Source organism: Rhinolophus hipposideros (assembly GCF_964194185.1).
Source record: "Rhinolophus hipposideros genome assembly, chromosome: 2".
In the NCBI taxonomy this organism is placed as follows: Eukaryota; Metazoa; Chordata; class Mammalia; order Chiroptera; family Rhinolophidae; genus Rhinolophus; species Rhinolophus hipposideros.
The window spans coordinates 51948313-52020401 of NC_138048.1; the positions used below are offsets into that span (position 1 = coordinate 51948313).

Sequence of the window (72089 nt, forward strand, 5' to 3'; positions counted from 1 at the left end):
TAGATCTCATTTGTCTTGATCGTTTTGTTTTACCACATCTTGATTTGCTGTGTCTTAAGATGGATTTGACAAAACTAGAAATCTTCTATCTTTTCGTTATGGTGCCATTTCGATAAATAAAACTTTTCCTAATCTAAACTCTGATCTACTGGATATTAAATATTTGGTGCGTCAAGCACACAGGCCTTATTACAGTAACAATACGTCTCTGAACTCATTCAATTGTATATCTCTTAGTGATAGTCGTTTTTATTGTAGTCTTATTATTTAACTTGCATTTTGATTTCTATTTTTAGGTACTTATGTCTTCTGTAATGGATACATTTTTTGAGTATATGCTTCCTCATTGGCCTTGTTTACTTTCTGGACCTACCATCCCTTAGTCTGCCTGGGCTGACCAGTTGCTGCCTGGAATCTCTGGCTTCTCCTGCCACTTTTGGACTCCTGTGAAACCTTGCACTGAATAATGTAGGCTCTGACTTTCTAATGGTTACTTGGAGGGCTTAGATGATGCATTATGTAAGTATGAGGTGTCATTCCCCCCTGGAACAAACTTCGGCCAATTGAAAACAGTGGACTGAGTGAGCACGACAGAGAAATTCCCTTTCCTTCTTCCTTCCAAGAAGGCATGGGCATGGTTTCTCCAAACAGTGTGTTTGGAGAAGGATCAGACTGAGTGGATGTATCTGCCAAGCAACTTCCATGTCTCTTGTGGCTCATTTTCAAGGAGGAGCCAGCAAGATTACATATCACCTTGTTTTTTATCCTTCTCTACCAAACTTCCCTTCCAGAGTATTACCTCATTCTGGCTGTCCGGAATTTGTACCTCCCAAATAAAGCATCAGCACTTACCATTTATCAGGAGGACAGGATATATATATATATATATATATATATATATATATATATATACACACCATATATATATATATATATATATATATATACATATATATATATATACACATATTTTTTTAAGGGTTTTTTTTTTTTTAATTGGGGAACAGTGTGTTTTTCCAAGTCGTTGTCCTTCAATCTAGTTGTGGAGGGCGCAGCTCAGCTCCACATCCAGTCGCTGTTGCAGGGGGTGCAGCCCACCATCCCATGTGGAAATTAAACCAACAACCTTGTTAAGAGCTCATGCTCTAACCAACTGAGCCATCCAGCTACCCCTCCGGCAGCTCAGCGTTGTCTTCACTCTAGTTGTGGAGGGTGCAGCTCTCTGGGAATCGAACCAGCATCCCTGTTGTTAAGAGCTTGTGCTCTAATCAGCTGAGCCATCTGGCTAACACATGGCATTTGGTGTTCAATAAATTGTATATGCATTATAACAAAATTGTATATACATCATAAATGTATGGTCAACATGTGCGAATTCCTTTTCTAGTATAAATACCTGTGATATTTATACGAGAGAGAAAATGTGTATCAACATACAATATATGTTAGGTATTTTTTATTGTTTTGTCTTTTAATAGATGATATATTCACATGGTTCAAAATTCAAAATGTACAAGATGAATTAACAGTGAAAAGACTTCCTCCTACCTTTCACTCTCTAGTCTTTTAGTTTTCTTCCCTAAAACAACCAATGTTATCACTTTCTTATGTATCTCTCCAGAAGTTTATAAAGTTTATGAGTATATTAACTTATATGTGTCTATGTATGTATTTGTTTTTGCACTTTTTCCCACTTAACAATACATATTGGAAATAAATATTTTAAAACAATACATTCTTACTGATAACGCCATATCATTATACAATAACACAAAGAGCTTCTTCATTCTCTTATGTGGCTACACAGAAAGTATCCACTGTATCCATTTATCATAACTTCTCTAACACTCCCCTCACTTGTGCTATAAAAGTAAGCCCATAACAAAATTGTATATACATATTTTTCCCATGTGCAAGATAAATTACTGGAAATTGAATCACTAGATTATAGGGTAACAGGTTAGTTTTTGACTGATGGTATCAACTCTTTTAGGGATGACTTTTGCTCTTCAGGGGCTCTCACTGCTTTCCCCTTCTCAATGACCTGGATAGCCCTCAGCAAACCATCCCGCAGAGCCTGGTTCTTTACCATGTTGGTGATCATGAAAGGGACATCCCTGATGTACATCTGCCTCACATTAGCACTGTAGTGTTCTGCCTTGCTACCGTGTGCGATAAAGAAGGTACAAAGTGCTGTGATATCGCCTTCTTGCAGCCCACACTCCTCTAGGACAGACTCCCACACATCTCTAATGCGCTTATTCTTGACTTTTCGTCTAAGGACAGAGGATAAGGTGGGAAGACCTCTCACCAGGTCTGGAAGCTTCTCAAGCACATGAGTGTGCAAGCAGATGAGTACTTCAACGACATAGCTGTATAAAATATTCAATTCCATTGAAGTGAATCTACAAAAAAAAATGGGGAGAGCTTCTTAAGCAGTAAAACATTTAATGTCCAAATATAAAACGAAATCTATTCGGGTAACTCAGAGAAGAACAAACCCACTAGGAGAACCAGCTAATGTGTTTTAGAAAATACTTACTTTAGAAATAAGACCTGTGCTAAACCAGATGCCATAGTTCTCCAGCTACCCATACTATAATTTTCTCAATGGCAGAGGAGTTACACTATGCATCTCTGTGTTAGTAAGACTTTGGCAAGCAGCAGACTGTGATGACTACCACAGTGACAGGCATAGAAACAGGCACTCGAATCTACGTTGAATAAGCATATGCGATTTCTTCACAATCCATTGTTGGAACCATATTGAGACATTCAATTTTAGAATGATCATTGCAAGCTCTCATAATGCCAGAGAATTCCACTGATTTTTCATTGGATACTCACTTGAGCACCAGAACTGCTGTCCACAGCTCATCTTGGGCTGCTTGGCTTGCCAACGTCTTGCTATGATGTTCAAATTTCTGTGTCAGATGATCCTTGGTGAAATCCAGTTCTTTAAACTGTGCTTCTAAAGCTTTGAGTTTGTGGTCTACTCTATCGGATAAAAGAATCAAGGGTTATTTTAGGTCAGGAGACAAACTTAAGATGTTGCCTTAAGGTAAGACTATATAGTATATTGTTTGCAACCACTACCAAATTTGGGCAGCTATTTAAATTTAAGATTGTGAACAGATGTTCCCACGTGCCATTCTCCCTTGCCGTCATCCTAGTTCTTGAATTCCTTCTGTTCTGTTGCCAAACTTTTGAATTGTTTGATTACATCTGCCATATCTAATCTTCGTATGATACTTTATACTTTAAAAAGTATTTTATACAAGCACTATTTTTGAGTCTCACAACCACCATAAGAAGTGAAGTAGACATTTTTACCATTTTACAGATAAAGAAATTGAGTCTCAAAATATTGAGACCTCATGTCATATAGCTAGCTAGTGCTGGAACCAGTATTTAATAAGCTGGCTTTCTCTACCCTATTCTGTCCAAATCCTATCCTTCCTTCAAAGATAAGCTCAACTCCCACTGCTTGCTTGAATCCCCCAGCCTTTCTACCTGGAGATCTCCTACTTCATTCTCACAGGGACTGCCTCTATCACCTGTCATTCCCCACCTCCTGCTCTATTTTCAGAGTTAGATTTCATGAACAAAACTGTAAGCTCTTGGAGGGAGGAGAATTAGAGACTATTTCTTGACCATCTTTATCCCTGTCCCCCAACATCTAACAGAAGCCTTACACAGAAGTAATAAAATGTCTTATTTGATTGAAATCTGTAATGTGGATGAGAAGCTGAGCTGTGTAACCCAAGGGGATTTGAGTAGCTCTGAACAACCCTAACCATCAGAGGGCGCTGTGGCACCGGAATTATGTCTAACTGAACTACGAAGAACTGTAACAACAACACAGCTCACTTGCCCGAAGCCACCCACATTGTCTTTCATGAAGGAAGTGATAAACACAAACCACTTCCCTGAACTTCTGCGTTCCCAGTGACCTGAATACGGTTGCGGTTGCCCAGATTCTATCCTTGACCTTTCTCCCAAGGCTAATTCAGCTTCAGGTACCACCTCTCTCTTAAGCTCTAGAAGTGTATCTTCAACTGTGTTTTGTACATCTCTGCCTGGATGGGATGTCAAACACAACTGTCCTAAACTGAACCTACTAACCCCCATCTTCTGAAATTACTACAGTGGAATTTTCTCACTGCTTTGGATTCATTTACATACAGATAATGGTCAGTATGAAACGTGCGTTATGTAGGAGTGTGAGCCTGCATAACCTAATATGCCAGCAATCTCTGTCTATACATTAAAATCATGTTATGTGGCACACTGTTTGTATTAAATTTTAGACCTCCTTTAAGACTATATTGCTTATAAGGTCATGTCTAGCTTGAACTTTAGAGAGGAACTCAAGCTTGTCAATCAGTACAAAAGTTTGCAATTGCAGTTTTTGGAGTCCTTACCAAAAGGCATTTCCAGAACATTCCAAATAAATCCTAAACAACATGTCTGCAAATCTGAGTCTGTTTTCTACTACAATTCTCCAGCTCACTTAATGAGATCACCATCTATTCAATTGCTTGACTGAGAAATCTCACACTAATTCTTGTTTTTCTTCCTCCTCATTCATGTCTCTAATCTATCCCCTCTTCTCCATCTCCATTAAACCAATTAATCACCATCTTTCCTGGACCTAGGATTACCATAGCCTAACTGAATCCCTGCTTTCAATTTCTGCAATCTCAAATATGCTCCTGAAACACAATTCTGATCATGTAACTTAAAAAAATATACCTTTTCTGCCACCCTGACTTGCTCAGTGATATTGTTAGAGCCAAGCTGGATCTTCTCAGCAGGAAAGATGAAGTCCTTTACCCTTTGCTCCCTGCTCCCATCTTCTGCCACTCTTCTCATAGCCTACTCACCAATCACATAAGACATCGATCTGGTGACTGAATACAATATGCAATTCCATGCTTATATGGCTTACTTGGACTCTTTCTTCAACCTAGAGTTCCTTCCCGTATTTTTCTTTCTTATAAACTCATACTCACACTTTAAAATCTAGCTTAAACGCTCCTCTATAATGAGTTCTTTTTCTTGGTGTCAAAGGCAAAATTAATTGATCTTCTCTTCATGTTCTCATAGCCCTTTAGGAACATCGCCATTATAAACTCAATCCCATTAAATTGTAAGTATTTTTGAATATTTTTGCTATCCTTAAAGGCTGTGAACTCCTTGATGGCAGAAAACACATTTTACTTATTTTTGTATACCTACTATATAGCACATGCATTAATTGAATGGAATTCTAGCACTTGGGAGTAAATTATTCTTTATTAATTTACAAATCTTTTAACCTGGAAGACTTAAAGCACTTTAACAGAGATAGAATCCTAATTGGCATGTCTGTGGTTCTTTGCCTATTTTTACTCCTCACTCTTCTCTTACCCGCCATCCCAGAAAAGCAGACCTATGCTTGCTCCCACCCTATAGCCCTTCTCAACCTTTTCATGGCCATCCCAGAAAAGCAGACCTATGCTTGCTCCCACCCTATAGCCCTTCTCAACCTTTTCATGGCCTCCTTTAAGGATACCAGAGTTGTGGTTTCATTGTTCATCTTCTTAAGGCAAAACAAAAGAAAATAAAACAAGCAAAACAAAAACTCAATAGAGGTTTGAGTCCTGGGTTGTCTGCTGTCTTCCACTCAGCAACAGGCAGCACCAGGATGAATATTAGATCTAAATTCTGCTTGAAAGGTCACTCAGTACAAGAAGCTTTTAATAGCTTCTACATCCAAATATAGTTTCAAAGAAGTGATCCTGTGAACACTGGTGTCCTGGAATGCACTATAATATTTGCCTTTGAAAAATGAGCCATAGATCATCAACACAGCACAACAACCAGATGTTCTATGTATAGAACCAGTAGTAGAACCAGAGGTTCTATGTATACTCTAATAAATGTACATATGGATATACAAATGTATACATATACTAGAATTTTTTTTTTTTTAAGGCGGGCGCAGCTCACAGTGGCCCATGCAGGGATTGAACCAGCAACCATGGTGTTATTAACACCATGCTCTAACCAACTGAGCTAACCGGCCACCCCTACGTGTACTAGAATTAAATCTGATAGAAATATTACTCTCAAATTTTAACAGCTTAATTATTCAATTATAATCTAAATTAAGTTTAAAGAGAGCCCCATACTTTTTATGATGTATTATATCAATGCTGAAAATCTAACCATCCTTAGAAACTAATAAATATTTATTGAGAGCTTCTAGTATTAGATTAGGTATTGGAAATAAAAACAGACATAAAACAGGATTCCCAAATTTAAAAGATTTAAATTCTAATTGGGAAGATAGGGCATTACTTAAAATGTACATAAAATGCTGTGTGCTAAATAAGTACAGACCATAATAATCATAAAGCATGAGTGAGTAGGCTTGAGTAAGCCTTGGGTAATTGAAAAACACTCACATTGAAGGTAGTATTTGAGCTTTGCCTTAAATGAAATGTATGTCTTTAATTATCAGAGAAGAGAGAAAGGTGTTACAAAGTGGAAAAATTGTGTGAGCACATTACAGAGGTGGCAAGATACATTATACGGTCAGAGAACGAGTGGAAATGTCTTAAGCATAAGATTCATGTGAGGAAAAAAACACCAACATTTAAAATGATAAGAGCCATCTCAAGGATTTATTCATTTATTGAATAATTTATTCACTTATTCGGTATTTAGTGAACACCATAAATATCAGTTGAATGGATAAAACCTATGAATGATTAGCGCTATTCTAGGTGTTGAGAAGACAAGGAGTAAGGCAAAATCCTTGCCCTAAAGGAGCACAGAAAACAAGGACTACAAAGGAGTGGATGGTTCTAGATAGCCTGATAAGAAGTTTGAACTGCTGCGAGTTGCTGGCTCTGTAAAGTTAATCTAGCGGTGGTGTTTCGGATAACTCCAAGTGGGAATGAAACCAGAGGCAGACAAGCCCCTCAGACGACTGCTATCAGTCAGGTGTGAGACGATGAGGGGTAGATTACAGTGTCCTAGGAGTGGAAAGGCAAAGGGATAGATATGTGAGACATTATAACTCCCCCACGGACTCCTGGGGGTTGAAGTCAGGAAGCCTCATATAAATCTTCAGAAAACTTTGGGTGTGCTGAGGGAATCAAGTCCTTCCTTGCCTCAGTGGGAAAAACCTTGCCTAGGGTCTTGTGTCCTACCAACTAGCCATGCTCCCCTCTCCGCCCACCCCCCTGAGGCTTTTCTCTCAACAGAATCCAAATTTTGCTCCAGTGTTGGGAAGCCATGTGCTTCAGGGGAGGCAGGGCCCCTCCCCAGTCGCAGGAATGAATCTTGATTAGACTAAGCTAATCATATTAATTTCATTATTGTTTCCATTATCATTGGTTTAGGAGTGGGCAGGTGGCAGAATTCTGGCCTATGAAATGTGAGATGTCTATCTATTGTGGGGCTTCCGAGAAGCTTTTTTTTATTGTGATAAACATACATAACATAAATTTTACCCTTTTGGTGGGGGGTAAGTGAAATAAGTGAAGGTAGGAAACAGCCATTTTGTACCAAAAGGTACAAACTTCCAGTTATAAGATAAATGTCCTAGGGATGTAATGAATAGCATGGAGACTATAATTAATGATATTGTCTTATATATTTGAAAGTTGCTAAGAGAGTAGATCTTAAAAGTTCTCATCACATGAAAACAAATTTATGTGTGGTGACGGATATTAACTAGACTTATTGTGGTGATCTCAGTATATACTTATAATGAATCATGTCGTACACCTGAAGCTAATATACAGTAGCCCTCCCTTACCTGTGGGGCATATGTTCCAAGACTTCCAGTGAATGCCTGAAACCGTGGATAGTACTGAACCCTATATATGCTGTGTTTTTTCCAATACAAAAATACCTATGGTAGAGTTTAATTTATAACTAGGCACATTAAGAGATTAACAATAATTAACAATAGCTCATAATAAAATACAATTATAGCAATATACTGTAATAAAAGTTCTGTGAATGGGTCTCTCAAAATATCATGTACTGTACTTGCCCTTCTTTTTGTGATGATGCAAGATAAAATGCCTACTGGTGAGATGAAGTGAGGTGAATGAGGTAGGCATTGTGACAGTGTCAGGATACTATAAGGATTGTTTGAACACAAGCATTGTGATAGTGGATCTGAAAACTGAGATGGCTTCCGAGTGATGAATGGGTGTGGATATGCTGGACATGGGGATAAGTCACAGCCTGGGCAGGACTCAGTGTGTCAACACCAGACAGCTCAAGATTTCATTAAACTACTCAGATCAATTTAAAACTCATTGTTTATTTCTAGAATTTTCCACTTAGTATTTTTGGACCGTGGTTGACTGTGGGTAATTGAAACCGTGGACAGTGAAACCTCAGAAGGTGAAACCATGGATAAAGGTCAGCTACTATACTATGTTAATTACATCTCAATTTAAAAAATTTTCCCCTTTTGACCATTTTGAAGTGTGCAGTTCTGTGGCATTGGGTACATTTACACTGTTGTCCAGCCATTATCACCATCCATCTGCAGAACTTTCTATCTTCCCCACCTGAAACTTTGTACCCATTAAACACCAACTCCACATGCTCTCCTCTTTTCAGCACCTGAAACCACCATTCTACTTTTTGTCTCTATGAATTTGACTACTCTAGGTCCTTGCACAAGTGGAATTGTACAATATTTGTCCTTTGGTGACTTGGACAAAGATTTTTTGATGGAAAGAAACACATGGGAGAAAATGGTCTCTCTTCATCCCTCAATATTGTTAAATCTTCATGTGATGCCTGGAAACCTCAGCAGACATCCTGGTAAGACCATAAAGGGAACCAGTCTCAGAGAGCAAGCCAGGACAACAGAGAAGAAAGATGGAAAGAAACTGTCACAATGAAAAGTTCCTCAAAAACTTCACAATGGAAGTTCCTCAAAAAACTAAAAACAGAACTACCATATATATAATCCAGGAATCCCACTTGAGTATATATACGTATATCCAAAGGAAATGAAAACAGAATATCAAACACATATCTGTACTGCCATGTTCATTGCAGTTTGTAAAATGGGGATCATTAATTTTAAAAACATTTGATCCAGATATTTTAGTATTTATGAAGGGTGAGTTGACCTGCAGCATATTATACCTCTATCACCTGTACTGATTCAGGTTTTTTAAGGATAGGACCTAGGCATCTAGATATTTTAAAAATCTTCACTGGTGAATCTGATTTGCAGCCAAGATTATGAAGACACCTTGGTTTTAGAAGACAAAAGCTTTGAAGGAAAAGTCATCCTTTGAAGAAATAGTCAAATCCAATTATGGGAATGTCATAGACAATGAAAATATGTGGTAGGACGGTAGAGTTGAATGACATTTCAGAAATATAAACAAACGTTCTAAGACCTGGGAAATAACATTTTTTTGGAAAATATGGACCTGGGCGCGTGGACTCCCTCTTCCTCCCTTCTTCCCTTCCACCAACCCGCTTTACCTGCTCTACCAAAAATTTGAATGTTAAATAATAAATGGTTACTTAGCGCCATAAAGAATTCTTTATTAAAAAGAAAGAAAATAAGTTAGCCAATATCTAATTGCCCAAGTCACCTAGACAAGGGGAAAAAAAAGAAAAAAAAGTTAAGGTAGTGACTGATGAAGTTAGTTGACTAATTTGAGGCGATCAAAATTTCTGACAACCGCGGAAAGTTGTGGATTGTGTCTCCAAGACACAATGGATCAGGAGCTGACACTCTACAGAGCAATGCAGGAAGGGAATATATTGAAAATTCTAAGAATTAAAAAAGTAATGGCTCACGAAGAGCAGTAACATCAATTAGAACATTGGAATACGTTTTTTTAAAAAGAGGAATTCCAAGAATAAGAGGTGTAAGGAAAACAGAAATGTCTGTCTAATCCCTGCTCTGGCTTCCTCCAGTAATAGACTCCAAATCACTCCGGTGGGATTCTGTCCTGTGCAAAGAGTTCAGACTAATAACAGCAGCTACGTGCCACTTTGGAGAACTGGTGATAATGACACCAGAACGGCTAGTCAGGGCCGCCAGGGCAGGTAAGGTAGGACTATGTAGTCAAACCTGCTCACCCTTTCTGTGCTCTACCTGGATTTATGACATTGGGATCCACCCAGATACTGAAAGCATGAAGCTGGACTCCACTCTTGACTCCAATGCCTCCTACTGATAATGTGACTAGTTTCCCTACCTAGCTACCCCAGAATTTACACTGAAACATCCTTTGTGCTCCTCCAGAACTCCCTCTTCCATAGCAAACTACGCGTTCTAACCTTGCTTTTAATATTTCCCTACATTCCAAGCAACATCACTGACCTACGCCTAGTGTCACCAGGATATGCCAAAGACCACTGGAGAAGATTTTCAAGACACTATATACAAGTCCAAGATTGAGTGCTATGTATTTCTTAAAAAAATAATTATTAGACTTCTAGGCTTTGTTATTAATCATTATACTAAAATTATTTTAGTACAATGTTGCTTTGGTATGCCCAAACCCAATATTAGGTATAAACTTCTTATAACTTTTATACAAGTATAAAATCAAAACAAATCTACATATTAAATACAACCCACATTACAACTAATAAAATTGAATTGTTTACATTAATTTTTTATGATGGCCAATGATGTTTTGCTGAAACTAAATTACTTCTCATATCACGGATTTGACACTCACTGGTTTAGAGAAGGTTATTTTGAATTTGACAAGTTGATACTACATTGGGCAGAATAATAGCTCATTATAAAACTTTTCTCTAATTGAATTATATCCCTCACTTAGTTTATGCAATTTGTACATTTCAGATTTTTTAAAAAAAATATTTACACCTGCCATTTATTTTAAAACATTTTTAGCTGTTACAAGTTTTTTCAAACCAAAGATACTTTAGATATGATATCAGTATTATGATTATATTGGAAAATGTCTTTTTTAGGAGATGCATGCTGATATATTTTGAGATCAAGTGTCATGTTATCTCACTTTCAAATAGTTCAGACAACAAAATACACTTTCATACAGAACACGTGTGCAGTGTATTACTGCTTCTCTCTAATTCTGTGAACAGGAAAACTGAGGTCAAGGGAGAACTGTCCATAAGTTAAGTTTCCAGGATTATATATAACTCTGCCAGAGGGTGACTGATTCATCTTGAAGGCACTTCTCTTCGTGGTAGGGAGAAGCAACTGCGTAGCACTGCATCAGCCTCGGGATTGTCCATTCTGATCACAAACCGATTGTAACTGGGAGGGAACATTCAACGTGAAATGAGCATTTCTGGGTGTCCGTAAATTGAACATTGGTTGGGAGAGCTTTGTGTAGTCCTGAGAGCTGGTATTAAAAATGGCCTGAGGGCCAGCCCGGTGGCTCAGGCGGTTAGAGCTCCATGCTCCTAACTGCGAAGGCTGCCGGTTCGATTCCCACATGGGCCAGTGGGCTCTCAACCACAAGGCTGCCAGTTCAATTCCTCAAGTCCCGCAAGGGATGGTGGGCTCTGCCCCCTGCAACTAAGATTGATCATGGCACCTTGAGCTTAGCTGCCGCTGAGCTCCCGGATGGCTCAGTTGGTTGGAGCACGTCATCTCAACCACAAGGCTGCCAGTTCAACTCCCGCAAGGGATGATGGGCTGCGCCCCCTGCAACTAGCAACCACAACTGGACCTGGAGCTGAGCTGCGCCCTCCACAACTAAGACTGAAAGGACAACAACTTGAAGCTGAACTAAGATTGAAAGGACAACAACTTGACTTGGAAAAAAAAGTCCTGGAAGTACACACTGGTCCCCAATAAAGTCCTCTTCTCCTTCCCCAATAAAATCTTTAAAAAATAATAATAACTTGAAGCACAAGCAAAAGGTTCAGTCTGGTTGCCAGGCAACCTTGCCACCAGTTTCCTTCAGGTTGACCTTTATTATCTTTTTCTACCTACGTCTCTTAACATTTTCCCCTTCTGGACCTCTCTTGCTTCATTTAGTACTTAATGAGTGCTGTATGAGTTGGAAGGGTCCAGGGCAGGCTAGATCGTAAGCTCTGAAATTAAACAGGGCAGAAACCTTGCCCTCACATATCTTACACTCTAATGAAAATAGAAAAGCAAGTATACAATGACCATAATTATGCTCCTTTAACATAATCCTTTACAATTTGTAACTTAATTATATCTGGAAAGATCCTTTTACCAAATAAGGTAACATTTACAGGTTCCAGAGATTAGGACCTGGTATCTTTGGAGGGTCGTTTTCAGCCTACTACAGATAAGGGACATCGAAAGCCCACTTCTAAGAGATAACTACTGAAGTTCTCATTTGTTATCTGAATGGATGGCTGACTACTAAACTACATTCAAAATAATACCCTGTATCTGTGTAAGCCCGGGCTGTGGTGCTTTCTTTTGCTTACTTTTTTATTTCCTCAGACCCTCATTAACTAATCTAGGAATGTCTTTGTTGCTTGCAAATTAAGTCAAACTGTAGCAACATGACTGACCTAAGGACAGTTTGTTTGCATATAATTTTCATGCTGTAAATTTACAAATTTACAAAATATCAATGGTTGTATAATAGATCTTATGGGACTATTGGATCAATCCATGCTCCCCGTCTCTGAGAACTAACTCCCCATTAATGGGGGATAGATCCTTTTGGCAATGCTTAGTATCATACTAAGTGACAACACCACCACCCCCATCAGACCTGATTGGATCAGAGGCAGCACTTGACTAAATTTGCACCAATCAGATTCTCTTCAGAGATTTGGAACTCAGATACAGTTCACTTAGTTTCTGGAATTGAAATGGGTTACTGATGTAGTCCTAAAAGTCCATCTTTTTTGGGGGGAATTTTTATCAAAATTTATTTGAACCATAGGATTTGCCTGGAAGCAAGATCTTAACATGTTTCCTGAAAGGCCGTCTTTTGTCACGTGAAAGCCATTATGTAGAGAGAAGCAGAGACAAGTGACTACAGGGGACTCAGAGACAAAAAGTGCAGCTGCCTTGGTTTTCACAGGCTTCCCTGGCTAGAAACTCAAGTGAAGTGGAGCTACATTTCTGCTCTCAGTTGAGAGAGAATTCTGCTCCCCCCACACCCCATGTCCTGATAGAAATTTTTCCTTTTTGCTTAGGCAGTCTTAGTGGGTATCTTTTACCAGCAACCAAAAGATGTTTGATTGACTGAGGTTTCAATTCTGCTTTAAATACTCCTTACCTTGTTCCCTCAAAATTATTCAGGTTCAATAGGTAAAATGATGCTGTATTTGGGTAATTTTTCAAAAGATTCCTTTGAGAGAAACAAAAACTCATAGACACAGACAATAGTTTAGTGGTTACCAGAGGGTAAGGGGGGTGGGGAGTGGGAGATGAGGGTAAAGGGTATCAAATATATGCTGATGGAAGGAGAACTCATTCTGGGTGGTGAACACACAATGGGATTTATAGACGATGTATTACAGAATTATACACCTGAAATCTATGTAATTTTACTAACAATTGTCACCCCAATAAATTAAAAAAAAAGATTCCTTTGAACCTCCAGAGATTGACCGATGATTATTGGTCCTTCCTGGCATTTTAATATTTATAATCATTGGCTAAATACGATGTTATGATTATGTTGTTTTATGTTATAGAACAGCGGCATGGAAGGCACCTTAGGGGATATCTAACTCAACCCCTTCACTTTCAAGTAAGGAAACTAAGGCCCAAAATGGCCAAGAATCTTGCTCAGTGCTGGGATTAGAATCCTGTTTCTATCAATAAGTACTCAGGCCAGAGTCCTTTGTCAATAAATTTTTTAGAGCCAAGATGGCATGCTCCTTTCCTTAAATTCCAAGTGAGGTCACTAAACAATATTTACTGTTTGCCCAGATAATTGGTCACAACTTTTCCTTGCAAGTTAAAAAATCAAGCTCAAACAGCTTAAGCAATAAAAATTAAAAAAAAAGAAAGAAACGAAAAACAAAAAAACAAAACAGGCTACAGGAATACACTTGTTTCAGGCATCGCTGGTTCCAGGCTTAAAATTACTGTGAGGACTCTACCTCTTCACCTCGAGGACAGACTTTCCATAAGTGGGGCGCCTACAGACTCACATCCTCTCAGCTTAGCTACCTGAGCAGTACATGCCTGACTATGCTTGGACTTCTCAGTTATGAATCAATAAATTCCTTCTTAGTCCTTTAAGCCAGTTCGAATTTGGTTTCTGTCATTTACAGCAAGCATTCTGAGTTAAAATTGAGCTTATCAAAGAGTCTCCTCAAACAAGGATGATGGTAACCAACCAGATTCTTTCTTCAAAACTTTGAATATAAAGAGTAGAAAGTATAAGCAGGAGCTGAAAAAACATGCACAGAAGTCAGCAATCCAGGCCATGATGAAAAGGAACTTTAAAAGCTTTTATTTTTTTATCTTTTTATTTTAAGTGTGTTTTTCCAGGACCCATCAGCTCCAAGTCAAGTAGTTGTTTCAATCTAGTCGTGGAGCCCACAGCTCATAGTGGCCCATGTGGGGAATCGAACTGGCAACTTTGTTAAGAGCACAGCACTCTAATCAACTTAGCTAACTGGCCGTCCCTGAAAAAAGCAACTTATTCTTGATATATTATGTTGGCCTCTATCCTCTATGTCTTCTATCTCTTCTCTACTTAATATCTGCTTATTCATGACTCCAGATTATTCCTGGTCCTACCAGCATCATGGCCTGGATTGCTGTGTAATATGCTAAAGTGATTTGACCTGGAAACACTCTTCTCAGAAATGGCAAAAAGTAATTGTCAGAAAAGCCTCTGGGCTTTACAAGGAACAAACACAAGAATAGGTTTCCTCTTCCAACTTGGTAAGGCTCCTCATAACATCCTAGGATCCAAAATAATTCACCATTATAACTGATGTTGTGACCACATCTGGATCAGGATGTGGGCTTTCCTACGGCAGGAGACTTGATAAGACAACCAAGATCCTTGTAGGCAAGTAATTGTGCCTGCAATTTTCTTGGATTCTCAAGTTATTTAACATCTCTGAGTCTCAATTTCTGTAGCAATAAATGGGGAAATTACCCACTTCACTGATTTGGAATAAAAAATGAAAATATATATAAAATCACTGGTACATGATCAGTACTCAGTGATTAGTTCTCTTCCCCCAAATTTTAATACTTCATTTACTATATGAAGTATTACCCAATTATCTTCTGATGAAATGTCTTAACATTTATACAATGGAATGGTATTATTACCTATGACAAATAGTTTAAACAAAGAATCAGGATTTCTTTTGAACCTACAAAGTTTTACTACAGTTTTCCAAATGTTTTTATTGGATCTAAAATTCATTTAAGGGATACAGAGATATAGAACTAGTTTGATCAGCTACTAAAATACTGTGGTATCCCTTTATTTTTGTACTCAAGAGCCAGTTCACTTTTTCTCCATGTTCAATACTTAGCTTTGGTGAAATTTTGCCATATTCTTCATCTGTTACTGAAGCATTAGTGTTTCCACCCTGCTTGGTGTAAGTTGTTCTTTTAGTTTTCTTCCTGTGGGTATGTTTTGTAGGACTCTTCTGTTTTTTCTCAACTTCACTGCTTACATCCCACAACATTATCTTCCCATCATTCCCTCCAGTAAGCAGCAAATAGGATTCTGGCAGAAAGCAGACCTGAGATACTCCCAAAGTGTGGCCTTTAAAGCCCAGTTCCTGTTCACACTTGACTCCCATCACCCTAAAGATTCGAACCTTACCATCTTCTGCACCACAACTAAAAATGTTACCACACGATGCCACAGACACAGAGTGGGCTAGAGCAGGGTTTAAAAGTTGACTGGGTGATTGTGGGCTCTCCATTTCTTCTGTTTCATCCTCCTGTAAATTTGTGATCCAGAGTGGCCGGGCTTTCTGAAGGTTCCACAGCATCACCTTAAAATAAAAGGAAGTTACACAGTCAAATAGAGTTCTGGCTATTTTGTTCAACTACCATGCTTATTCTGCTTCTAATAAAATCATCAAAGTAGTCTGAGAGTGATTAGCAGGATGTATTTCCAGCACTATTTAAAAAAAATGTTTAGACAGTACAACATGCCAGTGGAATGCTACCCCGGTGCCAAACCTACAATGCCAATGGGCCATAAGCTAGAACTTAGAAAAAAAGAGCCTGAGTAACTTTCCATTAACAAACCCTTTAAGGTGTAATACAAATTCTTAAGCACTTGCCAGTTTCTTTAAGTCATTCACCCCTCAACTCTGCAAGTAAAACTGAAGATTATGAAATTTATTAATTTTAGTCTATGCTGGTTACAAGTAAAAATGCCTGTCAACTAAATAAACTAAATCTGGAATTCCACTGAAGTAATTTCTATCTGGAATGCTTTCCCTTTTCTTTTGCTTTTCCTTTCCCATTACCCAAATTACACATCCTAGGGGCTTAAGCAAGTCCCTGTCCTTCTAAGAAGGCTTTCCTAACTATTCCAGCGAGCTTCTCTCTCCCATACTTAATTCTTATTCTATTAATTGACACATATTACTAGCTTGTCAGTTTCTTGAGCTTTAATTCATCTTTGCTAATGCCTAGCTTGCCTGGAAAAGAACAGAAATTCCAAACCAGTCTACTGATTAATTTGACATCCTGGTATATTTAGCTTTTTGTTGTTGTTCCCTATCATGATCTTGGACCTACTAAATCGATTTAAATGAAATGCTAAATAAAACCCGTTTAAAACAAAATAATAAGCTTTGTGAATTGCTTTTACTTTATAGTGACTCATTTCCTTCCTGTAGTAACCAATTTGAAAAGGAAAATATTCTTAATACTTCTATAGAGAATACAGTTTTATTTGACCATCTTGTATTATTCCTGAATTATGACTCACAATTTAAAATGGACAGTAGGATAAGCAAGACCTTGTTTAGATAGTCAAAACATAGATCTGAACTGACAAGATTACTACTGCTGATATTAAGAATTTGGCCTTTTATTCAAGGTTAACTTCTGTCTGTCTACTCAGCCTACTTTCAACAGACGTGAAATCTAATAATACTTATATTCTGCTTCTACTAGGGAAAGAACTGAAAAGACTTTTGGATTGGATTTATAAAATTATACTAAGTGGCCAGCAATTAGTATTTGGGTTAAGCCAAAATACTACTAACAAACTGAAATAAAGTAAAATAAATATTAGAAAATACAACAAAAATGAATGAGTACTAAAACTTGATGTGAAAATAATCTCCATAAAAAAAAAAAAAACCCTGAACACAGGAAAATAGACATTCCAAAATATGCTAGCTTAACTGTATTGGCAGGTACCCCCAAGTTTTTCTTACACAGCCCCCATAATGCCTGGATTACATTTTCTGTTGTCCTAAGACATCTAAACATGAATTATACCAAAAGTGTTTTCAGCAACTTAAACATTTTTGTATTTACTTAAATCATCTAAATGTGTTACTAACCATCCTAGATTCTACCAACTCATGAATCCAAGTATTAAAGATTCCCAAGTTGTTCCTGCCTGTGCAGTCTCTTTTTACTTCTTTATTCGTCACTGCCTAAGATTCCAAGGTGTCCCACAATTTCTCAACCACCTGTTCAAGCAATGTCACCGAAGCAGGAGAGCCTCAGCTATTGAAGGAAAGAATACAAAAGTTTGGGGTTTATGGTGCTATAAAACATCAAAGGGAGGGAAAGTGGATAACTGGCCAATGTTTAGAAATGAATGCAATCATAGTGACCCGACTCAAAAATTTCTCCCTCCCACAAAAAATATTTCTTTTCTCATAAAAGATTAATTTTCAAAAAAAAGAAAAAAAGCGCAAAAAACCAAAACAAAAAAACTCTTCCAGCATCCTGATCCTTTGAATGTTTATTTTCAGGTGTGGAAATGGGACGGGGGTGGGGTGGGGGGTGGGAATCATGTATGCTACAGAAATGTATAATGGTTTCAAATTTCCAAAGGTTTTTACAAGAAAATGCTATTTGAGTGGTGCATACACAGGTATTTATTTAATGTTATTCTTTATACCTTACGCATATATTATAAATACTATTTGTATCTGTTTAACATAAAACTAAGTGGTCTCAAGTATCTTAATAAATCACACTTTATTCTTAAGATCCCTGACTCTGAGTATTCTTTGCCTAATTATTTAAACCTATCTAAATCAAAAGATGCAATTTTTATAATTTCTATAATAACAAGGATAGGTGTATTGAGCATATCTACTGTGTGTGGCAGTAATTCAGTTCCTGCCTTGAGATAAAACGCATTTTGCTCAGTGAGAAATAACTCTCAAAATTAACCTGATAAAAACTCCCTTCCACTATAACTATATTCTTGGACTGCCCCATAGGCTGGCTATTCTTAAAGTTCAGAATACTGAATAACCAGGTTTTAAAAGGTAAACTGTAGAAGAAATTACAACTTTAGTAAGGAAATAATTTCTTTAAAGCATGGTTGTGATATCACAATCTCTGTTGCTGTATCATAGCCCGGTGCAGAAGGTAATCTACAGTGAACTTCGAGCAATTCTTGGCAGTCAAGCAATCACCTAAGTCTTCTTTACACAAAATATTTCCTATACTGTTCTCTAGCAGCTGCCTGGCTCTAATAAAGCTTCCCACCTAGAACTGGATGCAAAATGGTAAATTCTAGATGCCCACTTCTTCTTTTTTTTATTAAATTTATTGGGGTGACAATTGTTAGTGAAATTACATAGATTTCAGGTGTACAATTCTGTAATACATCATCTATAAATCCCATTGTGTGTTCACCACCCAGAGTCAGTTCTCCTTCCATCACCATATATTTGATCCCCGTTACCCTCATAACCCACTTCTTATTTAATCTGAAGAATACAGGTCATTTTTGCATACCTAATTGTTTACTGCCAGACTTAATAGATAAATAATGAACCAGTGATTGAAAACTAGTACAGCTTAAGGATGAAAGAATGACTAGTCAAAGAGACACTGTACAATGTGCCTACTTAAAACAGATATCTGCCTCATTGTGTAGGCCTTTCCACACAACCAAGTACGCATATTATTATCACTAGAGTAGAAAATTGTAGATTTTAAAATTTTGCCCACTAAATACCAGTGGCTTGAGGGAGGGGAAGTGGCAGTCAGACCAACAACAAAAATCAGCCTCATCTATTTCTCAATTATGAGAGGATAGGGAGGGTAGAGGAAGGTGTGGTACAGATCACTGGCCAAGAAGGTGGAAAGACAAAACCTGTGATGCTATTAACAAAATCACAGAGTCTTAGAAGAAAAATACTGTATGTAGTTGAAAAGGTAGATTAAATGCCTAGAACAATAGGTCATTAATAAAAGTGGTTCTTTTTCTGGAAGTCACCTGTTTCCAAACCAAGAACCTTTTCTATCACATTATTAAATATATTTTGCTTAAATACCTCTGGTGTCACAGAGAAAAAAAACATAGGCTCAGAGTCACAGAGATTCAGGTTTGAATCCCAATTCAGGCAGCTGTGCAGGCACTTAATTTGAATCCGTTTCCTCATGTCCAAAAAAAGAAGTAATAATTATCTATTAGGGTGTGATTAGAATGAAAACTAATATGTATAAAGCATTGGCAAGTACTAAGTGCTCACCAAAAATAATCTGATTATTCTCACTCCAGTGATACAAGATTTACTCTCAAGAAGAAGCACATCTACTGTGGGAAAATTCAAGCTATTTGAGAGCTTTCTTTTATTAAACCAAAATCTGCTTCCCTATGACTTCTATTTAACCAGGATATTCTATTCTTCCCCCTCACGAAAACCCCACATAATGGGGTTTCTAGATATACCTACTCTTCTAATGGCCCTCTTCTGAATTTAAGTCAATATGTGATGGTCCTTTCAAAACTCAGCATGAACGCAATGCTCTGATCCTGGTCACCGATACACAGTATCTCAATGAATGCACCCCAGAATTTTAAAGTAAAAAACAACAGATCCAGTCCCTCCAAGTTTGTTTGTTTTCTTTTAAACACAGCCGTTGTAGAAAATGGGTAGTAAACTCCTTCTTCAGTATGACCCTTTGTTTAAACATATGTTCAGAATCAAATATTTGAATTCTCAGGTTTTAGGAATGTATGAAAGCATACAAAAAGGAAGACTAAGGATTAATGATTACTTTGTGAATAAAATCAGGGCCTTTTCAAGTTAGCATGAAACATGCAGTAGAAGACAATGTTAGTAGAGAACAGAAAATTCAAAGTTTGATTCTGTTAGCAAATCCCATTTAGAAATTACCCAAATGCTCTTGGCAAAGCATACCTGCATGTCCAGTCCACATGACACCAGGCTATGAGACCTGTGAGGCCGAAAAGCTATAGAAGAACAGATGTTGGAATGTCTCTTCAGTGATCTGCTAACTTTCTTATTTTCCAAGTCTAGGATTTTGATTGCCCCTGAGTCATCAGCAGAAGCCAGCAGGTTTTCAGTTTCATTCAATGAAAGACAATTGATTTCTTCTTCATTCACATGAAAATGGTCCAGGGAACCTTTGAGGGACCTGACGTCCAGTATGCTAATGGTTTCTCCGTGTGAGGCATAGAGCCTGGTGGGGCAAGAGGGAGAGAATAAGACACTGGTAACATCTTCGGCCCCTTGGAAGCGTGTGTGTCCCAATGGAGTCCCATCTTCACCCCAAGTCATGAGATCTCCACCCTCTGCTCCAGAAGCCACTAGTCCTTCTTGACTTGCATTCAGGCAGAGAATAGGAGAAGAATGTCCACCAGTCCACTTGACAGCCATAATAATGGCCCAGAAGACTCTGTGAAGAGGGCAAAAAAACTATCATTTCATGTTTTACTTAAGCACTTGATGGTAGGAGATAAATGCAGTAAGTGATTATTTCATTTACATATTTTAAAAAGACATCTAAAAAACTCAACAAAAAATACATTTTAAGATCAAGTCTACAAAAGCCTGGTTGAACACAGGGCTGTGGTGTATGTCTGGAACATGGCTGAATGGGCTTCCCCTGCAATCAGGGACCCAGGTAAGCCTGGTTTTCCAGCCTTTGAAATGATGCCTACATAAGAATAAACACTAAATATGTTTATTTTAAATTAGGAAAAATTCTTTTTAAGAGAGGGCTGCACAACCTTCAGGTCATATCTTTTTAATGTTTTAGAGAGTGAGCTCTGGAGCTAGACTCTCTGGTTTTGAATAGCTCTGTTACCTATTAGCTGGGTGACTTTGGGCAAGCACTGAACCTCCTCTCTGATCCACCTTCTTTTTCTATAAAACGAGGGTAACAATAACATTCATTTCATAGGATCAGAGGATTAAATGAGATAATATATGCAAAGCACATATAATAGTGCCTGGTACATAATGAGTGCTCAACAAATATTACCATTATCACTTTTCTTATTTTTATTAGGCTGGTCAAAGAGGCATAATATATATTGCACCAATGGTCCTCAAAGTATGGTCTCTAGACTGGCAGCATCAGCATCACTTAGGAACTTGTATCCATTTTACAGGTAACAAAACTGAGTCTCAGAAATGTTAAATAATTTGCCCAAAGTCAGCTGGCCCTTAGGATTTGTACATGGGATCCCAAACTTTTAAATAATGAAGACCCTTTTCTAACAATTCCTCGACAACAGTTCTACTTAGTATTCTTTGAAAGTACAGAAAGTGACCAAAAGCTACTAATCATTCATTACTGCTTTTAAATGTACTCACAAATTTTTAATCACATTATCACCTACTTGCATTTATGCAACAGCAGTACTTATATACAAAATTTAGATTCCTGATATGCTAGGCATCCCAGATCTAAAAACTGAAATTGCCACATACTTACTGCCTTACCTGCCTATCAGACAAAGCAAAATGGAAAATCAGGGCAATTTATACAACTCTAAATGGTCAAACAAAAGGAAGCAAACAAATCTGGTCAAATTTAATTTTTCACTTCACAAGCCAAGGGAGAGTTTATCTAGTGAACAACCGCCACAGTTGCTTTACTATTTTCAGATACAACACCTGAGTTTAGTAAAATGGTATAGAGATAAATTTCCTAATATTGTTTTGAAAAATCATTTTGAAAAAAATCTGGCAATCTGCCTAAGATTTCTATGCCCAACACAAAGTTTGTTTCCTCCCACTTTTAGCCACACACATAAAAAATGACTAGACTTGCAAAAAAAAAAAAATCACTAATCTGTTAGTAAAGTAACAGAAACATGGTCACAAAATCAGATCTAGCAATTTTCAGAGAGAACAAAATGAGAAAAAGACAAAAATATACATTTTTTTAATGTCAGCGGAAGCACTCAATTAGTATACAGAGGAAACTAATTAAACTGAGACTGAAGCAAGTAAGTTTTAACAGAGAGGTTTGAAGAGGAAATGACTCAGAGGGAGGTAAAAAGGGAACCCTGGTCGTTTGATTTTTGCTGACAAGTATTTAAATACTAGTTAAATAATTTTCTACCATAACAAAAACTTGCCAAATGTCACAGATAAACAAAGAATAAAGGACACTTAGTGCAACTTAAAATAAAATATATTAGTATTATTTAGGCTTAGGGATGGTCATCTGTGGTGACTATTGACTTATAAGACAAAGACAATTTGTCCTACTTTAAAATACAAAATTTGAATTAGCCATTGAAAAGGCCAATTAAGTTACAAAAAATTTTAACTCTCTTATAAATCTGTAGCGTACTGATCACTTATCTCCTAAATTAGAGTTTTAATTTTTCTTTTATCAACTTCAAAGTCTGGAAGTCTGCCCTCTACAGCTTCAGGATTTTGTGCATTTATGGGTTTGCGATCCCTGCTGGGATTTTAGGTTTTCTCTAAGACAAGAATGAGGCAGGGTTTCTAGTACTTCTATTTCTCCATGACAGATTTACCCACGGGGGACCTAAGTGAATGCTGACTGGCAGACAAAAGTATTAGCAGGTTTTCTTCCTAATACAATTCTTTTCTGGAAAAGATTAACTCAATTTTAAACATACATTTGCTTAAGCTCCACCCTAAAGTGTGAGGTCAGGCAACAAAAGGATTTTGTATTTAAAAGCATTTAGAGGGACTATTATAGACAACACAGTTCCTGTAATGACAACACAGTTCCATAATGAAACCAGTAGTAACTCTCAATCTAGTAATCTCATAAGACCAAGGTCAGCTCTACCTTAACCTCTATGTACCAAAGCAAAACACAAATTAAACTTCTAATCTCACATCACATGGCTAATATTTACCGATTACCTAACAAGTCAGAAAAATACAAAGACCTATTATAAGGAATGTTAAAAAAGAGTTGAGAAAGTCCCAGAAAGCTATACACTGAGGCTTTTAATTTTAGTCATCAATATTTATCATGCAGAGTATTGATCCGCTTGTAAAATTAAAATTTGTGATTATTTGAAACACACTCAAAGACCACCATAAAAAAGTGTTAAACAATCAGACCATTCTGGTAAAATGCAGTGGGGAAAATGTGATTAAATCTGAGTTAAATCAAAACATCTTTCAGAAGTAAGTTGTCAAGCCAGTTTGTTTTTCTCTTATTGGGACTGGAAAGTCTACCAGAAATAGAATCGGTAAGTGCCACTATCCCCACAGTGAGGTATCAAGTCAATGAACTTATACACAGATGCCTAAAGGGTCAAGCACAACAATCAACCATATCCTATTGTGAATTTAATTAGAGAAGAGATTCCTTTCAATTCCTAATGATATGTGGAGTGGGCTCGGGAAAGGGTACTTTGAGAACATTTTTAGAAAGTGTGAATGCAACAGTTTGCAGTTCTCAACAGCCAGAGGGCAGAATAAAGATACTGAACATGAGGGAAGGGGCATGCTCAGGAAGGTGACGAGCAGGTGAAAGACCTGTATAAAGAAGAGGAAGTATGATAAAGGAAACCTTTTCCTACTTTGAAATTCTACTTGGGACACTTGAGGGGTACTTTGGCACAACGAGTCACCTCATTGGCTGGATAAGATTAGCACCAAAATTGATCAGATTCTTGAAAGGCTCTACTCACCTATACTGTGACAGTTAGGATAAAGGCCAATGTCTTTAATAACTGAATGATCTCTACTCTAAACACTCTGCTCTAGTCATACTTCTATATACCCACTTGTGCTTTTCAAGTGTCTGTGCTTTTAAAGAAGTTCATTCTGCCTGTTTTTTTGTCCCCTTCTCAGATGCATCAACTCTACTTATCCTTGAAGATTTCAAAGAAACTTAAGTGTCTTTCCAGAAAAGTGTTGGTTTTCCTTGGATCTCCTATGGTTGACAGCTGAAAATTGAACAAAACTCGGTAGTCTGAAGCTTCGCCATTGGCATTAGTAAGTATGAAAAGAATCTGGCTTATTAACCATGTTGTAAAAACAAAAACACCTGGGAAGGGAACACAATAATTAAACAGCATATATGAGTAGAGAAGGTAGCTGCTGTTCCGTTATTCTTACTAGAGAACGAGATATGGATTATACACAGAAGGGGGGGTCTAGAAAGATTTCTTTCTACATAAAGGAAGGTAAGACAGTGGAGCTGACAACAAAGGGAATCTATAAACCCTATTATAATAATTCCCTCAGAGTTGTTTTGAGAATTACATAAAAACCCGCATAAAGGAGCCTAGTCGAATGCCTGGCTCACATGACAGCTATTATTTTCTCTAAGCATTCTTTAAAGGCTGTCAGAAAACTTTTTGGGCCACCTAGGAAAACGTGGTATGACCAAATAATGTTGCAGTTCTTTTCCTTCCAAGAAGCCATATATAAGTAGAGCCTTCACGTCATTTTCCCCATTGGAACGTCTAAATAAAAACATTGTCTTAATCCGCCTACTAATCCGTGGGTTAGTAGGAAAAACTTGAAAAAGCTACATTTTGTCCAAACGAATGTAGCACTTAACAACACTTAAACAGCACTTTAAAGTTACCCAAACGTTGGGGGGAGGAAGGTTCAAATGCGGCGACCTTACTTTCCAAATACACGCTGGGGCACACATGCTGAAAAGTACCGGTATTTGAGGAAAACGAGAGCCTGATCAGGAAAAGACGACTTTGGCTGCCGAAAGTAAAGAAAGAAGATCCCACTCAAGCCGAAGGCGGCGGAGCCAGGAATTGCGTAGGTGAGGGACGTTTCCAGCGTTAGGCTGGAGTCAGAAGCAGGGACCTCGCTGACATAAGAAAACCTCACAGGAAGAGAGGCCCAGAAAAGCTGACGCGGGACCTCCAGACCAAAAAAGAAGAAAAGGCACGGGAAGCGAGCCACGAGACCACCCGCGCAAGCCTCATACCTGTGCTCCCCGCTTCCCTCCGCGGCGCCTCGTGATGACCTCACCCACGGGCGCCCAATCCCATGTAGCGTAGGGCGCGAGGCGTCTCCGCTAAACAGTCACATCCGGGGCCGAGAGGAACCGTGAGCGACCTGGGCGTGCGCCCTTGCTTCGTGCCCTCAACCCGCATGGCGGAGCCAAGGCGCGCCACGGGGAGGCCGTGCGAGTCCGGCGGTTCCGGCGCCCGCGCTGAGTCGCGGGGGAGGGGCGGGGGACGCCCGTGTGGCGGGTGCTTCTGCCCTCAGTGAGGCGGGGCGCGCGGCGGGCGCCCCCGGGCAGGGGCGGGAGTGGTGGAGGGGCCGGGCAGTTGGTTGTGAGAGGGGCGGTGAGCGAGCTGCTCCCGGCTCAAGGCGAGGCTTGGCCTCCCCAGCAGAGACGGGGAGAAGCGGCAGCAGCGGCGGCGGCCCGTGGGCCCGCTGGTGAGGTGATGGCGGCCCCGGCCCCGGGGGCTGGAGCAGCGTCGGGTGGCGCTGGCTGTAGCGGCGGCGGCGCGGGCGCGGGCGCGGGCGCGGGCTCGGGGGCCGGGGGCCGGCTGCCCAGCCGGGTGCTGGAGTTGGTGTTCTCTTACCTGGAGCTGTCCGAGCTGCGGAGCTGCGCCCTGGTGTGCAAGCACTGGTACCGCTGCCTTCACGGCGATGAGAACAGCGAGGTGTGGCGGAGCCTGTGCGCCCGCAGCCTGGCAGAAGAGGCTCTGCGCACGGACATCCTCTGCAACCTGCCCAGCTACAAGGCCAAGGTGAGGGATCCCCCGGCCACGCCGCTGCCCCAGCCCCGCTCCTGCGCACGGCCCTCAGTGCTTCTCCAGGCGTCTGAGTCCGACGCCTCGCTTCACCATCCCGCCTTTCCTCCGCACTTGTCCACACCTTACCTCGTCTCCCGCCTCCATGAAGATCCTCTTCTCTTTGGATTGAAGTTATGCGCCTTAACTCACCCCACTTCCGTGATAGACTTTTTGAAGGTCCAGATGGTTTCCCATCCCTGGTTTCCATCACTCATTCTACTTTACACAGTCTTTCCCTTTAAACACATACCGCCCTCATTGTTGTACATTCAATACTCTAATCTTATTTTTCTCCCTGCCCTCCAAATAGGCTTTAATAGATCTTCCTGCTGCCTTAACATCGGTTTAGTTCTAAGATCTTCGCTTTCATCCTACATTCACTTCACCTTTTCCAAGCTCTGATTTATAACCACTTGTTTTTCTTTATTTTCACCCAAGTTCTTTTTAATTCCTTTTACAGTGTTTCAGGTGTATAAATGGGTGTGGTCCTAGACACCCTGCTAACTTTCAAGATAGGCTTTAATAGATACAGGCATTGCTATCACCAATGCCAACTCCCGTCGGCATTGCTTAACCGTCATAATACTGCCTTGTCTCACTATTACTGGCTACTTCCTTGCCAACTTTTTTCTAGTTCCACCTTGATGGTGTGTCTCTACTGTTCTATTTGTCATAGAATTCCGGTTTTGCTGCCTCTTTTTCTTCTAGATTCTTGTGCATATTCCTACCTTCTTCATATGCAAATAAAAATGTCTAGTAACAGGTAATGGTAGGGCTGAAAGGATTCTTCACGCAATACCAAAAAAAGGCCTCGAGCTTGAGTTCATTCGGATGGATAGCAGCTATTTAGTATAGCAGTCTTCAAGAGCTATATGAGAGAGGATAAAGTCTCACTTAGAATGTGGTAAACAAAAAAATACATTAATAACTAAAAAGGGAAAACATCCCTTTTAAATGCTAGACTACCAGTCAGAGTCAGAGTAAGAAGTAAACATTTTTCCATGTGAAATAGATGTAAAATTTATTCTTCTGTAATAAAGCACGTTTTGCTTTAATAAGTTAAGGAATATTCCCGTTAAATGATCTATCAAGTTGTTTTCCTACTAAGCGAAATAATGTTAATTTACTATGACAATATTTGTACATGGGAGATGCTCAGTGGATACTAGTTGTAATTTATATAGTAGGGTGCAAAGATTGCAGTTTTGTCCTATTTTGCCTGATACATGTATAGGCTTCATAGTTTTATTTAGTTTTTATTTCTCCATAAAGTTTATTTTTATTTTAAAGTAAGACATTTTGGTAATTTTTCTGTCATAGATATGTTCACCTGATTAAAGATTCATATGATAATATGTAATAGATAATGTGTTCATGTGAGTTAACATTCAAAGGAAGCAAAATGTCTTTTCCCCCAGCCACCCAGTTTTCCTTCTTGGGAGGCAACCTGTGTTACCTATTTCTTTCGTATCTTCTCTACCGTATTTCCCCGAAAATAAGACCTAGCCAGACAATCAGCTCTAATGCATCTTTTGGAGCAAAAATTAATATAAGACCCGGTCTTATTTTACTATAAGATCGGGTCTCATATAATATAATATAACATAACATAACATAATACCGGGTCTCATATTAATTTTTGCTCCAAAAGATGCATTAGAGCTGATTGTCCGGCTCGGTCTTATTTTCGAGGAAACACGGTAGACAGTTTAGGTTTCTTAAATTTCTAATACTTTGTCTTTCTGCTACAAGCACTACAAGTATTGTAGACTTGTACTCATAACATATTCATTCAGATGATAGAGGACTTTTCTTGAATATCTTGAGGATAAAAAGATTAATTCAAAAGAAGTCAGAAGTCTAATAAGTAAGTGCTGAGTCTAATAGAGGAGAAAAAATGTATAGAAATAACTAACACCTGGTAGAAACTTTATTAGAGACATAAAAAGAAACATATACTAGAAATTCAGTGAGGAGAGATTTACAAGTTGAGAGGAGGATTAGAGAAGGTTTGAGGTCGAGATGTATCTGAGTTGAATTTTAAAGATAGAGAGGATTTGAATATTTTGCTAAGAGGAAATATCCTGAACAAAAGCAGTACAAGAGGAAAGCCAAGACTTTCTACAGCATATACTGTATTTTTATTTTAAAATACATGAATGCCAGGAACTATGTTCAGTTTTGTAGATGGAATGAATGAAAACAAGACACAAACTCATGGATGCATTGCTTCACAATCTGGTGGGGGGTGGGGGCAGAATGGATATTAATCAAATAATTACAGTCATAAAATTCCATCTGTGCTAAGTGCTATGAAGGAGAGACACGTGGTGTTCTGAGTGTCAGTAATGGAGGATTTGACCTAGGTGTGCAGGTCAGGGAAGGCCTTTTCTGAAGAAACAATGCGTGAACTGAGACCTGAAAGATAAGAATAAATAGGCCAAAGGGTGAGAGAAGAGCCTTCCAGAGGAAACCTGATGAGTATGAGGGACAGAAAATATATCAATGTAGCTGGAACATAGAGAGTGAAGGTGAGGCAGGTTGAGATACGATGGAAGAGGTGGACTGGGGCTAAACTATAGCCATTTTGAACTAAGCAAGGGGAGTTTGGAGTGGGGATTGGTGATATGATTATTTTGCATTTTTGAGAGGTTATTTCTAACTTCAGTATGGAGAACAAGTTGGAGGGAAACCTTAGAAATATGATATGGATAGATCAATTAGGAAGTAGGTAGTGGAGCAGATGGGGAGAAATTTAGGAGAGATTTAGGACGTGAAATTTACAGGGCTTAGCAATAAATTTGAATTAGGGGTGAGGAAGAAGAAGGTGCTAAGGATGACACCTAGGTATTTGGCTTACATAATAGAGAGATGACCTGGCTGGATTTAGGAGGAATGAGTTCAGTTTCGTTAGAGGAGAATTTAAGTGTATTTGAGCTATCCAAGAGATTTCAGATAGGCATCTCTTACAGTTTGGAGCTTAGAGAAGAGGCTAAAAATATAGTTTAATTAGATTGAATCTAAGTAGTGGGAAATACGATTGTAAAGGTAAGCTGAAATGAGATAAATCATGGAGGTCCTTGAAATAACAGCCTTTAGTCTATAGTTTCGGCTTTGTTCTACAGTTGGAAACCACAGCATTTTGAGTAGAGGAGTGACAATCAGAGCTGTGTTTTAGAAAAACGAGGTTATAAGATGAATTGGAGAAGGCAGGGGTTAGTGATTGTACCAGAGGTACTTAAGATAGTGTATAAAACAAATGTATGAACAAGTGTATAGTGGAGAGAAGGAGGTGGTTGGGAGAACTACTGCAGAGAACAAATCCACATAGGGGGACAGCTAGCTTACCGAGTGAGATGAAGAAGAAGGAAGAATCAGATAAGATTTCCAGGGAGCTTGGGTAACTGAGAAAAATGGGAACAACCTTGGGATAGCATTAAACTGGAAAGTATTTGGAGTTGTCAATCTATTTAGGATTTGTCTTTTTAAAAGTTTGTGTTACTAAATAGCATCAATTATTTCCATCATACTTAGCATCTAACTAAAATTCTCTAAAGTTCAGACTTATTTCCTAAACAAGGTCTTAAAGCTGTTTGCCAAAATGTAAAATCCAGGTTGTGCATGAGACTTGGAGACAGGAACTACAGATTTTAATTAATTAATTAATTAATTAATTAGGGTGACAATTGTTAGTTTAATTACATAGATTTCAGGTGTACAATTCTGTATTACATCATCTATAAATCCCATTGTGTGATCACCACCCAGAGTCAGTTCTTCCATCACCATATATTTGATCCAGATTTTTATTTATTAATTTGTGTATTTTTCCATTTCATCTGAATTTGTCAGTATCCATCTCTAAAAGATAAGGACTCTTAACATAATCACAATATCATCTTATCTAAAATTTAAAGAAATTCACAGTAATTCCTTAATATAAAAAATGCAGTGTTCTGATTTCCATTGCCTCATAAATCAAGTGTTTATTTTTAATTTTCAATTTATTTAATCATGATCTATATAATATTCCCATGGGAAACAGTTGATATGTCTCTTTAGGCTATTTCAGTCTACACATTCACCCTCCATCTCCCCATCTCCCACCCCTGCAACTTATTTGTTGAAGAAACCAGGTGGTTTACCCTGTAAAGTTTCCCTCAATCGGGGTTTTGCAGATTTCAGTCCCATGGTGTTGAACATGCTCTTCTATCCTCTGTATATCCTATAGAGGTTTGATCGGTTTAGGTTAGATTAGATTTTTTGCAAGGTATTTTTTAACTGGAACCAAATGGTTGGGGTGTGTACAGAGTTAAGTGTTGTATGGTGCAGGCTGTGGAATTCAGGTGAGAGAAGTCAAAGAGATTGGGTAGTCTTGGTTAAGAATAGCTTCATGGAGGTGGTAAGACTGGAGCTGGTCTTAGAGGATATGTGTGGGAAGGAAACAGGTACCATACTACAGGCAAGGAGAACAACACGAAGTGAGAGAAATAGGAGGAACCACATCTGGAGGGCTTTGAAAGCCAGGCGGAAGAATTCACGGTTGATGTGATAGTCAATATGGAACTATCAAAGGTTATTGAACTGGGATGAGATGTAATAAACGTGCTGTTTTAGAAATATCTGGAAAGAATTCAGGTAGAGGGTTAAGAACTGAGTTCTGGAGAGTTTGGGGGGCAGAGGTAGGGTAGTCACCAAAAAAGGATACAGTGAAGGATCAGCACAGGGTAACAGGAAGATGTCATAGACGTTTGAGGAAGAGGTTGTCAACAGCGTCACTGACGAAGAGAATGAGGATAGAGAAAAACCAGTTGGTATTTATAAGAATTGGGGTATTAATTAAATATTTTATAATGAGGGGCTAATTGTCTTGATAGTAATCTCTTAAGTTATCTGGGCAATACTTAATATTTTGGGGACATTTTACTCCCCCTTTTAATCTTTTGTTCCAATCTTTTAGGTGCTTAAAAGTGTGTTATAAATAGGAACAGATAGGGAAAAAAATTAGGAATACTTTAGTTTTACAGCCTCCTCATGAAAACATGGGATGCATGAAACAAGAAGGGTTTGTTTGTTTTTTTATTAAATTTCTCTGCTCTGGAGTACAACAGTGAAACAGCGGTGTACTGGCTAGTAAATGAACACTTGACGAGGGGACTGGATACCTGACTTCTCTTTAGGGCTCTTGCTCTAACTAGCTGTTGACTTTTAGGTCTGTGTCCTCATCCCTGAGTTGGACTGGGTGTCATTTAAGGTCCTTCTTTCCTATGCTGAAATTGTATGATTCTGGAGTTGATTTCTCAGGTTAACTAAAGCAATGGTTCCCAGCCTTTGGCTGCTTTTGGGTGGTTTTAATAAAGTAAGGTATTAGAAAAAAAACAGAGACACCAAAAGCTTTAAATTATTAGAACATGAGAAATTGTTATTATTTGTACAGCGTAGCAATTTTCATACTGTATTTTGGAAGCTTAAAGAAAGCTGGTAATTACTGAAGGTAAACTAACCTGTTCTATCAATGGGAAGCTATTCTGAATGGCTATCTCTTTATAAATTCTAGTGGTTGAATTTAGATGCTACCTAGGGGATTATTTGATTTGTTAAAATGAGAGTGGTGCTGTCTCAGGGTGTGAGTAAGACCTAGCAGGGAGGCTGAGGCGCAAACGTAATTTGTGGCTATTCAAATTTTTCATAAACTTTAGAGCTGCTATGACTAAATTCTCTAGTTTACTTAAAATATTCTTTTGGTGACAGCATTGCCAACATGAAAAATGTACATCTCTTAACATTTTGATATAAAAATATTAAATATAAGCAAGAGTATAGAAAATAGTTTAACAAACCTCTCTATACCTATCTCCAAGCTTTACCAATGATTCATTCATGGGCAATCTAGTTTCATGTTTACCACACCAACTCTCCCACTCCACCCTGGATATTTCAAAGCAATTCCCAGATATCATTATGTCATCCATAAATATTTCAGTGTTATCTCTAAAATATAAGGATTCTTGTGTGTATCTTTTGATATCTTTAAGAAGTCTATTTGGAGAAATAATACTACGGTAGAATTTTAATCAATAATGAAATAGTTGGCAGTTATTTTAAATGTTATATCCCATTCTGAAACTTCAGTCACTTTTTGGAAATGCTTGTTTTATTATTTAAAAATATATAACTTTATTGTTTAAAAACACATAGCCTAAAGTTTGGGTACTTTTTAATATTTGAGAAAAATCAAACTTCTGTTTCTTTGGTCTGTTTTTCATCTTTTCAGGTACGTGCTTTCCAACATGCCTTCAGCACTAATGACTGCTCCAGGAATGTCTACATTAAGAAGAATGGCTTTACTTTGCATCGAAACCCCATTGCTCAGAGCACTGATGGTGCAAGGACCAAGATTGGTTTCAGTGAGGGCCGCCATGCATGGGAAGTATGGTGGGAGGGCCCTCTGGGCACGGTGGCAGTGATTGGAATTGCCACAAAACGGGCCCCCATGCAGTGCCAAGGTTATGTGGCATTGCTGGGCAGTGATGACCAGAGCTGGGGCTGGAATCTGGTGGACAATAATCTACTACATAATGGAGAAGTCAATGGCAGTTTTCCACAATGCAACAATGCACCAAAATATCAGGTGAGAAGCTAGGTATTTTATTTGATGCGGGCCTTTGTCAAATCATGTTTTAATTTGTTTTAAATTTATGAAATTTAATATAGTAATTTTGTATATCTTTTTTGGTAATTTTTAATTAAATAGTGTAACTGGTCTTTCTTTGCTACTCTGATGATAATCTTTTAGTATCTGAATATTTGTTTCCTAATACATATTTGACCTTGAGGAGTCCATCTTTGTTCTAAATCAGCGGTATCCAAACTGCAGCCCACAATCCATTTTTTATTGGCCTGCAGCAAATTCCAAAAATACATTTAGTTTACTTAAATAAACCAGGTGAGGCAATACGTACTTCACCTCAAGTGAGTGGCCCGGCTATTTGTGTATTTTACCACATGTGGCCCTTGGTGAAAAATGTTGCAAAAAGTTTGGACACTCCTGTTCTAAGTTGACGGTTGGCAAACTTTTTCTGTACAGGGCCAGATGTAAATATTTTAGGCTTTGTCGTTAATATGGTCTTGGTCATTAGTTAACTCTGTTGTTACAGCACAAAAGCAGCCATAGATTATATGAATGAGCTCTTCATTATAAAAGAATGAGCATAGCTGTGTTCCAATAAAAATAGCTGTGTTCCAATAAAACCTTCTTTATGAGCTGTAGGCCAGATTTGGCCCAGGAGCCATAGTTTGCCAACTCATGCTCTAGACTCTCATCTTTCCTATATCATAGCACACCCAAATTCTAGACATCTCAGCCCCACAAATGCACCTGTGTGCATGTACACACGTACCCTCTGCTATTTATTAATCTGTTTGTGGATTCAAAGACTCTGGCTGTGTTATTGATTTCTATAAAGACAGGCAAGTTCAGGCAAACTTCTGCATTTTAAATTCTTTTCATCTTAGCCTTACACCATACTTACTTGATTCTAGGGTCAAAATTATTTATAAGGTCTATATGATTACTATAGATTCAGCGGTCTAAAACACAATAATCTGATAAGTAACTGGAAATTTTGAGGAATTATATAGTGCATGTTTCAGATGAACATGTGGCTTAAAAACTCGAGCCTCAGTAATGACTGCAAGTCAGGCATACTAAAGTAGTAGAACTAAAAATATGCTTTCAGGTCTTTTAAATTTATTGAGACTTGTTTTATTGCCAGCATATGATCTATTTTGATTAATGTTCCATGTTTGCTTGAAAACAACATATATCCTCCTGTTCGATGAAATAGGCCTTAAATGACATTTGGGTGAATGTCATTTTACCCAACTAACTAATGAAGTTAGTTAATAGTGTTCAAGTCTTGTCTATCTTTACTAGTTTATCTTTCTACCTGTTCTATCATTTACTGAGTGGAGTATTGAAATCACCTGTACTTGCTAATTTATCTATTTCTTTTTTCAGTCTGTCAGTTTTTGCTTCAGGTGTTTTGGAGCTCTGTTATTATTAATAGGTGGATATGCATTTATAATTATTATTTCTCCCAGCCTGATTAACTCTGTTATTATGAATTGACCTTTGCCTCTAGTAATATTCCTCGTCTTGAAGTTTATTTGTCTCATTAATAAAACCACTCCAACTTTCTTATGCTTACTACTGCAAAGTACCTCTTTCCCCCATCCTTTTACTTTCAGTCTGTTTTTGTATTAAAAGTGGGTTTTCTAGACAGGATGTAATTGGATTTTGCTTTTTAGTATAATTGGGTCTTGCTTTTTAGCAAACCTGATCTTATAGTCTTTATCTTTTGATTTGAATGTTTAATCCATTTACACTTAATGTAATTGTTGGACTACTTGATATTGTCCTTGTCTCTGTGCCTCTGAAGCTACGTTTTTTTTCTTTTCTTTTTTTTTTTCCCATTGGATAATTTCTATTGCTCTATCTTCAAGTTCATAGACGCTTTCTTCTTGCCATTTCAACACTGCTATTAAGCCAGGCTAGTGAATTTTAATTATTGTGCTCTTCAGTTCTAGAATTTTCATTTGGTTCTTTTTTTATAGTTTCCATTTCTCTATTGAGATTCTCTATTTGAGTATTCATTAATCCTAGATTTTTCTTTAATTCTTTGCCCATATTTATAATAACTGCTTTGAAGACTTTGTCAATCTAACATCAAGGCCTACTTGGAATCAGTTTCTATTGACTGCCCTTCCCCCCGCCCTGTGAGTATGAGTTGTACTTTCCTGTTTCTTTTCGTATCCAGTAATTTTTAAATTGCAAATTGGACATTATAGATAATATGCAGTAATACTTGAGTGTTTTGTTCCTCTAGAAGTTGCTTTGGTGTTCTGAAGACTGTAGGTTTTCTTGTTCTAGCATGCTGTTAACGTGCGTGGACTCAAACTGTAAACTGTCTCCCCCATGGTGTGTACCAGCTAATGTCTTTGTTTAGTTTTTTTATTTGTTTGTTTGTTTGTTTTTTGGTTTCTCGCTGCTACTATTTCAGCTAGTTCCCTAGAGGTTTCCTCTATGTCTGTGTTACATAATTATCATACCAGGATTTGGGCAGAGTTTATTCTCCGATTTGGGGGCTCATCTTCTTTGTGGTTCTGTTGCTTCTAGAGTTCCTACTCTAAGTATCCAGTTACTCTGCCATCTCCACGTTTTGCCTTCTGATACCTAAAGCTAGTAAGACTTCTGCTTTCAGCTCCCTGTGCTGGGTGCATGCTGTATGCTCAGTCATAGGTGGAGCAAACTTGCAAATTTCACCAGGAGTGGTACTATCTTTTAGTTTCATCTTCTGTAAAATAGGGATAACTCCTAGGATTGATGTGAGGATCAAAAGAGATAATACAAATAAAGTACAAAATGAATACCCAACAAAATTAACTCTTCATTTCTATTTTTTGTTCACGTTTTGTTGGTGGCAGTAGTGTTGATGACGATTATAATATTCTTAGGTCCACAAAATTGGGTGTGCGTTAATCTGCACGTTGGGCAAAGGGAGGAAAACAGCAAATGTTGGTAGTTATTTGTGATAGGAAATACAATGAAGAAAAGTAACAACAATAGCAAAAGTTAGCATAATTTGGAAATATTAAACTATTATTTTTGATTGCAACAGTTAGGACTTTCTACCTTCAAGTATGTAGACACAAATTACAAAGGTAAAACATCCTTATTTCTTTGCTTACTTTTCCAAATGGGAAAATAAATGGCTATATTGTGCTTCCAGTTTAGTTTAACTACCAGTGCTGCTGTTTTTATGACAAACAGATGTTTTCAGAGCTGTGGGCCATAAAGTGACTATTTAATAAAGCCTGTTCTACTTCTTTAGAATTTTTAGTCGGATTTGTCTGTTTATGACTATATAAGTTCCACATGATATATAGAACTGCTGTATAAATTTTAAAGACTATATAAGTGTTTTATTATAATATATATGTAATATTTTATTGTATTAAAATATACACAGCAATATTTATAATTTTAACCATTTGAAGTGTATAATTCAGTGGCAATAAATACATTCACAGTGTTGTATAACCATCACCATTATCTGTACCCAAAGCTTTTAAATTATCCCCAACATAAACTCTGCTCATTAAAAAATAACTCCCGATTTCTCACTCCCCACCCCTAGCCTCTGTGCCTCTGTTCTACTTTCTGACTCTATGAATGTGAATATTCTAGGTGCCTGATACAAGTGGAATCATACAATATTTATCTTTTTGTGTCTGACATATTGCACTTAGCATAATGTTTTCAATGTACGTTCATGTTCTAGCATATATCAAAAGTGCATTTCTTTTCATGGATGAATAATATTCCTCTGTGTGTGTGTGTGTGTGTGTGTGTGTGTGTGTGTGTGTTATAGTAATTTTGGAAAGGTTATTTAGATAGCCTTTTTTGATAAAGTTATAGCTTTTAGTGGTAACCTTAAGAAAAAAAACCTTTAAACAAAGAATCTAGGGACTGTTCGACGGGAGCATTTAAATTTTCAGTATTAAATGTAGGCCCCATGTAAGTCTTAAATTAGAAAAAAACTATCAAAACAAGTTGTAATGAAATTGATATGTGTTCTTTCTTCTAGCTGCTTCTACTTGACCAGAAAACTTCTCTTCAGGTTTTTCTAGATAACTTTTAGGGTAGATATTCAAAATAATATTTTCAACTTGTTCATTTGTATCATGTTTCTTGTAGCTATGCCCTTGCTGGGCTTGCTTCTAACCTTATTTTGATATCTGTTTGCAGATAGGAGAAAGAATTCGAGTCATCTTGGACATGGAAGATAAGACTTTAGCTTTTGAACGTGGATATGAGTTCCTGGGAGTTGCCTTTAGAGGACTTCCAAAGGCCTGCTTATATCCAGCAGTTTCTGCTGTATATGGCAACACAGAAGTGACTTTGGTTTACCTTGGAAAACCTTTGGATGGATGACAGTGGCTTTCTTGGGATGAAAGACAAAGTAGAGGAGATAATCTGCTTGTGGAAATTTGAATCATGAAGTGACAGTGTCATACATGCATGCCCAAGAAACATCCTGAAAAACACAATGAAATTGTTAACTGGAGAAGCAACTCTACAGCAGAGATTATCTTAGTGTTTCCTCTTTCTACTGGGCCAGAAAATCCTCAGGGTTGCACTTGGTTGAGTGGGCAGTTGACATATGCATGTTGCAACTGATTTTGTCTCTAAGTTAGCAATGTGTTATTTCCAACTTTCAAGGTGAGATTTTAGAGATGCTGTAAAAGGGATAAGATAAGGAAATAGCAAGATTTTTAAGTAGTGTGTTTGTGAAGAAAGACTGACCCTGTTTTACAACTGCCTGTTTTTTCTCCAGACCCTTTTTTTCCAACCAGCTTGACTATTAGAAAAGTATGAAACTGGTTGGGTTTTATTTAATATTTTTAATATATTGAGAAGCATGGTCTGCTTGGACTGCACTTCTCTAACAGTGAGATGTAAAATTGTGCAGCTATTTTAAAAGTTGTATATACAATATGTGTGTAAAAACAACTATAAAAAAACAGGACAAAGGGATTGCTTTGTTCTAGTTCAGTTTCTTAAAAACCACTACATGGTACAAAAATAAAATAACATTTAGGGACAATTAGGTAACTACAACGAAGAGGATTTTGAGAGGAGATGTGTTGTATTGGCTCATTTTGTATTATATTTGGTTTACAGTTTCTATAGCTATTCTGATTAAAAAAAAAAAGACCAAAATTATTGTAAAACTCCTTTAATCTTCTGGCTAAAGATTGAGGGAAAGCAAATTTATTTCTAACCGTACATATATCAGTAATAATAATGTGCATCTCATAGTACCTGGTTTTATTTTTTGGCCTTCTGAGAAAGTGTCTCATGACAACACACAACATTGCCATTTGCTTTTATAGGCTTCACATATGAAAGCTGTTAGTCACAGACCTTAGGAAAGGAATTGATGAATGGTCCTTTTATTTTGTAACTTTATAATGCTGTAGATATTATAATTTTTTAAAATTTCATATTGTTTACATCATGCAACAATCTAAGCCTCAGACTCTTCATTGGGGTTATCAAAATGTTTACTCACTCACCTGGAACAGTGCCAACCTGAACCCAGGTTAAGAATGTTCTTAATCTCAGTATATGTAATTGCCCCCATGGGACTTGAAATAGAACACCTTGTGCTGAAAACTTCAGGTTGGCAATATTTTGAAGGTTTCATTGTAGAAGAGCTTAACATTAATTCCTATTCTGAATTTTTGACTAATCTGATTTCACTAATACACTTTCGAATTAATAATCCAACATACATGAGCTGAGATTTTCTTTTGTTAGAAGAGAAACAAACATCATCTTTCTGTATGAAAGTATAAATTGTATGGTGTCAGATACATCTTTGTGATAAGAATTGACTAAGGCAGGTGGAATCTTTGTACTTTTTAGGTTATTGCTGTATGTATATTTTGTCTTAAATCTAATAAAATTAGGGACAGCGAGAAGCTGGCTGGGGTTCTAGGACTGCTCCTTGAGAGTTAAGATTATCAATACTCCTATGAAGCAGGAGATTTGAATCATGAACAAAGATTTATTTTTGCCACCTGACAGGTTTATAAATATTTATTGTGTATTTAGTATGTTGCTTAAAGGTGAAATCTGTTAAAAATTCTTTTTGATACCCATGTCAAGAAGAAACTCCTGGAAACCATACTTAATAGTACTGAGTGAAATTATATGTTACATGTATTAGAGAATATAGCTGCTACAGAAATTGATTTTTCTTGGTGTGGAATGACTTGGTGTGGAATTTGGCAAAGTTTAAAATTAAAGAGAACTGGATTAGGGTGAAGACTGAGCTGGTTAGAAAACTATAAAGCCCTTTAAGTACTTGTTTCTTTTTTCAAATTGTGGTATAGCCAATTCCAAGAGCTTTCGCCAAGAGTTTTGTTTAAAACTTCCATTTTGTCTTGTCAGTAGATTTTCATTTTGTAACGAAGTTTTGAAGGTGCTGAATGGAAAACAAAAACACATGGTTATTGCATATGAAACCTGAAATCAAATAATTGCCTAAATGTTTAAGATTTGAATTTCCTACTTGCCCATTTCAAATTGTATAAAATTGGTGGTTCATATTTAGCATCAGGGAAATGAAGAGCCTTCATTTATAACCTGACAAATGAATTTGTTACTGGAAATGAATAGTAGCTCTACAGAATATTGAAGCAAATTTCTACAATGTTCAAGGAAGTGGAATCTCTTTTTCACTGATGGAATCTCTTTTTCAGAGAGCATTTAGGTAGAAGACAGTTGTACCTGAAGATTGAGGATAAGTCATCTAAACCAGTAGTTAACCATAGCTGTACTTTAGAGTCATGTGCGTTTTTTAAAATATTGATACTTGGGTCCTACACCTAAGATTCTGATATTGGCCTGGGATGTGACATAACCATAAACATTTTTTAAAATTTCCTAGATGATTTTCAGTACGCTGCCACCGTTGTGTTCAAAATTCACTTTAAGTTTTCTCATCTGCAAAATTAATAAAGTATCCTTGCTCCCTCCCTTCACTACCTCACAAGAATATTGAGGGTAGAGAAAATAACAGGAAAGTGCTTGTGTGATGGATAAAAAGTGCTACTGAAAGGCAAAGTAGTTTTGTATTTCAACTGAAACTTTGAGCAGGAAAAATGTGTAATTGAATTTGCTTTTTTGACTTGAGAAACTGGGAGCATTCTCTGGTTCTTAACGTTAGTGAAGCATGCAGATGTGTAAGCAAACATTACTATTACTCTCACTCATACTATGGTATTCTGTCATATTTGAGATAGGCTGTTCTGATCATCTGGTTTTACATAGGAAAGAAGAAATATTAGGCTTAACGTCTGTAATGGTCAATGGCTCATAATTCATTAAAACATTTCATACAAAGAGTCCTGTCGTTTTAATATATATCATTTCATAGTTGCCATCATTGTTTTCATTATCTGACTTTTGAATGTTAAGCCATTTGTTTTATCACCTTCATTTTTATTCATGTAAATTTAGGTTTAGACTTGAGAAAGCACCTAAATAAAGCAAGTAGGTTTTGCCCAGTTGAATATTTAAGTCATGGCTCAATGATTAGGTATCTTTTGCCTTTTAGATATGATTTGACCGGGGAAAGAGTTTAGAAAGTAACAGCCCTAAAACCATATACTAGGTATTATAATTAACTTTTAATTTAAGTCCCCAAACTGCTATTCATATAAACTGTAATATTAATATTTTTTATTTAAAAAAATCAGCAGTTTGATGAGACAGAAACTTAAGGAGATTTAAAGATGAACATTGAGAAGATGACTCTCTAGACATCAAGGCCACCACGTTGGGAGCTCTTTGAAGCCTTCCTTGAAGGAACAGTCCATACCCAACCCAAATACTATCCTCACAAAGCATTCCTCAGTTTCTCTAGCTGAATGTAATCCCGCCTTCCTTGAAATTTTCCTATTTTTATATTTTATCTGTACTTAAAACATGCTGTATTACTTTATACCACCTATAAATTTATTTATAGATTATTTCTTGGTATCTTTTCTCCCCTGAACATCTTAGGACAGGATCTCTGATGAACTTATCTTTATGTCTAAATCATCTCAACCCAATAAGCAGGTGCTCACATATTTGCTGAATGAACAGAGAAAGAGCTATGTAGGAAGACAAAAGCTCCTCTAAAGTTACAGACTACAGTAACAAGATGAGAAAGATTCTGTATCCTGTTTAAGTGAAGCACAAAGGAAAGGAATGCAAATCTGAGGCCAACAAGGAAATGACTGTGAATGCATTTTAGCCATTCCCCTTTATTCTTAGATATTGGTAAACTCTGATTTTTAGGTCTTGGTGTAGATTTCATATTTGTTTGGAATTAAAATTAGAATTCTGTATTTTAATTTTTGGAAATTCTTATGTTTTGCTTTAGTTTCTTAATAAAAAGTTAAACATTAACCACCTGTGATGGCTTACATTTAAAATGAGGACCTTTTTTTATACGTAGCTCAGAAAGAAAAACGGGTATCTTAGTAGTCGAATGTAATGGAATTTACCTACAAATGCCATGGCTTTTAATACTGGAATCCACATTTACCAAGTTTAGAATGGAACATGGACAGGGAATAGTAATTCACTAGGATCCTGTTCCGCTGTTGCTTCCACCCCCAGATAAGAGTTGTTTGATAATGCAATCATTTGCCCAGAGTAGTAAGAGACTGACGTGGCTGAACAAATGGCTCCTGTGATCCAAAACCTTAAAGAGGGCATGAGTTGGTTATGTTGCTAAAAGTTGCTTGATGCATTAATATGTTAAAATTTATACAAAAGGTTTTAATTTTCTAAAAGAAAAGTAGGTGTACAATTTCTCTATCTTTAGTGGGAAGAAATACCAGGGACAGCTTTACCAGTTTGTTGTCCTCATTTCTTTTTTGGATCCTCCCCTGAACCATTTGCTTTTTATTTAATGTATTCATTAAAATGTTTAGAGCAACATGTTCTCTACTTTTCAGAATATGGTTTGTTAATAGAAGCAGTCTCGGGATTTAAGATTGTCATTATATATATATATATATATATATATATATATATATATATATATATATATATATATATTAGGCTGGTATATAAGATTTCATAATGAGTGACTCAAGAAGTAAAAATCATTTAGGAAGTTTTCCTTAGATCATTCTGTTGATGGTCCTTAATTTCTGTTTCTTTTTAAACAAGAAAACATTTAAGAAAAAGATTAGGCAAGTCCAGTCCTGTCTATCCTATGGTATGTTAATTAGTAAGTCATACTGTATTTCTGCTCCCTTTCTTCCTTTACAAACAAAATGGAGGATGAAATTGAGTAATGATTTTGAGGTCCCATCTCCCTGGAGAAAGACTCCCTGAAATAATTTATTAAAATGCTGATATCCAAAGCTAGATTTAATAGAGGGATATTGTAATGGTATGAATAGCCCAGATATCTTTGTTTATTTTAATGTACCGAACTTCTTCACATTATCCAGCCAGTGTTTAAAAGGTCTTTTACTCATCAATGCCCCTTTAGTGGTGACGTTTGCCTTTAAAGGAAAGAATGTTTAAGGTTGGAATGAGAGGAGTCAATGACTTCTCTCCCCCTTCAACAAGCCAAAGAATGAAATAGTTCATGACCAAATAGCCCGGATCAGTAAAGAGCATGGATGGACGGCTACTTGCTGACAGGCGCGCTGGTGATGGAGACTGGCTACATTGAGTTTTGGGGAGCAGCCAAACGCATCCACTTTTTCCAAGCACAGTTTAGAGGAACACTGAATTTCAGCACCTATGGGGCCATAACGAAACAGTTTCGTTAACTCCCGACGCTACTCTGGATTTTAGGTGTCCGTGGCTGAGCTATAGCTTCTGAAAGTGTCAGGATCTCCCTGCTCACCCAGCTGCTAGTCACCCACCTGGTAGTTTAGAAAGAAAAATCAGAGAAGATAATTCATAATCCATTAAATATTTTTTTGCACCTATACGTACAAGGCTTTTGCCAGGTCCTAAGGATGCAGAGAGAGAAAAACAAAAAATGGTATGTGCTAAAGTCGTTCACAAGCTAATGAGAGCAAATGTGGAAATAGACTACCATGACACAGTGGAATAATTGCTTTAATGGAGTCATGTATGAGGTCCAGTGTGGCATAGAGACGGAGTATTTAATCTGGAGTGATATTTAAGATGACTCTTAGAAGATGAAGAGGAGTGGATGAGGATGGATCTGCTACTCCAGGCAGATAGGATAGTGTGTGTGATGATGTGTATGAATGGAAACGGTGCATCCTGGAAAAGTGGTGGGAGAGGATATGGAACAGAGGGAGTGGGGCTACATCATGTGTCATGCAAAGGAGTTTGCGTTTCATCGTTTTTTATGGGGAAGCCGTTCAAATCTTTTTTAGAGGGGGCATGGCGTGATCCATGTAGTTTCCACGATTACTCCAGTTGTCCAAGGCAGTAATAGAAAGACGGGGATGAGTCAGGAGATCGAGGCAGGGAATGATGGAGGTCTAGGCCCTAAACTAAGGTGACTGTAAGGATGCAGAGGAAAATGGAAGAGATATTCAGGAAGATAAATGGACACGATTTGTATATAGAAGATGAGGCACTTTTTTGGTGTGTACATTTGGGAGAATAATGGTACTCTTTTTTAGTAGAGGAAATTGAAAAGGAGGAACGGATTGGAGTAGGAGGTGATAAGTTCAGTTTTGAACATGCTGAATCTGAGGTAGGAATAATTCAAAAGAGTGTTGGAACTAAGTCAGGAGTTAAGGAAGGAGGCAGCCAACAGGCCACTTAACAGCCGAGTGGCAGCTGCTGATGCGTTACTTTTCTCATTTGCTCTACTCGCTCCACTAGATTGCACAGCCCAGTGGGCAGAGTGAGAGGAGGGTATGCCTGGTGTACACTGAAAGGACACCTAACAGTCCCTCTAAGTGGTGATTCTACCAAGTAAAGGCTGGTGGGCTTTTAGTTCTTTGTTTTAACTCATGCCCTACACCTCTGAGTAACAACCCTAGCACTTCAAATTTTTCATGTGCCTCTTTAAAAATTTTCTGGGGAGCTCAGTAATTTCCTATCGTTTTGATTTTAAGGCAAGGACACTGGAGTGGTAGTTCAAGAGTCAGACATTCTGAGTCCTGGTGGTGCTGCTAGTATGACATGATCCCTGAGCAGTCGTCCCTTCTAAGGCCGTTTCCTGATCTGCTTAAAGGAGGAGGTTGACCCAGCCCAATGGTTCTAATTTTGGGATGCCCACTAGAATCACTTGGGAAGTTTTAAAGTTTTCAAACAGATTTATTGAGATGTATAATTGACATACAGTAAGCAACACATATTTAAAGCACACAATTTGATAAGTTTTGACATTCATATACATCCATCACCATCAAGACAATATATATATATGGGAAGCTTTTACAATATATGCGTGGGATGCTCAGCAAATTAAATTAAATGGGATAAGGGGATGAACTCAGGTGTAAATATATACACACACACACACACACACACATACACATATATGAATAACACACACATATATATACACACATTCATTCCCAGGTAATTCTCCCCTGAACTAGGAGAGCACCATTCAGGACTGACTTTTAAGGAGCCTGAAAGTGGAGGCAAAATCTGTTTCGTGACTAGGAGAATATATGTAGAAAAAACCCCACTAGCCATAGATCAAGAGCAAGTCAATGGCAGAGCCAGAGCTAGTTCCTATGACATCTAATATCTCCTCTGTTGGTCTTTCTAAATCCCTTAGTGAGCTAAATTCCTGCAGTCATTTAAAAGAAGTGTCCTTATTGGGATTCTTTCAGGGAGCACTGGATTTGGTATCTTTCCTGAGTCAGGAAGGCATTGAAATTTGAGTGTTAAACCAAACCCGAGAAGCTGCATCTGTGGCTTGCCACATTGTAGAACCAAGCTTTTTACCTCTTTGAATAAAAAAGGATAGAATCATTAAAAATTGCTGCAGGAAAAAAAGTAATAAAATCACATGTCGAAGTCCTATAACACCCAGTTCCTCAGAATGTGACCTTGCTTAGAAATACGGTCATTGTATTTACTTAAGGTCATACTGGAGTAGGATGAGCCTTAAATCCAAGGTGACTGGTGTCTTTATAGAAAGGGGATATTTGGACCCAGACATGCACCCAGGGAGAATGCCACGTGAAGATGAAGGCAGAGATTGGGGGTGATGCAGCAGAAGACAGGGAATGCCAAAGGTTGCCAGCAAACCGGTAGAGGCTAGGGAAGAGGCATGGGACAGATTCCTCCCTCATAGCTCTCCAAAGGACCCAACCCTCCCCACTCTTTGGTCTTGGACTTCTGGCCTCCAGAACAGGGAGACGATAGATTTCTGTTGGTTAAACCACACACTGTATAATATTTTGCTATGGCAGCCCTAGGAAACTAATATACTTGGTAAGTTTTCTGTCTACCAGTTCTATGTCTATCTGAAGGCAACTTCAATACTGTATTTCGTTGTTCACTGGAACAAGGGGGAAGGCCAGAAACTATTTTGGGGTGTTAGAGATTTTTGGAAGGCTTTTTGTCAGGTTGCATTTGTAACCCAGTGTTTGTAAAGTACATGGTATAGTAAATAAGGGAAAGGCATTGATTCTGGAGTTAAGACTGCCTGGAATCAAACCCCACTTCTACTACTTACAGCTCTGTAACTTTGGAGAAGTGATTTCTCTGTGCCTCAGTTATTTTATCTGGAAAATAAAAGGACTGGGGAGAACAGTGCTAACTTTTCAACCAAGTAAAATGTTCCTGCTTTTCACAGGGTGAAATTTAGAGCTATAGGTTTTGAGGTGGAAAAGGAGATCTTGTAGGAAGATGGAGCCAAGTCCACAGCTTACGGCCTGCTGTGTGGGGGACTTACCCCACTGCGTGACATTCCCCCCAGCAGGCTCTGGTGCTTATTGAGGCTGCCTTTTGGGTGTGCCACTTGTGGGACTAATTAGGTGGTGGTGTGCTGTGGTCTGAAGCCAACCTCCAAATATGTTGGTTCTGGAACCTCTTGGGAGGGGCTCTGATGCAGTCCCAGGTCATCCACTTCCTGTGACTGACCGAGGATTACCTGGTAGGAGGTTGTGAGGACACAGTCCCAGAGAGCAGTTTCCAGGCTCTCGGCTTCACGTGGAAAGGTGCTGGCTTGGGTAGTAGATGGCCATCAGCTGTAATCAGATGGCCATCTGCTGTGGCTGGGTGGCCATCAGTTGTTACCAGTTAGCTGATTCCTGCGTCTCCAACCCAGCCGCCAGCAAGAACCCAGCCGCCAGCGAGAACCCAGCCGCCAGTGGTATGACTCCCTTATCTATGGCTCCGTTGTTCCTTTTTGGCCTCACCATGTTCTGCGTTCTTGTGCGGGGAGCGGGACGAGAGTCCCTGCGTGACAGAGCTACCGAGTGATCCTCAGTTGGTTGCTGCCTGTGTTCGATCTGGAGGCACATGAGAGAGGCCACACGGTGAACCAAGGATGGCTGCCACCAGTATCGGGTCTGGGCTAGCTCCACAAAAAGCCAGGACACACTGAGGCCTGCTGTTGGTTGCTGGCTCTTGGTAATGTTCAGCCGCTGTAAAGCCTTGTGCAGTAAAGAGCTGCGTGTGGCAGGGTCTCAGTGGGTCACTAGGGTGGAGCAAGCAGAGCTCACCTGACCAATTCAAAGTCAGATTTGGCCTGTGGGGGCGGTCTCAACACAGGAAAGATGGCGCCTATCTGCTGACTGCACGGTAGAAGAACCCCACACAGGGAAAGCAGCAACTATCTTTCAGCCCACCCCCTGAAGCCACACACTTCAGTCTGCCCCTCCACCCCCCACATGTCTCTGAGGCCCCCTGAGTCACCATCCCAAGGTGAGTGCCTGCGAGTGAGTGAGTCTGTGCATGGGTCCTTTAAGAGGACGTCTGGGTTTCCCGCAGCCTTTTTTCCCACCCAGATGGTCAGAATCCCCACTGTTTTTCACAGTCAGATGTTGTAGGGCTCCTCTTCCCAGCACCAGTACTCTGGGCTGGGAAGGCTGGTCTGGGGCTTGGATCCCTTGCTCTTCCATGGGGAACCTCTGTGGCCGAGATAGCCCTCCCAATTTTCATCTGCCACAGCGGTTTGGGGCCGGCCCATTTTGCATCTCTGCCCCTCCTACCAGTCTCGATGTGTCTTCTTTATATCCTAAGTTATAAAACTTCTGTTCAGTTGGACTTCAGATGGTTCTCCAAGTTGATTGTTCTATAATTTAGTTGTAATTTGGATGTGTTCACAGGAAAAGACAAGCACAGCATGTATCTACGCTACTATTTTGGATCTCTTGATGTGTGCTTAATATTTCTGAGCACCTACTATGTGCTTTACCTACATTATTTCATTTATTTATCACATTGCAATGGTACATGTTTTATAGGAGAGAAAACTGAGGCTCACAGAGGACATGTGATTTGTTAAAATCACACAGATTTAAGTTTCAGAGTCTAGATTTGAACTCAGATCTCTGGCTCAAAGGCCTGGTTGCTTTCCACTCAAGGGAGAAGCAGACATGTCAACGGATAGATATCCTATAATAAGATAAGTGTTCTTGAAGAGGCAGACACGAGTGGTGGTGGGGTGATTGATTTGCTTGGAGAGTCACTAGAGACACTGACAGTTGTTTTATTCATCAGGACTGGGGAGTCAATGGGAATGACACATGTCCCTGCCTTCAAGGCGCATCAGGGTCTGGGCCAGCTCTTCTCAGCTTCCCTTCTCACCTCTATAAACTGTTCTCTCTTAGCCTGCCTATTACTTATGATTAGTCATAACTGCACAGCCCCTGACCTATATCTGAGTTGCCAGATAAAATACAGGATGCCCAATGAAATGTGAATTTCAGATGAATAATTTTTTTAGTATAAGTATGCCCCAATGTTGCATGAGACATACCTTTGTTGAAGAATTAGTCATTGTTTATCTGAAATTCAAACTCCATTGGTTGTCCTATATTTTTATTTGCTAAATCTGGCAACTCTAAAACCTAGCCAGAGGCCTCTTGCCTTACCCTTCTGAACCCTTGGTTTTTCCATTTAGCATCCTGATATCTGCCTGGTTCTGGGCTCCTGGTCCGACCCAAGCTCTCCTCATCTGCTGCTGTACATGCTCCAGCATGAGAGCTGGGTCTACTCCTGCTGCAGAGAAATGCTGTCACATTATCTTGCTTTGCTTCCTCTGAGAGTATCTCGCTGGCACCACACTGGCAGGCTGGCACTGTAGGCAGAGCCTGAAGGTAGAAATTGGCAGAATTTCATCTCAAAGGAAATGGCCCAAGAGGGGAAAATGATAAAACAGCAATAATCTGTGGCCTAAACTCAAAGCACAGATTGTTATAAATAACCTTCACTTTGCAGTCTGGAAGAAGCAGACATTTTTAGTCATTTGATCCTTCCTCAGTTAGGGTTCCTGGTCCCTGTTTCTCCTCTCTGTTGTTCTGATACTTACTGAGAGCCTACCTTGAGCACCACACGATCAGGAAGGCCAAGATGAATAAAACTTTGTCCTGAAGGATCTCATGGCTCCGCAAGGAAGTCAAGACCTGTCTAAATAGCTGTAACAAATGGTAAAAATTATAACACCTGAGGGTTATAATAACACCAGAGGAAGAAGAGGGCGTACCTGGGTGCGGGAGGGTTCAATGCAAACAGCTTCATGGAGGAAATGTTTTTTGCACAGACCCTCAAAGGATAAATATTATTTAAACATCTCTCAATTTGCTAAATAACAAATTGCCAAACACTAATTCATTGATAGCAATTTCATCAATTTGTCAAATGATAAATGACAAATTTAGTTCACTAAAACCTTGTTTCTTTTAACTATTTATAGAATTTATAGCAACTGTTTTTACCAAGACTTCCAAATATTCAGTTTACTATTATTTTTTTAAATCTCAGGTGATGTTCATGTCCCAAGTGGCAAAAATATTAAAAGGTTGATTCCTCTCTTCCTCCCAATTTTAAATCCATCTTGGGGCCTCTGTGGGCTTCTGTGACTCCCCTGACTCGATTTTCAGTTATCCTGTTGTGCAGACACAAGCCTGAAACTTTCTCTGTCTCGCGACTATTCCTTTGTAATTTTGACATTTTAAAACATAAACAGAAAAGCAAAGAGAATAACAACAAACACCCGTGTGCCCACTGTTCAATGTTAACAAATTTTAACATTTTGCCATATTTGCTTCAGATCATTTTTTTCCCCAGAAACAAAATATTATAGATATAGCTGAAGCCCCTATATAGCCTTGCCTGTGATTTGATTCCTTTCCTTTCTCTTCTTCTCCAGAATTATTTTCATGTTTATTTTTAAAATTTTTCTATTTATGCATGATTCATTAAAAAGTTCAGCATTATTTTGCATATATACAAATTACACATAAACCATAATACTGTTTATGTCCTTCTGTAATATTATGTCCTTATGATTTATCCATATTTAAACATAGAGCTGTTAATTCATTTTAAATTACTGCACAGTATTACATTTTACAAATATACTACAATCTGTTCTTCTGTTGATGACCATTTAAATTATTTCCAATTTTTTTTATTATAAACAAACCTGGAATGCATTCTGTACATATAGTCTCTCTAGAATATATTATTAAAAATGACATTCTTGGATTATAGGTTATGCTCATCATCATCTTTGTTAGGAATTGCCTAATTGATTGTGAAAATAGTTGGACCAATTTACTCTGACCAGCAATATTTCTGTTTATCAAGCAAGGGGCAAGGGCAAACCCCACAGATAAAATATGGTACAGGCATGTCTCAATCTGTCGGTGTAAGGGGAAGCATGTGGTGTCCCAGATTCTGACCTTTCATGGGGAAGTGTACTGAGGCCAGGCACAGCTGGACACACCATGTATTGCATACAGGAGAGGAATTACAAATTTCCTGTTGCCTCACACATTCATAAGGAGCATGGAAGAATCAGGATCACTGAATGAAGTTAGCTTTGCAATTAAGGTTTCAGCCTTCTTGGCATTAGAAATGTGTTAGAAACAGCCTGGTAATTGAGATAATTTATAAAGCAGAGGCTTTACAACCCTCCCTGAAGAGCCGGCTCATTGCTAAGCTATCTGAAAGAGGCTTACAATGCGCCATCCAATTGACAAACAGGTTTAACTTCTACATTACACTGCTGACCATGAACCTTCTGACTCAGGGCAGATATTAGTTGACAACATTGTGACAAGTTTGCATCATGGGCTATGAAAGGCATCAAAGGTATTTTGGGACTTTTTGTCCATACTGTAATACAAAGGGAGAAAGCGTGCTCAAAAATTTTTAAATATAGGTCTTTAATCTATCTAGAATTTATTTTGTTATGGAGAAAGTAGAAATTTCATTATTTAAAAATACGATTAACATGTTATTGTGGTCCTCTTTATTAAATAGTCTATCCTATCGTCCATTGATTTGCAATTTCTTCTCTGTCACTTACCAAGTTTCCACATATACATGGGTCAGTTTCTGGGCTCCCTGTTCTATTCCTTTGGTCTATTTCTCTACACATAGGCTTACACCATGCACTCTTAATTATCCTTGCTTTAAAATCAGTCTTCATTTTTGAAAGAGCAACTCTCTCAGTGTTGTGATTTTAAAAAATTATTTTGGTTATTTTTTGCCCTTGCTCTGCCATGTGAATTTTCGACCTAGCTTCTCACATTACCTGAAAGTTCTGTTGTGAATTGTATTAAAAATAGAAAATATAAATCAATACACATATTGAATTAATAGATTTGGGAAGAACTGATATCTTTAAAGTGTATTCTCATCTGTGATGACAGTATATCACACCATCCTTTATATCTTTCAATATTATCTTTGATGGTACAATAATTAGATAGGATTCCTCACTTGGGTTTGGAACAAATAAAGGAGTAGTACCTGGGAGGCTAAAATATTCCTTTACTGCTAACAGAGATCAGATTAGAGGATGTGGCTTTAGGTTAGATAGCCAAGTACTTGATAGAGCAAGCCAACAAATATTAGCAAGCATTCAAAAGATTTATACAATCTAATAAAGATAGCTATATATAGGACACTGTCAGCACTTTGCTCCTCAAGAAGAAGAAAAACAAAACTGAGCTCAGCATGCCCAGATTATTCTTCCTAAGTTTATTAACTAATGTCACTCTGCCCTCCAAGGAGCAGAATGAGTAAAGGGGCAGAAACTGAGAGTATCACACCAGTAGAGCTCCTTTCAAATGGATGAAAATCTTACAAGTAGGAAAGAAGTCTTTCCTTACAGGTTCGTTTTTTAAATTAAGAATGGAATTTGTTTGCAATTACATTTTTTCATTGGTTATTGTGAGTATATAGGAATTCTACTGATTTATTTATGATGACCTGATTTTCAGGAACTTTAGACCAATCTGATGAGAGATGAGATAGGTACTGTTATTATTCCTCTTTTAGATGAAAAACTGAGGCAATGGAGAATTTAAGTAACTTCATTCCTTTTTATGGCTGTGTAATATATTCCATTGAGTATATATAACACATTTGTTTATCCATTCATCAGTAGGTAAACATTTGGGTTTCCACTTTTTGGCTATTATGAATAATGCTGCTCTGAACATTTTTATTCGTGTTTTTATATGAACACACATCTGAACACATGCTTTCAATTTCCTTGGGTGACATTTCCTAGGAGTAGAATTCCTGGATAATTTGATAACTATTTAAAAATTTTTGAGGAATGGCTAAACTGTTTTCCATAGTGGCTATACCATTTTACATTCCTCCCAGCGGTGTATGAAGATTTCAATTTCTCTATATCCTCGCCAAAACTTGTTTGTTTGTTTTTTAATACTAGCCATCCTAATGGGTGTGAAGTGGTATCTTGTGGGTTTTTGGGGGTTTTGTTGTTTTTTTGTCCCACCACCTTGTCTTTCCCTCAGGTTGTCTCTACCCATCCTCTCCTCCAGGACAACATTATGTCTTAAAAGAACAAAGGAGTTCATTCAAAGGGAAGCATGCCTGACTGTCCTCAGTGGAATTCAGGGATGTGACACGCCTGGCTCATAGCTGTAGTCCTGCACTTGTCACGCCCAATAAAAATGTTCTGTTTCCAGATCAGTGTTCCTGACTACCTGCCACACATGGTTTAGACTCTGGGAGCTGGGCAGTTCTGCACACACAGTAGGTATTGATAAATGTTTAGTGAGTGAATGCAGGGAGGGAAACAAGTGGCATCTAGTAGGTAACCAGAAAATACCTCCTCAATCCTATGTTTTAGTTAGAGTGTCATAGTTAAGATTTTTCACCTCATTCATGATCAGATACCATTTCAGGGTGAAGGCGTATGAGTATGCCCTGTCTTGTTTATTTTGTTTTATTTATTTTTTCAGATTTTTTATTTTTCAATTACAGCTGACATACAATCTTATATTAGTTTCAGGTGTACAGCATAGTGATTAGACATTTATATACCTTATGAAGTGATCACCCTGATGAATCTAGTACCCATTTGAAACCGTACATAGTTATTACAATATAATATAATGTAATGTACAATATAATATAATATGCTTTACTTTACATCCCCATGACTGTTTTGTAACTACCAATTTGTGCTTCTTAATCCATTCCCTTTTATCACCCATCCCCCCAGGCCTGCCCTTCTGGCTTCCATCAAAATGTTCTCTGTATCTATGAGTTTGTTTGTTTTGTGTTTCTAATAAATACCCAGAAGTGGAATTACTGGGTCCTTCTTTGTCTCTTGTTATAGCCTTCGTTTTAAAGTCTATTTTGTCTGGTATAAATATTGCTACCACAGCTTTTTTTTTTCATTTCCATTTTCATGAGATATAATTTTCCATTTTACTTTCAGTCAGTATGTGTCTTTTAATCTGAAGTGAGTCTCTTGTAGGCAGCATATGTAAGGGTCATGTTTTCTTATCCATTCATCCACCCTGTCTTTTGATTGGACATTTAATCCATTTACATTTAAACTAATTATGGATAGATATGTAGTTATTGCTATTTTATTATTCATATTTTTAGTTTTTTTTCCTTCTTAGAGAAATTCCTTTAACATTTCTTGTAATACTCGTTTGGTGTTGATAAACTCCTTTAGCTTTTTCTTGTCTGGGATGGTATCTTGTGGTTTTATATCACGTTGAACCTCTTTTTATGTATTTATTGGCACTTCTTTGTTTTCTGAGAAATATCTGTTCAAATCCATTTTTAAATGGAAAATTTGTCTTTTTATTGCTGAATTGTAGAAGTTCTTTATATACCCCAGAATGATATCCTTTTGAAGTACAAAAAAAATTAATTTGATAAAGTCCAATTTATCTATTTCTTCTTTTGTCAATTAGACATTTAGTTAGTGTCAGAGCTAAGAAACCATTGCCTAATTCAAGGTCACAAAGATTTACTCTTTTGTTTTCTTCTAAGGGTTTTATAGTTTTAGCTCTTACATTTAGGTCTATGGTTATTTGAAGTTAATTTTTGTTTGTGGTGTGAGGTAGGGGTCCAACTTCATTCTTTTGCATGTAGATATATATTTGAACTATTAATTTTCAAAAGTTTCTTTTTTAGTATTCTCTCTATTCTTCTGAGATTTTAAAAAGAGATTAGATTAGAAACTCAGTCTATTCTTCATGTCACTTAGCTACTGTTACCTTTTTTACTAAAAATTTCCTTATGGTGTTTACTTCTCTGTCATGTTTTCATTAATAAATTTTCTTGCTGTGTTTCTGTCTCACAAATTTTAAAAATCATTGAATAAATATTATATTTCAAAGATTTCTAATCCATTTTTCCTGATTAAGAAATAAGCCATTTAACCAATTTATTATTTTTGAACGTGCAATATAGACATACAAAATTCAAAAGATACAAAATATAGTGAAGAGGATATTGGGTTTTTAAAAATACTTATCTGTTCTTATTTCATTTTTGTCAGTTTTTGTTTAATAATATTGTATCTGTATGATGCATGTTACTCATAGAGCTAGAAAAGTAGGGGGAGGGGGAGGAAAGAAGCATTGACACTGAAATGACAGTGGGAAGAAAAGAGGGAGAGTTTGGAAACAGCAAATTCTTCAGTTTGATAGGTGTGCCGTCTGTGAAAGGAAGACTAATGGGAGGCGAGGCTGAAAATGTAGGTGGGGGTCAGTCTGTGGGCTTAGAAATAAGAGGTGAGAAAAAGATAGTTGAAGATTTTGAATGTTTATTCTTTTAGCCATTCTTTTAGCCATGAAGTCGTCACACAGAAAACACTGTGCTTGAGGAAGGTTGATATGTTTCAGACTAGCCAAAGGGAGAAGATGGGTAGTCTAGGTCTTAGTAAAAGCCTCTGTCTCAGGTGGGTGCTCTCCATCTCGCCCTGCCTTGACCTCTTTAATGGGCCTATACGCTGATGATAAGCCAGATGTTTCAGACATTTTCTGCGAAGATTGATTTCTGGGTCTGTCTGTATTTAAACTACACTGTTTTATTGCCCACTCCTTAGAGTTCCTTCCTCTGCTTCCCCGGAGGTGGCAAGTGGCTGCCCTCCAAAGGCTTCCCTCTCTCCTGGTCCAGCAGGGCTCTTGCAGCAGGGGGCAGCAGCGGCACGCTTCAGGTGTGCAGGAGAGGGTGGGGTGCTAGGGGTGCCCCGCGGGGAGGAGCTTTCAGAGGAAACCCAGAGAATGGAAAAGTGTACTAGTTCCTCAGCCCCGCTTCAGAGCCAAACCCATCTTCTGTGGTGAGCTGAGCCAGAAACACCATGTTTTCTGTAAAGCTGACAGAGTCTTTTCTTCGAGGAGGAGGAGGACTTTTGAGGACCTGGCTTTCTGCTTTTTCCTATTTCTTTATCCTCTGCTTTTACCCATGAAAGTTCTAATTCTTCCAACTTTCCTCTTCCCATCGTTTCATTTCCTCCATTTTCCCACCATCATGATCATGGGCCAGTCTAAATAGTCACCTCACTGCTACCCTGTCACTTGGGGAACAGGAGAGGGGCAAAGCTGGCTGGCTGTCCTAGCTCCTCCCCCAGAGGCTGCACATCTATCTTAGCGACTCACCACTAATTGAAAGCCTCTGGAATCTCTTACACATCTCGGTGTAGGGAGAGAACATGAGCACCCACCTGCAATCTGGCTTGTAACTTGGTCTAAAGCTGCATGCCACGCAGGGAAGGAATCTGCAGGGCAGAACATGTGGGGTTGGGGATCAAAGCACAGTGGCAAGGCATAGTTTTACAAGGATCCAAAAGAATGTGACCTTGTACCTTCTCACTGCTTTCCTCCAATTCTAGTGTTACAATGCCCTTATACACTCTCTCTACTCTGGCATATTCCAGTAGAGGCAGTGTGGTGTAGGAGAAAGCAGATGGGAGTTTATCATCTCTGTCCGTGGGACTCAGCCGCAGGCCATACGCTTGATTTTGTGGTTTTGGGCAATCACTTACCTAATAGCCTCAGTTTTTTAATCTCCAAATGGATAGTAATTATACCCTCCATAACTATGTCACAGAATTGAGATACTCAAGTAAGATAATGATAGGAAAAGTTTTTATAAACAGTAGAATGCTTTCAAACATCATTTATCATGACATTTTCAAGAATACTTTGGCTCGTGTTTCTTGGGCATAGAATTAGGTAATGGGACAAATTGGATTCTTGAGGGTTCCAGGGCTATTGAGGAGCAAGACAGGACAGAACAGAATGAAACTATTTCTAGGGACTTGGCTCCTAGCCCTGTGTGAGGAGAGGGTATCTTTCTTTCCCTAGGGCTAAGAGACACTAACAGAGAAATCTACCTCTAGAATTCTGGGTCTGGACAAACCACCAAAGAGTCATTGGTCTTAGGCCATTTCCATGCCTCTCATCTAAGACTGTATCTATACTACCCTAGATATTTAAGAAAGAATATGGCATATAGTCTGTTTGTTATGTGTTTCCTGTCATGCTGTGGAATTAACCCCTGGTTGTTTGCAAAAGGTGAAAGCACTCACAAGATTCTACAACGTGGAAAAGAAAAAAGGTTTTATTAAAGTTAGCAAGAGAGAATTACTGGCAAATTCCTTTGTCACAGCAGAGCCTGATAGGCAGCTGCACTAACTTCAGGTTATATAACAAAGGGGGAGTCGGTCAGGCAGGTTTGAGGGCTGACTTGGCTCTCTGGGGTCTGGTCCGTTTGAAGACGATGTTATCTCCAAACTCTGGACTCAGCCTTGGCTACAGCAGCCTGGGACTCTAATGTGTCACTAGTAAATACTGCAAGAGTTGTAAATTGGATTCCAGTATCCGGACTTCTCAGGATTAAGATATTGCTCTTTCCCAGGTTAGGATGTTGTTAATTAATGAGGTATGGGTAGCCTTGAGAAAGGGAACAGAGTTCTTCAGTTAACCAGTGAGGGGAGAAACAAAGAGAAAACAGCTGAATATCAGGATGGATCAAACTGCAAAAATAATGAAATCTAATTACAGGTGGCTAGATAGCGAGCTATGAGGTGAGTTAAATGGCTAACTGCGGTATTGATTCCCTGAATTTCACCCTTTCATTTCCAGAGAGATTCCTATCCTCTCCTTATCATTCAGAACAAAGCATGTCTTACAGTGAGTTTTTATTTATATTTAATTTTTCATCTTTCGGCTGCAGTCAAGGTTTTGAATGCTGTGAGGGCAAGGAAAAGATCTATTCATCTTTGTATCCCATTTAAGCCCAGGACGAAGTGGCCGTGGGCTCCAGTTTGTTGACCTGAACTGTGTTGTTCTGTTCTCACTGGAGCTAGGGAATATGCTGGCCACGGTTCTTTATTAGCTTTAAATACAGTATTTGCAAAATTCAAAACAAACTTTGCAATAATTTGGCTTGAAGCTGCTCTTCCAATTCTCCCTTTTTTGGGGATTGTAAAGACTGAGCTTCCTGTTTCTGCTCAAGGACAGCCCCTGTGATGGCTTGGCTTGGGCTCCCTCACTTTCCTTATCAAATGAAATTTGCCACTGAAGGAAATTGGCTTCTCCAGATTGCGAGAAACAGGAAGCAGCACTGAGAAGCAGGGGCTGGGAAGGGAAACCAGAGAATCAGCTTAAGGCCCAGACCAGTCAGTGCCTGGCTCTCTGCCTCCTTTCCTCCAGTTCTGTCTTGTTCTCCCTTCTTCACTCCCGCCCCCCAACCCATCCTTTTCTTGGGTCCTGGCCTGTGAGGCTGACAGGGACAGTAGAAGTCGTCGAGGCCAGCATTCCCAAGTCTTCCAGAGATGGACATTTTGCTACTTCCCTGAGAAATCAGCTCCATTTTGCCTTTTATGCACCTGAAATCTGCCTCCTCCAGCCATCCTCACTGGCCCTCTGGGACTCTCGCCTCCATGGGACAGCCCTTCAGATGCCTTAGTCTCCAGGATGACCCCACAAGAGGAGGTCCTGATGAAAGCATGAGTTGCTCAGAAACTTATAAACCCAAAGGAAGTCAGGACTGAAACCTCAGCGGGAAGGAAATACTGGGAACAAAGGGCCGTTAGTGGGCCCTTCCCTTGCCAAGGAGATGTGTGTGGTTTACCCTTATGTTTACTACAACCTTGACATACTGCCTTTTCCCCCTCCTGTGTGCCCAGTGTCTTCTTAGAAGAGTTCCCCCCAGTCAGCATACTTCATTAATTTTTGCTAAAATATTTAAAAGTATATTTGAAGACATAGTGAAATTCCACTCCTAAGTGCTTTAATATATTTATTTAAAACATAAAAATATTTTCCTGCAGAGCTGAAATCAAAATGTAGTACCCAACAAAATTAATTATAATGTCCTGATATTATCTAACACTATTCAAAATCTCTCCAAATGTCCCCAAAATGTCTTTGACTGCTATTTTGTCCAAACTAAGACCAAATCCAGGACTATACACTGCGTCTCATTTGTATAGTACGTAGTTAAGGCTCTTCTAACTGTGATGATGATAAATGGAAGCGAGGGTCTCATCTTCTGGATTTATCTGACTGCTTCCTGATTGTAGTGTTCTTCTGACTGATTCCTCTATGCCCTTTATTTTCTATAAATGGTAGGTTAGATTTTAGGGTTTGATTTAATTCAAGTTAAACATTTTTTAGCAAGAATATATTCTCAGTGATGTTGGGGCTTCATGTTGCCTCCCATTGGGAGATATGTATGGTTGTCCTACTCCTAGTGATGCTAAGATTGACCCCTGGATTAGGTGTTGACAGTTTGACCCCTTCATTGTGCTTTTTTCCTCTTGTGACTAGAAAGACATCTGTGTGGTTGCTGTATTATAGCACCAGACAAATGTCAAGTGATGTGTATTATATTTTAAAGTCACAGTTGATCAGAAAAAGGCAGGGCTGAGATGGATGAAGGTTCCATCTGTGCTACTGTGTTCCGTTCTTGTGTAAATCATTTAACACTCAGAGCCCTAATTTTCTGTCTGTAAGATAAAGGGTTTGAACTAAAACATCTCTAAGGTTCCTTCCCACTCAAAAAAAATTTTTTTTTTAATTTTCAAATGTGTTAAAATACACATAACATAAAATTTGCCATCTGAATAATTTTTAAGTGTGCCGTACAATTGTGTTAATTATATTCACATTGTCACATCTCCACCATCTATTACCAGAACTTTTTCATCTTGCAAATCTGAAACTCTGTACCCAGTAAACAACTCCACTTTTCCCTCTCTCCTCAGCCCCTGGCCACCACCCTTCTACTTTCTTTTTCTGATTTTGACTACTTCAGGTACCTCATGCAAGGGGAGTCATACAGTATTTGTCTTTTTGTGACTGACTTTTCTCACTTAGTATAATCTCCTTTAGCTTCATCCATATTGTAGCATGTGTCAGAATTTCCTCCCATTTTGAGGCTGAATAATATTCCATTGTATGTATATATCGCATTCTGTTTATCCATTCATCTGCCGATAGACACTTGGGTTGCTTCTACCTTTTGGCTATTGTGGACAATGCTGCTATGAACATGAGTGTACAAGCATCTCTTAGAGAACCTGTTTTCAATTCTTTTTGATATATCCAGAGCAGTATTATTGGATCATATGGCAATTCTATTTTTAATTTTTTGAGCAGCTGCCTAACTATTTTCCATAAAGGCTGCACCATTTTACATTCTCACCTACAGAGCACAAGCATTTAAATTTCTCTGTGCCCTTGCCAACACTTGTTTTCTGTTTTTGTTTTGCTTTGTTTTTGTTTTAATAACACCTCCTAATGGGTGTGAAATGTTATCTTATTGTGGTTTTGATTTGCATTTCTCTGATGATTAGTGATGTAAAGCATTTTATCGCATGCTTGTTGGTCATTTTATATCTCCTTTGAAGGAATGTCTATTCAAGTCCTTTGTCCATTTTAATCAGATAATTTGGCTTTCTCTTGTTGAGTTCTAGGAGTCATTTATTGTATTCTGGACAATACACTTTATCAGTTATATGATTTTCAAATATTTTCTCCCATTCTGTAGTTTGCCTTTTTGTTCCGTTGATTGTGTTTTTTGATACACATGAACATTGAGTCTATAAAACTTGAGGTGCAATTCTTCCTCTAATCTTTGGTCCATAGCTTCAGCCTGAGGACCTTAACTTCTCTCCCCTAAATAATTGGTATTCCTATCCCACTGCTTCTTTAAAGATTCACATCTCAGAATAGAATTCTAAGTTGTTGCAACTATAATAGACCTTAGAAATTTCATCTAACACCATTTTACTAATGGATTGACTGGGAATAATTCTGTAGGGAAATTGTATGAGTGTGTGTTAGTGAGAAGAAAAGGGACTGTTTAGATGTCGGTATAAGCAAATGGCTGGTAACACACAGAGGAAACAATGATTTAAATTTTGTTTATAGTATGACAAGTTGCAAGGTAAAGAATGAGAAGCATTAAAGGCTCTTTAAGAACATACTGTGCCAAGATACTACTGTTGCCACGACATATTAGAAAAGCATAATAGAAAAAAAAGAACAAACCCAGTTAACAGTTACCATGATTCCTTCCACCCTCGGGTAGAACCTCAGTGTGTGGATTTATTGCTTGACCTTCCAGATCCACTCTCCATTCTCGTCTACCCTGCTCTCTACTCAGGGCAGCTGACCTGTCCTGACTAATCAATAGTTCCTGCATCCTTTGGCTTCTAAGGTGGGATCCCTAAGTGGGAGCCCTGATAAGAGATTAGAGAAAGAGAGGAGAGAGCAGTCAGGGTACTTATTCTTCTGGTTCTTTCCAATCAAAGTTTCTTCAGGGTGGCTGCTTCCCTATGCCAAAGGCTCTCTCTCTCTCTGTCACTTCTGGATTCTCGCCTTCTAGGCTCTAATCATCATTGCCTCCACTCAGACCTAGGGTTATTAACAGCCCTTTGGGGCAAGTCCTGGGTTCCTGTACTACCACGACCACATCTATATTCAAGTCCCTTTATTAAGCCTTCTTCAAATTGCCCAGTTTGCATGTGCCAAGTCTTTGCTTCTGGGACCCTGTCTGGTACACATAACATGTTTACACTTGGGAAATATGTTTGTGACTGCTGAGCCTCAAAAAACCCCATATATATATACGTATATATGTATATATATATATATATATATATATACACACGTATATACATATATACACAGATATGTATATATGTATATATATACACACGTACGTATATACATATATATATACATATATACGTGTATATATATATGTAAAGTTGGAAAGGTCTACAGGAGGGGAACAGAAATGATCAATAGGAGAATTAGCGCAGTCAAGTGGGGACAAATCAAAATCTGATTCCTAAGCATAAAACCTTTCAGTAATTTATAGATTAGACTGTAAAATAGAATAGTAGCATTGGGAACACATCTTGAACCTGGAGATATACCTTAAACAAATAAAATGAAATCTTACCATATTTTGCCATGTATAATGTGCTCCCACATTTTTGGCCCGAACTTTCAGGGGGAAAAAATCTTTTGTTTTAATTTTTTAATTCAAATTTTTATTTGTTTCCATTTAGGTACTTGTTTTTTTGTATTATAAAGGAATTTTAGCATTTATTTTTTAACACATTATGGCGCAAGAAATTTTATGTAACAAATAATTACAAAACACAAGAACAGATACAATGTACAAGAAATTTTATATACTGGTAACAAATTCACAATATTTACTCACCATAGAAGGCAAAGAACTCTTCATCATTGCAAGTTCGTCATAAGTTCAGCAAAACTGATTATCATATTCCAGGGTACTATTTTGCATTCGGATATCATTATTGATTTCTAGAGTTACACTTTTAACTCATAAGCATAAATAAAAGAATTAAAAACATTTATATAGATGCAGAATTAGTACTACCCATGTATAATGTGCATTCTTATTTTCCCCTCACAAATTTGGGCAAAAAGTGTGCATTATACACGGCAAAATACCATACTTCATGTAGGGGATTGGACACTTGTGAAATTCATTACTCTAAGAGGTAGTACAATTTGAGAGTAAAAATCAATTCCAAAAGCGGTTTAAACACAGAAATCAAGAAATTTTAAGTCACCAAGGGAAATTTGAATTTTGAGGTTAATATCAAGATGTGAGAAAGAGAGATGGGCTTGGCAAAAATAGAGCTGACCAGAAAATACTTACGTGTAAAAATAAAATTTGAACATATATAAAACTTAGAGTAGCTTTTTATTTCCCACTCTAGTTGACCCTTCCAAAAACAAATACCTTTGATAGTACTTTTAACTCTTTTTTAAAAAAATTCTAAACTACTATCTACTACTCCCTCAGGATATCTTGATCTGGGGTCCATGGACCCAAGGGGCCTGTGGATAGAATTCTATTTCAATATACTGGGGGTGCCAAAAAATCATATACACATGACTTGTATTCATCTTTTGTTATCGTTATATATTATTACAATTTTAATACAATTTTTTCCTTTCTTAAAATGTGCACACATTTTATTGTCACCCTCTATAGTTTATTTCCTTTATACTCCTACGTATTTTATTCTCTACATTTAGAAACACGATTCTGAGAAGTCCACAGGCTTTCCCAGACTACCAGAGGGGTGTGTGGCACAAGGAAGGTAAGGTTCTGGTGGACCAGATCAGCCATGTAGACTACCCAGAGTGGAGCACAGAAGCGCACTGCCTTGCTTCACAACTCTGGCAAGGATCCTGATTACCAGGGCACTTCGCTTTGACAGGCAGAAAACCCTCCCCACTTTGATCTGGATGTAGAGGGTGCAGAGGATGGAGTTGGGGCAAAAACTGGTAAGGAACCAACAGGTAAGGGGTCTGGTTAGGCAGGATGAAGCTGCGATGATAGGAACCATCTTCCTGGCAGAGCAGCAGCTGCCACATCCCTTCCTTGGTTGCTGCTGACACTCTGTCCTTGGCTCCATTCCCTGATCTCATCCTGCAGCACTGGACACACTTTTGGAGCATCAGACCAATCTTGGGCCTCTTTATCTTTGCCCTGATCTTTGGAAGCTCCACAGCCCTGAGCCAGCCTACTCAGCCAGTCATTGCTTTGTCCTCGGCGTTTAACTCTTCACAACCCAGCCTGATGATGCTGAGACTTTGGACCCCTTGGCTGGCCCTCCTAATCATATGACCCAAGGGCCAAAGCCTCTGCCAAACTGAGAACCACATCATATAGTTGTGCTGGATCACTGCAAAAGAGCACTGAGCAGAGGGGAGGAGTGGAGGCTGAAATCTGGCCTGTTTTACCTGTGGGCTCTGTCCAGCTGGAGGGGCATCTCTTCTAACTCACATGAAGACAAAACAGAAGTCCTAGATCAGAGCTACTAGTGGTATTGCCTACCTAATAACGAATCCTTCCACAGGTATTTCATTGTGCAGTTTAATCTTCATAGAATCAGGGTTAGGAGGTTCTGAAGTCTTGAATAGTTGGTCTATCCCCAGCTCTAAATACCACGTCCAATCCCTTCTGAATAAAGTGTGGTATTTGGAGCTCCCCTTACCTTACCATGCCTTCATACATTTGGGTTCTTACATTATACCTACAACTCTCTCGCTCTCCCTCCTTTGTCGCTCCCTCCCTCTCTCTCTCCCTCCTTCCCTCCCCCTCTCTCCTTCTCCTTATTTCTGACTCATTGCTTGCAATGTTCTCATGGATTAGCCAAGAAATAAATATAAACTATCTGTAATCTTTTATCAAATTCATAATGAACATAACTGATACGCAACCAATAGAAAACAAAACTGAACACTGCTTATACTGAAACATTAACATTTGTTTTTAGTTAAAAATGGAAAGATAAAAATCTTCTTGACAAAATTTAGGCCTAAAAATTTTAGTCAGAAAATTTGGACTTGATAGAAATAATAGCCATGAAAGAAAATCCACAGTGGGTGTATTGGCTAAGGCATTTTCAGTTGCAAGGAACACGAAGCTCAACTAAGCTGGTTAAAAAGGGGGACAAGGAGAGGATTTAATGGCTCATAACTGTCAAGTCCATAAATAGCTCTTTCCGATGTAGCTTGATCAGGGCTTCAGTTCAGTTTCCAGGGAAGCCTCTAGGTCTCTGTGTGGCTAGCTCTCAGCCAGGTTTTCCTCATTGCAACAAAGTAGCTGCAGTGCTTCCAAGCTTCACATCTTCATACCACATGAATCAAATGAAGAGAAGAGAGCTATTTCCCAGAAGTCCTCACCAAAAGTTTTTTCCAGCTTTAATGCCCTGAATTAAGTCATGTCCTACTCTTTTCAATAATAACAGTTCACTAGAGATGGGATTTGAGCCATGGTCCCTGCTTTGGCCAGGGGTGGAGTTGGCTTAAGCCCCTGGATTGCCTGGTGGAAATACGGTTATTGGATGACAGTTGGGGTAGTCACCAGGAATAAGGAGATGGATATTGTTGGGGGGAGGGGACCAACCAAAATATCACCTAGCATGGCAAAACTTTAGTAAAATTGGATATCGATCCAATACAGATTTGAAAAAACAAGGAATAGGACAAAACAATTTAAAAATTTAAATGAAAAAGAATTGATCCTAGTAAAAAGCATTTCATTTGAAAAAAATTAAAATTCATAAAAATGGAAATGTTTCAAGTGTGTGTCATAGAAAGATGATGAAGAAATTAAATTGACTTAGTGGTGTTTCTTCCAAAAAACACATTCCTGACAAAAATGAATCAATGTTGGTATAATTCATTTGAAATGTTTGTATTGAAAACCTCCTTGGGGACAAAATGGCAGAGATGGAAATGTTTTCTGTCCACCTACATTGACTCCTAGTAACCACTGCCCCTTCAAGGTGCCCACCATCTATCTCATTAATAATCTGTTTTGTTTCTGGGACTCTCAATAAATACAATGGCTTGTGGTGTGTAGAATTGAATTTCCTCACCGTTTTAAAAATTGTAGAAAGTGCCTGCCTCCAGAGGTCTGTCCTTTAGACAAGGCCTCAAGGGTAACTAATGTGCAAATCTCCCCACCCTCTGGAAAATAATTTGTTCTGGTCAGACTCCTGGAATTCATATAGAGACACTGGGGTTGTCTCTTGCAATTTTTTCTCCCACCTCGGGTTAACTTTTCCTCTGGGCATTTCTGTTCTAAGAACATTCCCTTTGGCAGAGAAAACAGAAGCAAAACACAAATTGAGGAGTTCTGCTTTCTCTTTGTCAACCACCAACATGACAACATTGACCACAAATAGTGTATCCCTTTTTTGCTTTGAATATGACTTTATGAAGCCTTTTACAAGGAGACTTTTCATGGGAGGCTTTCACTTTCTCAAAAGTACATTAGGCATCTGTTCCACTGGTTATGGGCCCTCTGTCCACCTTAGGCTTTCTTTCTGATACAATCAAATAAACAAACATATATGTAACTGTATGATTTCTTTAAGTCCTTCCCCTTTTTTACTACGTTGAGATTTCATAGGTAAAGCAAATGTTCTTAAGAAGTTATTCAATTCTTGAACATCTTTCTAAAGCCTCAAGCCATGGTATTAATATTTTTTTAATAGTTAAAATCTAGGGAACCCATCTCACTACACCCTACCAATTCTCTCAGCATCACAAACTTCAAGAAGACACAGTTGCTTTCTCCCAAGGTTCCTGTCACTTCCACTCTGCCAACCAATTCCTCCTTTTGGCCAAATTTAGGTTCAGAGTGGCAGTTCCCCTTATTACTTCCTCTACTCTCTGGAAGATGAAATTGTCAGCAAGCAATAATAATAGCTAAGGTCCATTGGGCCCTTGCTGTATGTAAGGCACCTTTCCGGTGAGGAAGCCGAGGCCCAGAGAAGCTAAGTACCTTGCTCAAGTTCGTCCATCTGGCAAGTGGTGGAGCCCAGACATTAAAGCCAGAGTCTGACTCCAGAGCCAAGTTTTGTATCTAGTTAAAAGAGCTTGTTGGGCTGCCGGAGAGCTCAGTTGGTTAGAGCGCGGTGCTCTTAACAACAAGGTTGCTGGTTCGATCCCCACATGGGCCACTATGAGCTGTGCCCTCCACAACTAGATTGAAACAACTACTTGACTTGGAACTGATGGGTCCTGGAAAAACACATTTAAATAAATAAAAGTTTTTAAAAAAAAGAGTTTCTTGTAGACAATGGTTGTTACCAGAGGGGCAGGGGATTGGGAGAAGGACAAAGAGGATAATAGGGGCCAAATATACGGTGATGGAAGGAGACTAGGCTTTGGGTGGTGAGTACACAGATGTATTATAAAGGATGTGTTATAAAGTTGTACACCTGAAATTTATATAATGTTGTTAACCAATGTTACCATCAATACATTTAATTCAAAACCGCAGACTGGTTTTAGCTGGATAGACTTCCAGCAGGCCTGAGGATGTTGAGATCGTCCATTAGCATCTCCAGCCTCTGGGTCACTTTTGGGACGTGGAGAGGCGTGTGGTGTAAGTGGAGAGGCTCCTGGTTGTGGGAGCTGTAGTAATCCCACTGCAGCAGCCTTTCTGGGTCTCTCCTCTCCTTCTATCCTCAGCTTCCCATCCTCATGACCTACAACCCAACATCCTCTTCACTCCTAACAAGGTTTCCTTGGTTACCTCCCAGGATGTCTTCATCCTTTCCTCTGGCAAGTCACATAGAGAGGCCTTTCTTAAACACCTTTGCTTCTTCCTGTCTGTGGACCATCTTGCACTCATTATAGACATGGCTGGCAGAAACATAATGTTGGCACCCCTCTGGGGCCATTTGAGGTTAGTGATGGGTTCCTAAGTAGAATGGTTATTCCTTATGGATCCTCCTCTAAACAGTTCTGCTCTCTTTTTTCCCCCCTAAAGTTATGTAAGTTTTGAAAATGCCACATTTTGGAGTTGCTTTTTTTTTAAATTATCATTTATATCCCTCACACTGTGTGGACCCCCCTCCCCCCATCCACTATCCCTCTGACATCGCACTGAGCCATTACGTTTCCACTGTCTCTATTCCTAACGCTGTACTCCCCTTCTTGTAAGTATATACATACATATATATATATATGTATATATATATATGTATATATATGTATATAAAATTATAGTTGGCATTCATTATTGTTCAGCTTCAGGTGTACAGTGCAGTGATCAGGCATGAGTTTTTTTAAGTTATCTAGTTTCAATTAAATTGCTACCCAAGTCTACTTCCTTTTCCATAGTTATTAGGAGTAGATCTGACTTTACCCCAAATAATAAAAACCCAAGCATCACAATTAAAAACAACTAAGACTTATTGAGCTCTTAATATGTATCAGGCCCTGTTCTAAGGGCTTACACTGTTAACTTATTTATTTTCTCAGTGCAATTCTATGAGGTAGGTACTATTATAATCAACATTTTACAAATGAGGAAACTGAGGCACAGAGAGGCCACAAAACTACTGAGCAGCTCATTTCTGCTGATAACCATTCAGTTTGTACCTAAAATAGAATAAAGTCTATATGTATCTGTTTCTTTTATAAACTTTCTATATTTTCAAACAATTCATATAATTTAAGAGATCCTAAGATTCAAAGAAGTATCATTTCATTGAAATGATCTTAAGTTCAGTATTACCAAATTTAACCTATAAACCACTATAAACTTAGAAATTATTATTTTCTTGTCAATAATTCCAATTATATTTGTTATTTTAATTACATAGAATTGTAATTTCAGAATAGTTTAAATAGTAATTATAACCCAAACTGCAAGTATTTCATACAATTATAAGCAAAGTCTTTCAATTCTTAAGTTTGGTCTGAGATTGCTTCACCTATAAAAACTTATTGTTTATTAGTGCCTCCTCTAATATTTTTGACTAATATCTCAGTTCTTCCTATATTATTACCAAGTTTTGGGGCTATAATTTAACTCCTGTTCTTTTAACTCTTTCCAGGCCTAACCTATCCTAAAGTATAGCCACCAAGAAACATCTCAGAATATCAGACACTACTGTCTCTGAAAGAATTCTCTCATTCTATCACTTGGGTGACTCAGTTTCCTCTAGAGTAGTGGACTGTAATTTTTGACTTATGCCAATTGAATTGCAGTCCTGGTTTCCCTGGGAGTCCAGCTTTGCCCATAGCTATAGGTAATGTGGTCTTACTCTAACAAGACTTGTTGCTGTCATTACTTTCTGCTAATTCCAGAAAAAAACCTTATTTTACCTTTCCAAATCTCAATACTTTCTTTCTTCCCCCACCTCTCTTTCTTCTCCCATCATTGTTTCAACTTCAAGAGTTTTTGTATTTTTCTTTCTCCCATTTGGAGAATGAGTCAGTGTTCTTGATTGCAAGCAACAGCAACTAATTCTGGCTCATTTGAGCAGGAAAAGAATTCTTTGAAGGATAGTAGATAGATGAGAATGTGAAGGCTGGAGACCAGATGAGCAAATAGGCAGCACCACAGGGAGGTGAACAGCTATAACCGCAGCCATGGTCACACCATGGGGACAGCATGGCTGAAAGGCTGTGTCACTTTGGCTGCTGAACACTATGTATGGCCCTGCTGTTACCACTGCTCTAGACATAAGAGGCTGCTGCTGCCACTTCTAGAGCAGTCAGCTTCTTTGCAGCCCTTGCTCCAGACCCATGGTTCTTAGCACAGATTCAAAGGGTTGAGCCTGGATCATGCAATCATACCTCAGTTTCCAAGGGAGAGAGCTCTGTTTCCTACGAAGACTATTTCTACCAAGACCATGCAAGCAAAGACTCTCCTAAACAGTAAGGGCGTTTGGATGCTGAGCAACCTTCAAAAACACCCCAGCAAATATTGCCTATTGTAGATCCAAGCCCTGGGCACATAATCCTCTTTTCCCCAAATAGATGAAGGGACTAATTTATGCTCTTAAAGTGATGAGTGCTCCTTTCTCTTTAATAAGGAATACCAGCTTCCTAGAGTTTTCCGATATGTAACAATGTGTAATTAATTTATATATTTAAATTATATAAACTTATATTTTATATTTACTATATATTCATATTTATTATTTTTTGTTATTATATGATATATGTATCATATAATATAATATAATGTAAATTAATGATCTCCTTAGAAACCATCTCGAACATAGAATTAAGGATAATTGTATTTTAAATAAGAAATCTGTAACTTCAAAACATAACATTTAAAAAAAACATTTAAATAGATATTAAAGGGAGAGTTCAACAGCAGTGAAATATTTTTACTTTGAAAAGCTAAATATACATACATGAAACACTTAACAGCTACAAACAGAAACTAAACAAATTCAAGATAGCATGGTTCAAATGCTGTCATTCTCGCACTTAGTATAAAGTTTTCAAACATTAAGACCTTGGTAGTTGTTCTAATATTCCATCTGCTGTAGAGTGCAATAGTTAGGAAATGAGATGTTTTACATCAATGTATTTTCCAGAGAATATCAATTTAAGCAATAATTTTTTTCATTCTGATTTTTAAAAAATTCTGAAATCTTATACTTCCCTTTCTTATATAAGAAATTGAGTCTATAGATTCTGTTATCTTTTTTTCTAGTTTTATTTTATTTTTATAGAGAGGTTTTGTTGAGATATAACTCACATACCAAACACACATGAAGTGTATGATGCCATGTCTTTTTAAAAGCATATTTACAGAGTTGTGCAACCATCACCACAATCAATTTTAGAACATTTTCATTACTTCAAAAGGAAACTCCATACGCATTGGCAGTCTCTCCCCAACTTTCCCCAGACCTCCAGACCTTGGTAACCACTAATCTTTTTGTTTATATAGATTTGCCTCTTCTGGACTTTTTATATATATAAATAGAATCATATGTGAGGTCTGACAATTAATTTTGCCAATTCATCCTAGAAAAAGTGCTACATACCTCATTGCTGAATATCACTACAGCCACCTTCGAAGTCCTCCCCTTAGGAAGCTATGCACTGACACCAGCGCCTAGTCCACTCTTCAATGTGACTTTGGAACTCTTTTTCTGGAATTGCCATCACAACTGTCCTCGTATTACCCTTCATGTCCTGAATGTCATTAAAATGTCTTCCTTTCAATTTTTCCTTTATCTTCGGGTAAAGAAAGAAGTCATTGGGGGCCAGATCAGGTGAGTAGGGAGGGTGTTCCAATGCAGTTATTTGTTTACTGGCTAAAAACTCCCTCACAGACAGTGCCGTGTGAGCTGGTGCATTGTCGTGATGCAAGAGCCATGAATTGTTGGTGAAAAGTTCAGGTCATTTTCGTCTAACTTTTTCACACAGACTTTTCAGCACTTCCAAATAGTAAAATTGGTTAACTGTTTGTCCACTTGGTACAAATTCATAATGAATAATCTCTCTGATATCAAAAAAGGTTAGCAACATCGTTGCAAGTTCACGTACTTAATTGTGGTTTTTTGTCACTGACTTCTTTTACTTAGTATAATGTTCTCAAGATTTCATCCATGTTGTAGCATATATTGGCACTTCATTCTTTCTTATGGTCAAATAATATTCCATTGCATGTATTTTGTTTATCCATTCATCCCCTAACGGATATTTGGGTTGTTTCCACTTTTTGGCTATCATGAATAAGGCTGCTATGAACATTCATGTACAAGGTTTTGTGTGTGCATATGTTTTCATTTCTTTTGGGTACCTTGGAATGGAATGTTTAGGTCATATAAGATCTCCATGTCTCAGCTTGTGAAAAACTGCCGGACTGTTTTTCCAAAGTTTCTGCACTGTTTTAGATTCCTACAGTGGCGCATCGGTACTTGTTGTGTTTTTTTTACTGTAGCTGTCCTTGTGGGTATTAAGTGGTATCTCACTGTGGTTTTGATTTGCATTTCCCTAATGACAAATGATATTGAGCATCTTTTTATGTGCTTATGGGCCATTTGTATATCTTCTGGAGAGAAGTGTGTAGTCACATCCTTGGCCCATCTTTAATTAGGTTATTTGTCTTTTTATTATTGAGCTATAAGAATTCTTTACATAAGTTAGTCTATTCTTGATGACTTAGAAATTTCTTAGGAGCTTCAATGACTGAGGTTCACTGGGATAAGTGGAGCTCTCATGGGTTATAGACCCGTGCAGGGCTGTCTGCCCTATGCTAAAAGGCAACACGATGCTGTCAGGAGTAACTAAAAAACAGTTGTAAAAGCCTGTACTCATATATTTATGTATATCTTTTTTCTTACTCTCTCTGCTATCACCTTTTGTTCTCACAGTTCTAAATATTTGTTATTACTCTAGGACGAGGTCGAAGATGACTCAGCGTATCCCACGAATGAGGTGCTTGGGCTCTGAGATAGCTTTCTGCTGTGTTTTGGGCAATTATAGATGCCAGGAATCTGATTTCTGGAAGAACTAGATGGCCTTTCACATAAGTAGAGATAATAAATTGAATAGGACGGGGTTAGTTGGGGCAGGTTTGGAGGAAGTGAGTGTTTAGTGAAATCCCCAAGTGGGTAGTGACAATAACCTGGCAAAGAAGAGGAGATTCCTGAAGGAGGGAATTTGCAGGATGTATATGAGAAATGCATCATTGGTTCAACTGATCTTGATAATTATGGTAAAAAGAAACGCAGAGAGTCTCCTTGGTGAAAAATCTAAATTCAGCCTTTGAATTCAGTGCTAGGCCTGGTAATAATTGGTTCTAGTAGGTCAATCTTCCTCTGGTTTGCTGGTGTGAGGGAAAAAAAAAAAATCACTTCTCCCTGTTCCCTCCTTACTAGCCTCCCCTCCTCTGCCGACCCCACCCTGCCCTCAGCTTGTGGCTAAACTGCCCAACTGCCAATGAAAACCCACACTTCCCAGCATGCCTTGCACCACCCAGAACCCCAGTCCCCACCATTCATTCTGCTCCCCAGCTGAAAGTGGCTGTAGCAAATCACCTTCCAGATTCAGGGCGCCCACTGCAGGGCCTCTCGCTCTCTGGAGGCCTCTCTCCTCTACCTCCCTTGAATGTGGCTGAACCTGTTACCACTTGACAGCAAACCACACTTGACAGGAACAGGAAGGAGGACGGGGCCCACTGCCCTAGGCCTCTACTAAATCAACAAGGCTGTACTCCTCTTCCCGTAGCAGGCTGCTTCTGAGTCTTCTTCCACCCTTCTTTCCTTTTCCCCAGGTATCAAAAGGCCCTGCCAGGCCTCTCGGGTGGTTTTATCCTTGACATGTACAGACTCAGGGGATAGGTGGATGTGAAATCAATTTGGGAGCTTTTGACTGCTTTTATGGCAGTTTGCACCTTGACCCACTGCCAAGGACTCTCTGTCTCAGTTACCAACACTTCCTCCTCCCCACGCACTCCCTCTCCCCTAAGGAGATGCACCTTGTTATACAGCTGACCTCCAGGCCTGTACCCCTCCTGGTCTGAGGAATCCCATCACCACTTTTTTGCTTTAGAATAAGGAATTTTGGACCTCTACTATATAATGCCACACAAAAGAGGACAGGATAATTAATTACAGACATCTAAGTGAAAGAATAATATGGAACAAATCAAAATCATGTCCGTGAAAATTTAAGGACAGAGGAAAACAGTTCCAATGCATTGTTATAAATTATGCATGTAAACTTACAAAAGAGCATGTGGAATCTGATCTCAACTTTATTTTAAAAACATATTACATTACATATGCACAGAAAAAGCTTGAAATGCAATGCACCATAGTGTTAACAGTGAGTTGTCTTTATACTGTGGGGTTGATTTTCTTCTTTTTAGCCTTTTCAGTGCCTATATAATACTTGTATAATGAAAAAAAGTTAAAAACCAGTAACTCTTACTAAAAACAAGTTGGTATTGACACTTTCTACTGTGTGGCCTTGGGCAAAACGTGATCAATGCGAACTAATTTTCTCTTTTGTAAATTGAGACTATTAGTATCTACTTAACGGAGTTGGTGAGGGATAAATAATGGAATGTATCCCTACCTGTGCGGAAGGTAACTATGA

At 38.4% G+C, this 72089-nt stretch overlaps 2 protein-coding genes across 7 annotated transcripts; one reads left to right on the forward strand and one right to left on the reverse strand.

Annotated features, from left to right (window-relative positions):
- Nucleotides 1-994: 994 nt before the first annotated feature.
- Nucleotides 995-25380, reverse strand: WDR53 (WD repeat domain 53). 6 transcript variants are annotated; one of them, XM_081066768.1, is made up of 5 exons: nt 25331-25358; nt 20329-20827; nt 15789-15963; nt 2848-2971; nt 1001-2405 (listed from the first exon to the last, which is right to left on the reverse strand). In XM_081066768.1, exons 2-5 carry the CDS (start codon nt 20806-20808, stop codon nt 1961-1963), a joined length of 1224 nt encoding a protein of 407 aa, XP_080922894.1. In that variant the 5' UTR covers nt 20809-20827; nt 25331-25358; the 3' UTR covers nt 1001-1960. The 6 variants fall into 6 exon arrangements, with proteins under 6 accessions (XP_080922897.1, XP_080922894.1, XP_080922892.1 ...); XM_081066766.1 differs by having other exon boundaries at nt 2848-2992; XM_081066767.1 differs by having other exon boundaries at nt 2848-2992; nt 25013-25347.
- Nucleotides 25381-25584: 204 nt separating this feature from the next.
- On the forward strand, nt 25585-40120 carry FBXO45 (F-box protein 45). Its single transcript, XM_081066826.1, has 3 exons — nt 25585-26105; nt 32425-32781; nt 36961-40120. Exons 1-3 carry the CDS (start codon nt 25797-25799, stop codon nt 37144-37146), a joined length of 852 nt encoding a protein of 283 aa, XP_080922952.1. The 5' UTR covers nt 25585-25796; the 3' UTR covers nt 37147-40120.
- Nucleotides 40121-72089: the final 31969 nt, after the last annotated feature.

What these genes read in the sequence shown, in the direction of transcription:
- WDR53 (XM_081066766.1), bottom strand. Translation starts at nt 20,808, where the DNA reads ATGGCTGTCAAGTGGACTGGTGGACATTCTTCTCCTATTCTCTGCCTG. An exon ending in CATGTGGACTGGACATGCAG is followed by an intron (nt 15,964 to 20,328) that starts GTATGCTTTGCC and finishes TTTTATTTTAAG; the next exon opens with GTGATGCTGTGGAACCTTCA. An exon ending in TAGTTGTGGTGCAGAAGATG is followed by an intron (nt 2,993 to 15,788) that starts GTAAGGTTCGAA and finishes CCGATAGAGTAG; the next exon opens with ACCACAAACTCAAAGCTTTA.
- FBXO45 (XM_081066826.1), top strand. Translation starts at nt 25,797, where the DNA reads ATGGCGGCCCCGGCCCCGGGGGCTGGAGCAGCGTCGGGTGGCGCTGGC. An exon ending in TGCCCAGCTACAAGGCCAAG is followed by an intron (nt 26,106 to 32,424) that starts GTGAGGGATCCC and finishes TCATCTTTTCAG; the next exon opens with GTACGTGCTTTCCAACATGC. An exon ending in ACAATGCACCAAAATATCAG is followed by an intron (nt 32,782 to 36,960) that starts GTGAGAAGCTAG and finishes ATCTGTTTGCAG; the next exon opens with ATAGGAGAAAGAATTCGAGT.